The following is a 72,089-nucleotide window of genomic DNA, read 5'->3' as shown; positions in this document are numbered from 1 at the left end:
AGTCACCTCAACTTGCTAATTTTCCACATTATTTATTACAAGATTTAGTTGAGGTTTAGGGTTTAGTGAATGACTTGTCCCAAATACAATACTTTTAGTTTTAGAAATTTTTAGGACTAACTGTAACGGCAGATCTCCTCTTCGTCTGAAGAGGAGTAAGGATCAGACCAAGATGCAGCATGGTAAGTGTCCATAACTTTAATCAAAGAAAGCACTGAACACTGAATACAAAAATAACAAAAGAAACGCAAAGAAACGAAACCGAAACAGTACCGTGTGGCGTCAAACACGGAAAGAAACACCCACAAACCAACAGTGAAATCCAGGCTACCTAAGTATGATTCTCAATCAGAGACAACTAACGACACCTGCCTCTGATTGAGAACCATACTAGGCCGAAATAGAAACCAAATAAAGAAAAACAAACATAGACTGCCCACCCCAACTCACGCCCATACCATACTCTCCCCTCACCACCTCTTCCCTCACCACCTCTCCCCTCACCCCCTCTCCCCTCACCACCTCTCCCCTCACCCCCTCTCCCCTCTCCCCCTCTCCCCTCACCACCTCTCCCCTCACCCCCTCCCCTCCCCCCTCACCCCCTCTCCCCTCACCCCCCCCTCCCCTCTCCCCTCTCCCCCCCTCTCCCCTCACCCCCTCTCCCCTCACCACCTCACCCCTCACCCCCTCTCCCCTCTACGCTTGCCTTGTATTACTTCCTCTGGCTGACACCAGACCTCTGGTCACATGACTAACTCTCCCTCCACACCGCACAATCCCTCTATCCTTGTGTTGTATCTAGTGTGAAGAACTGTATGTGCAGGGCTGAGTGTCTCTGGGTGCCTAAACAGGCCACTAATGATCTATTTAGTCTGCCCAGACAGAGAGGTGAGGGATTCTGAGTCAGCGTGTGAACAAAGCTGCAATACAGTGTGCACGCTGCAGGGCTTTTCCCAAGCTGGGTTTGACATGTTAGTGTGACAGAGGCTGTGACGTTCCTAATCACATTTAATTGACTTTTTCAGGTTATTTAGTTAAAACAGGATGACACATCTTCCAATTGTGTATGAGCATGACCAAATTGTGTATGTAAATCATTATGGAATCTCTTTTGCTTAAATACTGTGAGAGTGGGTGCTTTTATGACTATACGGTTGCTTTAGCAAATTGGTAGTTATACTTTAGTGAGACTCATGAGTATAAAATAGGAACTTATGGTAAGTGATGTATGTCTGTTGTTTAACTGGCTGAACAATGGTTTGACTTCCTCTCATAGACATACGCATACACTCAAACAGACTCATAGATACTCATAGACTCATATAGATTCATATTGACTCCTATAGAGTCATATAGACTCATTTAGATTCAAATAGACTCATATAGATTCATATACACTCATATAGGGTAACATAAACTCATATATACTCAAATAGACTCATAAACTCATATAGACTTATATAGACATAGACTCATATTAGACTTGTATAGATTCATATAGACTTAAATAGACATATAGATTCACATAGACATAGCGATTAATATAGATTTATATAGACATGTAGATTCATATAGACTTATATAGACTTATAAATACTTATATAGACTTATAAAGTAGAGTTGAAGTCGGAAGTTTACATACACCTTAGCCAAAAACATTTAAATGCAGTTTTTCACAATTCCTGACATTTAATCCTAGTACAAATTCCCTGTCTTAAGTCAGTTAGGATCACCACTTTATTTCAAGAATGTAAAATGTCAGAATAATAGTAGAGAGAATTTTCTTTCATCACATTCCCAGTGAGTCAGAAGTTTACATCAGAAGTTGCCTTTAAACCATTTTAAAGTTGCCTTTAAAATGGTTTAACTTGGGTCAAATGGTTTTGGGTAGCCTTCCTCAAGATTCCCACAAAAGTTGGGTGAATTTTGTCTCATTCCTCCTGACAGAGCTGGTCCACTTTGGAAATATGCTTGGGGTCATTGTCCATTTGGAAGACCCATTTGCGACCAAGCTTTATTTTCCTGACGATGTCTTGAGATGTTGCTTCAATATATCCACATAATTTTCCCCCCTCGTGATGCCATCTATTTTGTGAAGTGCACCAGTCCCTCCTGCAGCAAAGCACCCCCACAACATGATGCTGCCACCCCTGTGCTTCATGGTTGGGATGGTGTTCTACGGCTTGCAAGCCTCCCCCTTTTTCCTCCAAACATAACAATGGTCATTATGGCCAAACAGTTCTATTTTTGTTTCATCAGACCAGAGGAGATTTCTCCAAAAAGTACGATCTTTGTCCCCATGTGCAGTTGCAAACCGTAGTCTGGCTATTTTGTGGCGGTTTTGGAGCACTGGCTTCTTCCTTGCTGAGCGGCCTTTCAGGTTATGTTGATATAGGACTCGTTTTACTGTGGATATAGATACTTTTGTACCTGTTTCCTCCAACTTCACATGGTCCTTTGCTGTTGTTCTGGGATTGATTTGCACCTTTCGCACCAAAGTACGTTAATCTCTAGGAAACAGAACATGTCTCCTTCCTGAGCGGTATGACGGCTGCGCGGTCCTATGGTGTTTATACTTGTGTACTATTGTTTGTACAGATGAAAGTGGTACCTTCAAGCGTTTGGAAATTGCTTAATGACTTAAAGATTGCTGTACACCATCGGAACCCATCCAACTTGAAGGAGCTGGAGTAGTTTTGTCTTGATGAATGGGCAAAAATCCCAGTGGCTAGATGTGCCAAGCTTATAGAGACATACCCCAAGAGACTTGCAGCTGTAATTGCTGCAAAAGGTGGCTCTACAAAGTATTGACTTTTTTTTGGGGGGGGGGGTGAGTAGTTATGCATGCTCAAGTTTTCATTTTTTTGTGGTAGGCATGTTGTGTAAATCAAAGAATTACAATCCCCCCCACCCCAAAATCTATTTTCATTTCAGGTTCTAAGGCAACAAAAATTGGAAAAATGCCAAGGGGGGTGAATACTTTCGCAAGTGACTGTAGACTCAAATAGACTCATCTAGATTAATATAGACTCATATAGACTCACATGGACTCATAGAGACTCATATACATACACTCATATAGATGAATATAGACTCATATAGATGAATATAGACTCATATAGACAGGAAGAAGTATGACACTGATGCAGTCGAGTTATTCCGACGCTCCAGATCCCTTCATGGTCATGTGTCTGGTGAGAGGTTAGACATGTCTTTGTTTCACACTGTCACATGACCCAGTCTATCCTGTTTTGCTGACTGACAGACCAAAGTTTGTGCAGAGCTGTCCAAACTCTACTATTCTGTCTGACTACCATGTCTCTGTGTGTGTGTATGTGTGTGTGTGTGCGTGTGTGTGTGTGTGTGAGTGTGTGTGTGTGTGTTAGCAGAAGCAAGTATGTTTGGTGAGTGTAAGTAACGGTAACACCACTATAATCAGCGTGTAACTGTGTATTATGTAATCAACTGTGTGTGTGTGTGTGTGTGTGTATGTGTGTGTGTGTATGTGTGTGTGTGTTTTTCAAATGAAATTAAATCAAATTGTATTTGTCACATGCACAGGATACAACAGGTGTAGACCTTAGAGTGAAATGCTTACTTTACAAACCCTTAACCAACAATGCAGTTTTAAGAAAATACCCCTCAAAAAGTAAGAGATAAGAATAACAAATAATTAAAGAGCAGCAAATAACTATAGCGGGGCCATATACAGGGGCTATATACAGGGGGTATATACAGGGGGTACCGGTACAGAGTCAATGTGCGGGGGCACTGGTGTCGAGGTAATTGAGGTAATATGTACAGTTGAAGTCGGAAGTTTACATACACCTTAGCCAAATACATTTAAACTCAGTTTTTCACAATTCCTGACATTTAATCCAAGTAAAAATACCCTGTTTTAGGTCAGTTAGGATCACCACTTTATTTTAAGAATGTGAAATGTCAGAATAATAGTAGAGAGAATGATTTATTTCAGCTTTTATATATTTCATAACATTCCCAGTAGGTCAGAAGTTTACATACACACAATTAGTATTTGGTAGCATTGCCTTTAAATTGTTTGACTTGGGTCGAACATTTTGGGTAGCCTTCCACAAGCTTCCCACTATAAGTTGGGTGAATTTTGGCCCATTCCTCCTGACAGAGCTGGTGTAACTGAGTCAGGTTTGTAGGCATCTTTGCTAGCAAACACTTTTTCAGTTCTTCCCACAAATGTTCTATAGGATTGAGGTCAGGGCTTTGTGATGGCCACTCCAATACCTTGACTTTGTTGTCCTTAAGCCATTTTGCCACAACTTTGGAAGTATGCTTGGGGTCATTGTCGGTTTGGAAGACCCATTTGCGACCAAGGTTGAACTTCTTGAGATGTTGCTTCAATATATCCACATATATCCACATAATTTTCTTCCCTCATGATGCCATCTATTTTGTGAAGTGCACCAGTCCCTCCTGCAGCAAAGCACCCCCACAACATCAACATCACATACACATGGTTAGCAGATGTTAATGTGAGTGTAGTGAAATGCTGTCATCCCCGTACTTCATGGTTGGGATGGTGTTCTTCGGCTTGCAAGCCTCCCCCTTTTTCTTCCAAACATAACAATGGTCATGATGGTGATGACAATTCTATTTTTGTTTCATCAGATTTCTCCAAAAAGTACGATCTTTGTCCCCATGTGCAGTTACAAACCGTAGTCTGGCTTTTTTATGGCGGTTTTGGAGAAGTGGCTTCTTCCTTGCTGAGCGGCCTTTCAGGATATGTCGATATACGACTTGTTTCACTGTGGATATACGTAGGTACTTTTGTACCTGTTTCCTCCAGCAACTTCACAAGGTCCTTTGCTGTTGTTCTGGGATGGATTTGCACTTTTCGCACCAAAGTACGTTTATCTCTAGGAGACCAAACGTGTCTCCTTCCTGAGCGGTATGACGGCTGAATGGTCCCATGGTGTTTATACTTGCGTACTATTGTTTGTTAAGATGAACGTGGTACCTTCAGGCGTTTGGAAATTGTTTCCAAGGATGAACCAGACTTGTGCAGGTCTACAATTTTTTTTCTGAGGTCTTGGCTGATTTCTTTTGATTTTCCCATGATGTCAAGCAAAGAGGCACTGCGTTTGAAGGTAGGCCTTGAAATACATCCACAGGTACACCAACAATTTACTAAAATTATGTCAATTAGCCTATCAGAAGCTTCTAAAGCCATGACATAATTTTCTGGAATTTTCCAAGCTGGCACAGTCAACTTACCTCAATTCCATTGGAATTGTGATACAGTGAATTATAAGTGATATAATCTGCCTGTTGGGAAAGAGTAGATGTCCTAACCGACAAGAAATTTGTGGAGTGGTTGAAAAACGAATATCAATGACTCCAACCTAAGTGTATGTAAACTTCCGACTTCAACTGTATAATAACAGAGAGTAGCGGTGGCTGGAGTCTTTGACAATTTTTAGGGCCTTCCTCTGACACTGCCTGGTTTAGAGGTCCTGGATGGCACAAAGCTTGGCCCCAGTGATGTACTGGGCCGTACGCACTACCTCTGTAGTGCCTTGCAGTCGGAGGCCGAGCAGTTGCCATACCAGGCAGTGATGCAACTAGTCAGGATGCTCTCAAGGGTGCAGCTATAAGACCTTTTGAGGATCTGAGGACCCATGCCAAAACTTTTCAGTCTCCAGAGGGGGAATGGCACGTTGTGTTAGCTAATCCAAGTTTACATTTTAAAAGGCTAATTGATCATAGGAAAACCCTTTGCTCCAGATACTCAACTAGTCCAAAGAAGGCCAGTTTTATTGCTTCTTTAATCAGAACAACAGTTTTCAGCTGTGCTAACATAATTGCAAATTATTTTACTGCTTTTTCTCCCCAATTTCGTGGTATCCAATTGTTTAGTAGCTACTATCTTGTCTCATCGCTACAACTCCCGTACGGGCTCGGGAGAGATGAAGGTTGAAAGTCATGCGTCCTCCAATACACAACCCAACCAAGCCGCACTGCTTCTTAACACAGCGCCATCCAACCCGGAAGCCAGCTGCACCAATGTGTCGGAGGACACATTTGTTAGCGCGCACTGCGCCCGGCCCGCCACAGGAGTCGCTGGTGCGCGATGAGACAAGGATTTCCCTACCGGCCAAACCCTCCCTAACCCGGATGACGCTAGGCCAATTGTGCGTCGCCCCATGGACCTCCCAGTCGCGTCCGGTTACGACAGAGCCTGGTCGCGGCTGGTTACGACAGAGCCTGGTCGCGAACCCAGAGTCTCTGGTGGCACAGCTGGCGCCGCAGTACAGCGCCACCCGGGAGGCCCTCAAAAGGACTTTCTAATGATTTATTAGCCTTTTAAAATGATAAACTTGGATTAGCTAACACAACGTGCCATTGGAACACAGGAGTGTGGGTTGCTGATAATGGGCCTCTGTATGCCTATGTAGATATTCCATTAAGAATCTGCCGTTTCCAGCTATAATAGTCATTTACAACATTAACAATGTCTACACTGTATTTTTGAATACATTTGATGTTATTTTAATGGACAAACAAATGTGATTTTCTTTCAAAAGCAAGGAAATTTCTAAGTGACCCCAAATTTTTGAACAGTAGTGTATATCAACGAATTGGCGAACAGTTAGCAGCACCGGGCCTCTCCCTACGACAATCTGAAGTCAAATGTCTGTTTGCTGGTGATCTGGTGCTTCTGTCCCCAACCAAGGAGGGCCTACAGCAGCACCTAGATCTTCTGCACAAATTCATTCAGATCTGGGCCCTGACAGTAAATCTCAGTAAGACCAAAATAATGGTGTTCCAAGAAAGGTCCAGTCGCCATGACCACAAAAACAAATTCCATCTAGACACCGTTGCCCTAGAGCACATAAAAAACTATACATACCTTGGCCTAAACATCAGCGCCACAGGTTACTTCCACAAAGCTGTCAATGTTCTGAGAGACAAGGCAAGAAGGGCCTTCTATGCAATCAAAGGGAACATCAAATTGAACATACCAATCAGGATTTGGCGAAAAATACTTGAATCAGTTATAGAACTCATTGACCTTTATGGTTGTGAGGTCTGGGGTCCGCTCACCAACCAAGAATTCACAAAGTGGAACAAACACCAAATTGAGACTCTGCATGCAGAATTCAGCAAAAATATCATCTATGTACAATGTAAAACACCAAATAATGCATGCAGAGCAGAATTAGGCCGATAACCGCTTATTATCAAAATCCAGAAAAGATACGTTCACCTCTACAACCACCTAAAAGGAAGCGATTCCCAAACCTTCCATAACAAAGTCATCACCTACATAGAGATGAACCTGGAGAAGAGTCCCCTAAGCAAGCTGTTCCTGGGGATCTGTTCACAAACACTAACAGACCCCTCAGAGCCCCAGGACAGTAACACAAATAGATCCAATCAAATCATGAGAAAACAAAAAGATAATTACAGAGCAAACTAGAATGCTATTTGTCCCTAAACAGAGAGTACACAGTGGCAGAATACCCGACCACTGTGACTGACCCAAACTTAAGGAAAGCTTTGACTATGTACAGACTCAGTGAGCATAGCCCTGCTATTGAGAAAGGCCGCTGTAGGCAGACCTGGCTCTCAAGAGAAGACAGGCTATGTACACACTGCCTGTAAAATGAGCTGCACTTCCTAACCTTCTGCCAAATGCATGACCATATTAGAGACACATATTTCCCTCAGATTACAAATCCACAAAGAACTTGAAAACAAATACAATTTGAGACTCACACAGCCAAAGTAAGTCACATGGGTTCACAATGTGTAGCTGCTCTGCGTAGGTGGACTGGGTTGGCTGCAAAGGAGCTCAGCCTCTCGGCTCCATACAACAATCCCCTGTTTGTCTCTCTCTCTCTCTCTCTCTCTCTCTCTCTCTCTCTCTCTCTCTCTCTAGCATCAATCCTGTCTAATTTTTGAGACTCTCCTAGCTGTTATAGTGTGTCTGGGTGGAGCATGGTGGCTCTCCTAGCTGTTATAGTGTGTCTGGGTGCAACATGGAGACTCTCCTAGCTGTTATAGTGTGTCTGGTTGGAGCATGGAGGCTCTTAGCTGTTATAGTGTGTCTGGGTGTAGCTGGTGTCTGGGTGCAACATGGAGACTATCCTAGCTGTTATAGTGTCTGGGTGCAGCATGGAGACTCTTCTAGCTGTTATAGTGTGTCTGGGTGCATCATGGAGGCTCTCCTAGCTGTTATAGTGTGTCTGGGTGCAACATGGAGGCTCTCCTAGCTGTTATAGTGTGTCTGGGTGCAACATGGAGGCTCTCCTAGCTGTTATAGTGTGTCTGAGTGCAACATGGAGACTCTCCTAGCTGTTATAGTGTGTCTGGGTGCAACATGGAGTCTAAGGAAAACAGACAACAGGAGCACCATAAACATTAGCAGCTGTACCCACGGCAACACAGGCAGTTCTTTGAAGGTACAACACACAGACAAACACACTGATGTCCCCATGGCTCTATAGAGGTACAGGAGAGGGAGGGGGCTATAGAGGAGGAGTAGGAAAGGGGTGGTAAGAAGAAAGAGGAGGAGAGAGGGAGGGGTGGTGAGGAGAGGGAGGGGGAGAGGGAGGAGGAAGAGGAAGAGGAAGAGAGAGAGGGAAAGGAGGAGGAGAGAGAGGAGGAGGAGGAGATGGTGGAGGATGAGGAGAGGGAGGAGGAGAGGAAGTCGAGGAGGAGGAGGAGGAGGAGGAGCGGGGAGGTGGAGTGGTGATAGAAAGGAGGAGGAGGAGGAAGAGGAGGGGGGAGGTGGAGTGGTGATATAAAGGAGGAGGATGGGTCAGTTGGGTGACAATAGTATTAGCCTGGTACAGCTGTCAATGGCAAGGAGCAGGTCATGGCTTAACCTTGAGATCCCTGTTGTTTCCACGGTAACGTCAGCTAGAGACTAGCCAGGACTCCTCTCTCTCTCTCTATCCAGTCACACAGTGCTGAGGTCACTACTTTTGTTGTGAACCAGATGGGCTTTAACACCACCCGACCTGCTCATTGTGTAACCATGCTCTTTAAGGTATGATACGCTGCTGGTGCTGTTACAAGTCACTCCTCACAAAACTGTTGTCAAGATGCCTGTCTTTGCCAGCCATCTTGCCACCCATCACTGTACCATGTATCCCTGCCAACAGAGAGAGGGTGGTGAAATGAAACTCTATCATGCCCTATAGTGGGAAGTCCACAATAGATTCATATAGGGTTCAGAGTAAAGGGTTGGAGAAATACTGTATGTACGAGACAAAACATTGCTGTCCCACATTTCAGCAGGGTTAAGTTGGTGTTGTTCTTTAGAACCTTAACATCCTCATTGTAACCATGGCAGCTATCTACTGTTTTGGGGAGTAAACAGAACAGCTGCGGATGGAATTTCTACAGGCCTGAAAATAGAGAGGGGGGGCTCATCAAAATCACACCAGCATCAAACAGGACTCTGGGTGGTGGAGGGGGTAGTGTGGTGGGGGACATGGATGGGTGGGGATTGAGAAGGGGGGACAGGAGAGGACACGTGGTGTGGTGTGAGTGGGGCGAGGGCCCTGCCGGCAGCGGGCAGGCTAGGCTGTGAATGATGGGGGTTCTGGAACACGCATTCCTGGGGGTTGAGCTGCCTGTCCAGCCTCAGTATTGATCTCATTGTTCCTGGGGATTGAGCTGCCTGTCCAGCCTCAGTATAGATCTCATTGTTCCTGGGGGTTGAGCTGCCTGTCCAGCCTCAGTATAGATCTCATTGTTCCTGGGGGTTGAGCTGCCTGTCCAGCCTCAGTATGGATCTCATTGGTCCTGGGGGTTGAGCTGCCTGTCCAGCCTCAGTATGGATCTCATTGGTCCTGGGGGTTGAGCTGCCTGTCCAGCCTCAGTATAGATCTCATTGGTCCTGGGGGTTGAGCTGCCTGTCCAGCCTCAGTATAGATCTCATTGTTCCTGGGGTTGAGCTGCCTGTCCAGCCTCAGTATAGATCTCATTGTTCCTGGGGGTTGAGCTGCCTGTCCAGCCTCAGTATAGATCTCATTGTTCCTGGGGGTTGAGCTGCCTGTCCAGCCTCAGTATGGATCTCATTGGTCCTGGGGGTTGAGCTGCCTGTCCAGCCTCAGTATGGATCTCATTGGTCCTGGGGGTTGAGCTGCCTGTCCAGCCTCAGTATAGATCTCATTGTTAATAGGGGTTGAGCTGCCTGTCCAGCCTCAGTATGGATCTCATTGTTAATAGGGGTTGAGCTGCCTGTCCAGCCTCAATATGGATCTCATTGTTCCTGGGGGTTGAGCACACACACACACACACACACACACACACACACACACACACACACACACACACACACACACACACACACACACACTCGGAAAGATACTACCTTGGATGCTGGTGCTCAGGACCTTGGGGAAACAAACAAATATACCGTAATCACACATACTGACTGATAAATATAATGTATTCATACTTTTCTATAAAATATTTTGTATATCCAAGTTTTTAACCTAGATTCTCTACTTGAGTACTCGAATGCCCTTTAACTCACAAAAGGCATGTGTGAGATTTTATTTTAGAATGCATTGTTTTGAATTATAATGGCCCAACTGAAGCCGAGTGCCCGGGTTGTTCGCTTTCACACCATGTTCAATTAGAACATGCCTTTATTTGATCGTTTTATCGTTAGCGCTGTGGTCACACAAAACAATAGAAATGTTGTCATTATTCCCTTTTCTTCAACCTCATTTGAATTGTAAGAGGTGGCTTAGGATTGAGGCTTTAGTATACATGCTAAATTAGACCACTTCATCCACTTATGGAAACACAACATCGCTATCAGTAAAGATGACTGGTAATATGGACTATACTGTTATCCTTTCCACCCGCCTCTTCTCCTCTCCTCCTCTCCTCTCCTCTCCTCTCCTCTCCTCTCCTCTCCTCTCCTCTCCTCTCCTCTCCTCTCCTCTCCTCTCCTCTCCTCTCCTCTCCTCTCCTCTCCTCTCCTCTCCTCTCCTCTCCTCTCCTCTCCTCCTGCCAGATGTGACCTATCACATGCCCCATCTGTCTAGCGCATCCATCTCAGAGCACCAGCAGTGGCATCTCTATGACAGGGTCCAGGACACCTCCAAACACACACACACACGCACACCCACGTGCACGCCCATGCGCCCACACACACACACACACTAAATGGATACTGTTGTCTCTTTAGGAACTCATCCTCTGGGTGTGGTGAGACTAAAGAACTTGTAAACCAGTTTAGGCTATCCACTGCATGAGATGCATAGGATTTATGTTATGAGCTTTTCCTGTCTCAAGCGTGTCTGCGTTGCCGTCTCTTGGGCAATACCGGGCAGCTGTTTCTAAATCTAGATGTCCATCACTCATTGTAATACTTTATAATCATTAATCTGAATACCCCCCCCCCATATCTTCTTCTGTCCTGTTGTAGAGATTAATGTCTGGTGCCTTCATGTAGATGGCCGCCACGCCAGCTGTGGTCCCAATACTCTCCACAGCACAAGATGAGGTCTCTCACTCCCACTGGTGCATCAACATGCCTGTCTTCCCTCTGTGTGAGCATGTTCTCCATCTCTCCTGCCCCACAGTCTTCATGTGTATTCTGTAATGCAATCATCACTGTTGCCATGGAGAGGGAGTACGGGCGGCGGCGACACGCACCATGACCTCGTGAGGAATAGCATTGTGGAGGAGAAGCACGCTGCCTGACTATGATTCTGCAATGAGTCATGAGCAGCCCTTCCCAGAAATAACCTGCACCACTCTGCACTGCCACGTCGCTCCATCACGTTGTCATGGTAATTATTGTTTTCTTAGTCACCATAATGCATTGTTTATTGTGGCATGACGAGGGACAGCACGAGAGGACTCTGGGTATAGGGACAGACAGTTTGGTGCACTTCAGTGCCATTTGTGATTTCTCCATAAATCAGCCTTACAGAGTGAGCTGTATTGTAGCCTCACTCAGCTAAAGCTGCTCCATGGCAGGCAGGCAGCACACCACATAACCTGGCTGCATTCAACCTTCCTTTTAAGTCTGACCTTGTGCTGATGCACTGACAGAGAGAGAAAAGAGGGGGGGGGGGGTAGCTTTTAGACAGTCAGCTGAATCCAGCCCTGGGAGAAAGCCTGGCTTCTTCCTGTATGGGTAATTCAGTCCTGGGCTTGATACACTACACCAGCAGGCCTCTGCACCCGAAACAAAATGGCCCCGTTGTTGAGACTGTGCAATTTCTTCTCCATAGTGTGATCTATGAGGCAACAGTGGTGTAAAGTACTTAAGTAAAAATACTTAAAAACACTATTTTTGGGGGGTATCTGTATTTTACTTTACTATTTATATTTTTGACAACTTTTGCATTTACTCCTCTACATTCCTAAAGAAAATTATATACTTTTTACTCTTTACATTTTCTCTGACACCCTAAGGTACTCGTAACATTTTGAATGCTGAGCAGGACAGGAGAATATTCTAATTCACACTTATCAAGAGAACATCCCTGATCATCCCTACTGCATCTGATCTGGCGGACTCACTAAACACATGCTATGTTTGTAAATTATTTCTGAGTGTTGGAGCGTGCCCCTGACTATCTGTAAATTTAAAAAACAAGAAAATGGTGCTATCTGCTTTGCTTAATAAACGGAATTTAAAATTATTTATACTTTTGATACTTAAGTATATTTGAGCAATTTTATTCACGTTTGATACTTAAGTATATTTAAAACCAAATACTTTTAGACTTTTACACAAGTAGGATTTTACTGGGTGACTTTCACTTTCACTTGAATCATTTTATATAAAGGTATCTTTACTTTTACTCAAGTTTGTCAATTGGGTACTTTTTCCACCACTGTAAGGCGAAGCAGGGCCTGCGGGGTTAGCAGGGGTCAGGGTGTCAGACAGGAGCCCCACTCTATGCCAGGACAGAGTGCTACTCTGTGCTGTGCTGAGCAGCTCTGTCGGGGGCTAGAGGAGCAGACTGGGACCCTTGTCAGGGCAGTGATGAAGGGTCAACATCCCCAGCTCCAGTTGCCCTTTTCCTCCTCTCCACTTCTACAGAGAGCAAAGTTATATACTAAAGGAATTAGAGACAACCAGAGCAGGGCTTCTACTATATGACACAAGGATATCTATGTATTTTTATACATGGGGAAATTAAAATGTGTTTCCTTATTTGTGGACCATAAACGAGACTTGAGAGTGAGATGTGAACGTGGACCTGAATGTGACAGAGCTAATCATCAGGATGGGAGCGCATAGGGTCTTGTGTTGTCAACTGTGCTGTTACTGGGGCAGCTTCCTGTTGGGAATTCTGGGAGAGGGGGTGTCCAACCCCCACTTAGATGAGACGAGGGGTGCGGCGGCGACCGAAGTGGAGTGGAACGGCACAGTCATGGCATTCCCACCCATAAAAAGATGATTGCAGGTTGGTGGATACAAGCAAGCAGGCGAGAGAGAGAGAGAGAGAGGGCTGTTTTATAATGATGCTCCCTGGCCTCAATTATAGCATCTGAATTAGACTGCTCATCTATAGCAGCTATATCGAGATGCGTAAATCTTACAGATTAAACTGTATCACCATATGAAAAAAGAACATGCAGCTAAAAAAAAGAGGAGCTCTCTTGTCTCCCTACCTCCTCCTCCTCCCTGCAGATGATGTGGAGCCAAAGAGCAGGCAAGCGTTGTGATTTAATTGCACACTAGAGCAACCTCAGAGAATCTTGTATGGTGTGCATGCCAGAAACAGTTGGTGTTGTTTCTGTCTTTAATGAACTAATGGTATGTGGTGTGGTAACGGTACCTTGTTTGAGGCATGCAAGGCTCAGTAGGTCCGCTCCACAAACACATTGGGCCGTCAAACATCAGCTTGAGCTGAAGCCGTATCGTACAAGATTCTGTTTTGTCTATTCCGTGTTGGTCTGACTGACTTGATAGTTTTTTACAATGCAGGATGCGGAGGGGGCTGTTCAATTGTGCTGTAAAACACATGACTGTGCATGCTGTGGTGCATTCCCTTTGTACATGACAGACACGTTGCATACCAATGATTTTGGGTTGTACAGCAAAAACAGGAGGTGGTGGTGGGCTATTCTTTTCTGAAGCGGAGCTCTGCAGCAATGGCAAACCACTTGGCAGCACTCTCACTGGACCATGCCATGCATTTCAATGAATTGTAGTGGTGCTGCTGGAAAAGGACATTTGAATGGACACTGGGAGGCATTTAAGAAGTCATCATTATGTCTGTGGCTCTGTGCTGTCTAGCCTACCTGGTGGACAGAGTGTACTGTACTGTATTGTACTGTAGGAGGATGCGGCTGGGCCTGGGCTGGGGCAGGGTTGAGGAGGGCTGGGACAGGGGCAGGGCTGGGGCAGGGGCAAGGCTGGGCCTGGGCTGGGACAAGGCTGGGCCTGGGCTGGGACAAGGCTGGGCCTGGGCTGGGACAAGGCTGGGCCTGGGCTGGGGGAGGGCTGAGGAGGGCTGGGACAAGTGCAAGGCTGGGCCTGGGCTGGGGAAGGGCTGAGGAGGGCTGGGACAAGTGCAAGGCTGGGCCTGGGCTGGGCTGGGGAAGGGCTGAGGAGGGCTGGGACAGGGGCAAGGCTCGGCCTGGGCTGGGGCAGGGGCAGGGCTGAGGAGGGCTGGGACAAGGCTAGGCCTGGGCTGGGGCAGGGCCGATAAGGGCTGGGACAGGGGAAAAGCTGGTCCTGGGCTGGGGCAGGGCTGGGGCAGGGCTGGAGAGGACTGGGACAGGGACAAAGCTGGTCCTGGGCTGGGGCAGGGCTGAGGAGGGCTGTGACAGGGCTGAGGAGGGCTGGGACAGGGGAAAGGCAGGTCCAGGGGTGGGGCAGGGCTGAGGAGGCCTGGGACAGGGCTGGAGAGGATTGGGACAGGACAAAAGCTGGTCCTGGGCTGGGGCAGGGCTGAGGGGGGCTGGGACAGGGCTGAGGAGGGCTGGGACAGGAAAAGGCTGGGCCTGGGTTGGGGCAGGGCTGGGGAAGGGCTGGAGAGGACTGGGACAGGGGTAAGTCTGGGCCTGGGTTGGGGCAGGGCTGAGGAGGGCTGGGTCAGGGGCAAGTCTGGGGCAGGGCAGGGGCAAGGCTGGGGCAGGGCTGGGAAGGACTGGGGCAGGGCAGGGCTGGGCAATGTGTGTTTGCACAGGGCCTGGCTGTTACATTATCTCCACTGGCAGAGTGCCTCACACCTCCTCGCCTCTGTGATGAGTGGGGAGCTGAACTAATTACCTTCCAGCAGAAATTAGATTACGGTGTGTTTGCCGGGCATCCCCTCCATGAGATAATATCCACATCTGCTCTGGACTGCTCTATCCTGACTTAATCTATGGGGAGCGGGACATGGACAGTTTGTGGAGTAACATCCTCCACTGCAAGCAAGCTAGCACTAAACATTTTTTTTGCTTGGAAAGCAGATATGTCTTTTTTATCATACCCAGTATAACACGTTTTAACGATGCGTTCTAATGTAATTGCTATGTAATATAGTGTCCAATACGATACATTTAATTTACCGTATCCAGGAGGACTTTCGTACGATAACAACATGCCATAATTTTCAGTCCACATAAAGTGAGTATGTTTTACAGCAGCAATGTAGCCAGGCACCTATCACAAAGGTCAGCATGGCACTGGGCCAAGAAAATGAACCCCCCCCCATATATTCCAACAGCTTTCTGGATTCTCTCCACCAATGGGCAGACAGGTGAACAGTCTAAGGTGCACTGACCTGGCCTCTTCTAAAGTGGGGTGAGCAGGTTTAAACTGCGATCAATAGCAATCAATGGTCATGTTTTGGCTTGAAATAGAACAGGACAGAGTGTCAAGTAGACTTTGTATTGAGAGCTGTTACAGCATTCCTATCTGATGTGATTAGAAGAAAGATGAGTAATAACTGAAAGGATAATAAGGCTATGGTTGACTTAGCAACCAGCACAGAGAACTGTTGTTTACGTAGAAACACATGCAGTACATATTTAGTTGCGCTTGAGAGATGTCTAACAGATACAGTGTAAATCTGCAGTGCTATCTAGATCAGTGTTTCTCGATCTTGGTTTTTGCCCTAGCACTAACACACTTGATTGAACCAAAGATGGTCTATTATATTGACAAGATAGTCAAGTGGCCGTTCTAACAATGGAAATACATGTCCTCAAAGGTGGAAGGCAGGTGGGAGGGGGCGAGATCAGATGGGACCATTCTAGCCAATGAGAGGGAAGATATGTGTGTGAACAACAGGCCATAGCGATAGATGGACTCATCTTTGTAACTGTACCATTATAGTGTCTGTGACAACATGTGCAGCGCCTTTGAGGCTATCACCATTTGAAAGTCGTACATTTTCTTCTTCATTGGCTGATTGCTCCCAGCTCATAGGAATCCCCACCCAGTTGACTACTTTAAAATAGTGGAAGCCCTCAATTGCAATGTCCATGCTAAAACGGGTTGTAGCAATGATGAGTCCTCTATCAATCTCTATGACAACAGCTCATATAAAGTCGTTTAAAAAGAAAAAGTTGCCAAAATGCCACGTGCATCCACTTATATCAGTGCATTCATAATAACCTAACCATTAAGCAACTTCTATTTAATCAAATAAGCCTTCTGTAGCAAATTAGCAATTTATAAAAACCTCTCGCTTCGCCTCTTCCTCTCTGATGGAACTAATCAACATATCATCAAGCTTGTGTGTTAGATGCTAGGGCAAAAACAATAATGTGTTCCCCTTTGGGTCCCCGGGACCAGGATTGAGAAACTCAGATCTAGACAAAGTAACATGTCTCTGGTATAGAGCGTCTATGTCTGTCTCTGTGTTATCTGATATCCCCTTATAGCTGTGTCTCTGTGTATGTGGCGCTGTGTTGGCCTTGCTCTAGGGAGTGGGCTGTGGCCTTCCACAGATGGCCTGGAGGAGAGCCTGGTGTAAGCTGTCCTCCACGGCTCAGTGCAGCGCCTTTAGCTGCCCACGCCCACGCACTGCTTGAGATGCAACACACTGGGGCTAAGGAGTCGCCATGAGCAGAAGGACAGAGGACGCCTTCTCAATGCCTGGCTGAATCAAAATCAGGTCACGAAAATAGAAACACTGTGTCTAACCAAGATTCCTTCGTCTTATCTTTTCCACAAAACAATGTTTGATTAGAGTTGCTCCTAATCTGTATATAAAATACAGTAACTTCATAGATGTTTCCGGAAGAAGAAAAAAAGCGGTATAAAAAACATTACACAGACGGCTCCATGCAGACTGTCATGATTCAATGGACAAACTGCAATGTGTGTGTTTTGTTTCAATGTTTGTGGGAGAGTTGTTAGATAATCCCTGTGAGTTGCTGTGTTAGTGTGCACGTCTAATACATTTTATATGTGTCAATAGAGATCAATGGACAGCGAATGACAGTGATCCATCTGATAAGCGCAGATATTGGCCTGTAGCAGAATGCCCTGCCAGTGACCCAGCCAGACCTGGTGAGTGGAAACTGAAAGAGCGGGTGCCCCTCCACCCTAAACAACTCTTCAATTCCCATGAAAAAGAGAGCGGGAGCGAGAGCTCAATGGATGCAGTGAAGTACAATGGAAGGCAGTATTGATCAAAGCTAGCTACTGGATTGAAGTGAATTCAGTGAATAGAAGGGTCTCAGAGTATTGATGACCAGTATGCCTGTGTATTGTGGGGCTTCAAAGGGGAAGAGGAACACATAAACAGAGGCATCAAATATGTATACATAAAATGCATACGTAAAATGTATTCACGCATGAATAAGTTGCTTTGTAAAGAAGTGTCTGCTAAATGGCATATATTAAACTTCTCAAAAGTAGAGCAGATGCTGTATATATTGTAAGACACTGCATCTCAGTGCAGGAGGCTTCACTACAGTCCCTGGTTCGGTATCCAGGCTGTATCACATCTGGCCGTGATTGGGAGTCCCATAGGGCGAGGCACAATTGGCCCATCATCGTCCGGGTTCGGCTGTCATTGTACATAAGAACTTGTTCTTAACTGACTTGCCTAGTTAAATAAAGGTTCAATAAAAAATATTAACTTCTATATCTATATATATATATACATATATATATATATATATATATATATATAAACCAAACATTTTCTGTCACACCAGTACCTGTATTCTCCATTCCCTTCCCTTTCATGTCGATCCATGGCGTCCCCAAGAGGACAGACGGTACGGGACGTGACACATGAAGGGATGTCCTGTTCCTAATGTTTCTGTGAAGGTAACTGGTAACAGGAGACCAGCAAGGCGTGTTGTCCCAGGGAAGGCAGCACAGGGCTGTGTCTGTCCTGCTTGCCCAGTAAAGGGGGTGGGATGGTGATGTAAATGTTTCATGGGGTTGCAGATTACTGCTCTGATATGCTGCATCATGCCATCTGTCCCCAGCAGAGCCTTGCGTTCTAAAGAGAGGGAGGAGATGGAGAGAGCGAGAGAAAGAAACTGAAGGACAGTCATCAGTGTTTCCTTTCCTCTACTCATGGAACCGTTATAATAAGAGGTTCTTCAGAGGGCAGAATAAGTGATGATCAAAGGATATGTTAAATTGTTTCTCGTGGATTTTGTGCAGTATTGATCCTGCACGGTGCAGTGTATGGGTGGGGAGGGGAGAGCTCTCATACATTTACACTGCAGAGTCTCTTCTTTGGTTCTCTCGTTGTTATCTAGGCAGCAGTCACATTGTGCTGTGAGGCTTGGAGCAGAGAGAGAGAGATTTAAACAGATTGATAATATATGTGTTATACTTCAATCAATGGGACTAACTATCAATCAGGCAGATTGTGAACTCTGCAAACAGAAGTCAATAAACACAACAGTACTCTGGGGCCCTGGGTGGAAATCTCTTACCAATGCCCTGCCTCCTTCTGGTCCTGATAAAAAAAGGTCAACAGTCCTCTTCACAACATAACAACACAGTGAGGCTAATCATGATTTTCCCAGAAATGATATATAGAAACCTGAAAATAAAACTGAACAATAACACAGAGATCAATGTCCGTCCGTTTCTACTAACTCTTATGTGTGATGATTCATTCTATAAGCACGGCACACTTGGGAATATTAGTTTGAATCCTACATTAATGCTACTGTACACTTACGTTCATGTTTGACCTGGAAGGCTGAAACCCAACCTGGACTAGTCAGATACAGTTTAGTTCATGCAGAGCAAAGCCAGTTTCCCAGACCCAAGTAGGCTACTGTACGCTGAAAGCAGTGAAGAAAAGAATGGGGCCATGCCAAGCCTACGGGAATCCACCTCAGTCATTTTTGGTTCGGTGCTTAAACACATTAAGTTTATGGGGACACCAAGAAACTAACATCTGAAGTAATTAAGTCAGAACTTGAATGAAATCTCGGAAAGAGGCAGTCAAAAATATACATATCTTCCCTCCTCAGGCTTTCAAGTTTTTAATGATGATGATCTCAAGCACTGTTGTTTAGTGTTTAGAGTTTACTGACAGGGACAGCAATTTTTTCACTCTCTCTGAAATGTGGTTTGTGTGCGTCTGTAAGTTGTTGTTCGTATGTGTGATTTAAAACAAATGCTAATAATGACATGTGGCACACTGTTTAGACTGTGGTGTAAAAGACACTTTCACATGGGCAGCCACTGTATCACATCACCCAGACCAGTTTTTGTCAGAGTGGCTGACACATAAACATTGCATTGTCCGTGGGCTGAAACTGCATCAACTGATAAGGTTCATGTTGAAACTCCATCCTTCACCTGAGGAGAGGTGGAACGGTATACTGTAGGCTACGTCTGCCCCATCAAATACAGCTGAGGACTTTACATTATTGATGAGGCCACACTCCGCATCTCTGCTGGAGCGAAGGATGGCTCAGGTCGGTCTTGCTCAGCTCTTCTGCGTCCAAAGCTCCAGGATTTTGGCCGTGTCAGCACTATGTGAGCTAGAAGAGAGAGAGATAGGTGGAGAGCGAGGAGTGAGGAGATAGAGAGGGGTGAGGAGAGAGACGGGTGAGGAGAGAGAGGAGCTAGGGGAGAGAGAGGAGTGAGAGGGTAGAGGGGAGAGAGAGGTCGTTCTGGATGGATTGGTAGTGTAAGTGAGCTGATGGTAAGGTAGCCATTTTCATTATTCACCATCGCAGTGAGCTGTGCCACTCGATATGGCCATTGTCAGATGTCCCCTGTCAACGGGCCAAGCTCATCAACTGTGGAGAGCTGCCCAGAAGGAAAGTGGCATCTCAATTGTTACACACACACACACACACACACACACACACACACACAGCTGGTCCACTGTAATGTATTCCGTACAGTACCCAAAGGACTAATGAAATCACTAAGGTCTCTCTGACATCCACCATTCCTCCCTCAAACGTAGAAATATTCCACTGGCTAGTCCTCTTTGGCTTAATTTGTATTTCATCCCTGGGAAAAACCCACCAGGACAAATACACAGAGAACAATGTGAACAAGCCCTGGCCTACTCTGCTGGAACACAGTTCATGACTATTATATTCCATTCCTTTCAAACAAAGTAGGGCAATACAGAATGGAGCAAGAGTCAAAGCTAGAGAGGCATAATGGAGGTATAGTGGAACGTGCTAGGGTTGGGCGCCTGGCACTTACGTAGTGGTGGTGGTGGTAAACAAACATGTATGTTTATACTATATACAACACGTCAAACAGAAATTATGCCTTTGTTGATACTTCTGCCTTGCAGCTCACGAGGACAGAGAACTGCTGAGAAGACAAGGCCAGGCACCCAGTAGCGTGCCCAGTAGCGTGCCCGGTAGCGTGCCCGGTAGCGTGCCCAGTAGCGTGCCCGGTAGCGTGCCCGGTAGCGTGCCCAGTAGCGTGCCCAGTAGCGTGCCCTGTAGCGTGCCCAGTAGCGTGCCCAGTAGCGTGCCCTGTAGCGTGTGCCCAGTAGCATGCCCAGTAGCGTGCCCAGTAGCGTGCCCAGTAGCGTGCCCTGACCCTGTATATAGCTTACGTTCTTCTTATTTCTATTTCTCGTGTGTTTTTGTTCTACTTTACTTTATAGTACAACTGATATTGATTACTGCATTGTCGGGAAATGAATTTCACTGTACTTGTGCACGTGACAATAACACCTTGAAACTTGAGATAGTTTGTTTGATGTATTGAATATTTAATGTAGTACAATACAATGGTATTACACAATATAATGTGGCTTTGTTGTAGTCGTCTATTCACAGCTCTGTAGAAGAAATCAGTAGGGGTGATTCATTTTTTAAATGGATTTAATGTTTTATTCATAGCCTCGCCGGAACTGTTGCAATATGTACACGTAAAAAAGAGATACAAAACATGTCTGGATATGCGATTGGTTACGGTGGACAAACACTGTAACCAACCAGAAATACAGTAGGACACATATTTTGAAAGCTATTATCATCCGCCACACTGCTTTCTCTCATAAATATGGATGTTATTTCCCTGCTTTGCATGTTAGCATTTATTTCCCTGCTTTGAATGTTAGCATTTATTACCCTGCTTTGAATGTTAGCATTTATTTCCCTGCTTTGAATGTTAGCATTTATTTCCCTGCTTTGAATGTTAGCATTTATTTCCCTGCTTTGAATGTTAGCATTTATTTCCCTGCTTTGCATGTTAGCATTTATTTCCCTGCTTTGCATGTTAGCATTTATTTCCCTGCTTTGAATGTTAGCATTTATTTCCCTGCTTTGAATGTTAGCATTTATTTCCCTGCTTTGAATGTTAGCATTTATTTCCCTGCTTTGCATGTTAGCATTTATTTCCCTGCTTTGCATGTTAGCACTGAGGGTGCATGGGACGGAAGATGAGTTGGGGGAGAAAAGGTGTTGTCTCTCTCTGTAAATGAAACCAGTAAGATCGGTTATTCTATCCTTCTGTAATCCATTTACCTACGCTTCAACATCTCCACCCCACTGTGAGAGAGAAATATGTGTTTCAAATGCTCCTTTCCTCCACCTCTTCCCACTGTTGTCAAGATTAGTGAATTAATATGATGAATGGATGAATCAATATCCCTGGGATCATGTTTGCTGAATTGGAGAGAAAATGGTAACAATAAGGAAATGTGTATAGGACAGAGAGCTGTGGAGGTGTCTACATTAACGGACACTACGCAATTATTACTGTGTTGCTATCTGTTTCTGGGTTTTTGAACGGGAAAAACTATGGACCATAAATAAACATTTATTCAGTGTAAAAGAGCTGATTCTCAGAACAGCAGCGGCCAGTGAAACAGAATGGTTACGTTTTACTCCTCTACAGAAATCCTGAAATGTTGGCAGAAATGGATGAGGCCCATTTAAACAGACATGACATACTGTATGTAATGCCATGTCAGAATGATTGGATTTTTGACTGTTAAATGATTGCTGATGTTGCATTATAACTGTGTAATGTAATCTGTTGCAAACAAATGCCTCATTGTATTTCAATTCAGCCGGCTTGTCAAACACTGCAGTGGCAACACAGGCAGATAATCACACACACATTTGAATTAAATTCAGTCAGAGCTGTTATCAGCAGGTTAAAGGGATATGGCCTGTCTCACTGAGTGAAGTGTGAGGTTAAAGAGAAATGAGAGACTCTCATACTCTAGTATCCATGGCTACCACCCGCATGCAGTTACACACGCTCTAGAACCCCCAGTATACCACACACACACACACACACACACACACACACACACACACACACACACACACACACACACACACACACACACACACACACACACACCTGAAAATAAAATTACAAGTTTAATTGAATGAGCACATTTGTAGACTTCACGTTTCATGAAAAGGCAATGAGAGATTGTCAGTTAGTCGTGACCCGAGCAGCCTAGTGAAAATGATCAGGCAGGAAGAGCTTGATTAGCGGGTGACAGAATAGAAGGCTAGGCAGCAGCTTGGTTTAATGAGATCTCTGTTTGTGGCCACAGCTGTTCAGAGCAGAGGCTCTCTCTCTCTATGCTCCCTGACCCATCATTTCACATCCGTACTGGTAATGAGATTGATCCTGCTGGCCCAAAAATGTTGAGAAGAGAGCAAGCAGGTGCCACCACCAATACCACCGACAGCAGACCTTTCCACCGCTGTCACAATCTGCCCTATCACATATCAATTTCATGCCTTAAGTATTTCCTTAAGTATTGACTTTGAAATTAAATAATTTGTCATTTTCGAGGAATAGTGAAATAACGGATGTTGAGATCAAAAACCAAAAAATCAAAAGCTAAAACAAAAAGAATGATATCAAAAGCAAAACCCCCAGAAATGTGCAAAAAAAAATGAAGTGAGATCAAAACAAATTGATTTCAAAACTAATGCAAAAATATTTTTGGGTAAAATTTTCCAGCAACCAACCCTATTGTATCCATTTTTCCTGTGCTTTTTTTGCCTGCAGTTACTATCTTTGTTTAGGTTACTCTGATATTTGCTTTCACTGTCAGTTTTATCAATTGCGAGTTTTGGCAATTTCTTTCATGAATGCAGGGTTTTAGAGGGAGTGGTAGATAATGCGTCTCAATTTATCCACAAGTTTTGGAATGACAAGTCATCCTAACCCAATCCATGAGCAGGATAGACTGAGGAGGGTGGCATTTTTATATTGGCTACAGTACTTAATCGTCTGGCTCAGCACAGAGATGAGGCCGTGTGCAGCCGAAACCACCTCTGAATATTCTTTCTGCTGAAGACAAAGTGAACATTAGCTGGATATAGGGGCAACAAGGGAAGAGCATTAACCGACTTGCCCATGAAATAGCCAGCTAGTCCAGAACATCTTGTTAAGGGTTATTACGAATACAATCATACTGTATATGAATGACTGGTTTGACTGTATGCTTTTCACAAGCCAAGTAATTATTCTGTCCGTAAAGGGCGTAATGTGATTTCAATCTCCTTATGAATATCTCCAGCTAGATAAATAGCTAGCTAAATGGTATATGTAATCCAGAGGACTCGTGTAAGAGTGTTGATGTGTCAAAGTGAATACAGAAGTCCCTGGTCTAAATACAAATGATGCAGCTAGCTAGTTACATTTAACTGGAGACATTCGTCATGGAATTAAAATCACAATAGTCTATTCGACCATAACAAGCACTATGGTTTACTAAAAATATACAGACAAACCTTTTACTATGTCTGGTACGGGCTAGCTACAGGCATGCAGAGTCTTGCGATTCATTCCATTTGACTAGCTAGTCAGACAACTGCAGTAAGACAACCAACTAAGCTAGAAATGGAATAGGAATAGAAATAAACCACCCTCTGTCTATCCTGCTCATCGATTGGTTTAGGATGAACCGTCACTCCAAAATTAGTGGACCAATGCAGGTGCATTATCTACGCCTCCCTCTAAACCCCGCCTTTACTTTTTTTTAAAATGCCAAAACTCGCAAGTGAAAAAAATAGCAGTGGCTACAACAGATTTTCATGCAAATATTCTAAAATCCACATAAAGAAAATATGCACAAACAGACTTGTTACGGATAAAAATCAGTGTGATGACAAAGTGCACACAACATTTTCTTTTTCACTTAATTTTCAGAATAAAAATCAGTGTTTTCATCACATTTTTAACTCTAGGCCTACGGATAGTTTTATCACAAAAACTGTTGTGTTAAATAGAAAGTGTGCCCACTCTGGTCTTGATACCTGCACTCTAGCCAACAGCTTGCAGATACAGTGCAGGTAGGCTGTGAGGGTAGGCTAGTCTACTGTACATGATGAGATTATTATGGATAACGGCAGTCAAGCATCGATCATCATGGCACCAGAATAAGACCCTCCATATTTATTGGGAATTTGCATCAAGCACATTACCATGCACTTTCTCCACCCTGTGAAGTTCATTATTTCATCTGTAGGCTAGCCTAACAAACTACTGTACATGGTTTCCTGAGTCATAGTGGGAGGACGCTAAGTTTACTTCGATATGATGGTTATTAGTACTTCCGGCGCCGACAGAGATGGCCGCCTCGCTTCGCGTTCCTAGGAGACTATGCAGTTTTTTGTTTTTTTACGTGTTCACAAGCATTTCGCTACACTCGCATTAACATCTGCTAACCATGTGTATGTGACAAATAAATTTGATTTGATTTATTATATAAATATACAGTATACGCATAAAGGCATTTCCACCAGCATTTCTCGCATACTTTTATTGACAGAAAAAGATTCCACCCATGTCAAATTAACAAATGATCTGTTGGCATTTATAAAATTAAACCGAAACATCCTGTTTCCATGGCAGCTGTTGTGATAATGTTTTGTGAGGTATGACTTTACTTGGATAAAAACTGTGGATGGAACAAAGTTAGTGAAAGCAAAGAAACGGATGGCAAAAGCAAAGATTAGAGTAACCTAACCAAAGGTAGTAACAGCAGGCAAGAGGGTAATTGAAATGGATTCAACAGGTTATTGGTTGTTGGAAAAATTTTAAGCTGCAAAATTGGACTTTTTGGCCTACCCTACCAAATACATATAGAAAACTAAGTTATAGACCTGTCATTCTCGTTGAAAGCAAGTATAAGAAGCAGTATATCTGTTATATGTGCACTATTTCTATGCTTCCCTTAAGTTTCATTTTTGCGTCTGTAACTTTTGGTTTTGTACACCGGCTTTAAAAATTATTTGCTTGCAAGTTTTTTTATTTATCTTTTGATATTCTTTTTGCTTACAATTCTACACATTTTTGCTTTTTAATTTTTTTGTTTTTAAGCTCAACATCCATTATTTCATTTTTAAGCTAAAATATTATTTTTACATTTTCAACTGTTTACGATTTATTTTATTTTGAATTCAATACCTAAAGCATGAAATTGACACCATACTGTAACCAGCATCTTGCCTTTCAAACCACTGAGAGATTTTCAGGAAGTTGCAGAAGATATTTCCACCACACAAGCTCCCATGCATATCACCTGCAGTAATAGGGCTGCATCCAAGGCACATCACATTATCCTCAGTGTTTGATGGTGAATATGTCTATGAACACTGGAAGGAGCAAGCTCTCTTTTCCATGTTGAACATTGAGCTGTACTGGGGTGTTCATGCTATCGCTAATATATAACCTCTAGCCAAAAACAAACAATAACAGTTAAGGATGACAAGCTAAATGCATGAATGTAAGAATAAGGTAGGACTATGTCTATATTACAACTACAGCCTGTTCAACGCTATATTTTTGCTCAGAATCCATATCGTTCACATTTTAAACCTTTTGTAGGAGGCTTGACCTCTTAATAACTTACAAACGATAGGGAGGGAATGCAATTCAGCTGTTTCTCTCTGATCTGAGCTATCATGATTCGACCTTACTAGGCGGAGACTTGGCGTGAAGAGGATATACGCATATCACGTTAATTGACCTTAAAGGGCGTGCACATCTTTAAGGTGGGTGAGGCTACTGGTTTGTATGACCAATTATACGCCACTATCTCACGAGGTGTGGGTAAGCTTCCAGTCATCCGTGGGAAGGTTTTAGAAGGGGGCGGAGCTCTACCCGGAAGTGTCTCGCGGCTGAGCACTCTGTCATTTGGCCACGGTCGGTTCTGAGGAGAGGGACAGCAACGGCAAAGAAACGCAGGAACAAGTCAGTTGGATAGAGAGAAGAAATAAAATAATACAGAAATCCTTTAAACAATGAAACCGACCGAATAAGCCACTACAGTCAACTAGTATTGAATTCGTTTTAAACATTTAATTCAATGACATTTTTTTAATTTTTATACAAGCAAGGTTAGCGGTTCGCGAGAGAGAGCTGTGTCATTGAGCAGGCAGGACACGTCAGGAGACGAGAGAAAAGCTGGTTAGCCATAACTAGCTACTATATGAGCGAAAGCCATAAAAGTACCCTATCGCTTGTCATAAACTTGATTTTCACAATTTTATCAGACACATCGAGATTGCCGATTGACTACAGGACGGATCGAGTCATCGCCTGGATCAAGGGTAACGTTAGCGACCAAAAGGTGAAAAATTTATTTTATTGTCGATGTGTGTGCAACGTCGCTTTAGCCAGATTATTCATACACTACTATAGCTAGCTAGCATCTGTGACTACCGACTTTGTCATATCTGTTTAAGATTTAGCCTAAAACAATCAAACTGTTGAGGGAAGTGCCTAATACAGATTAAGAGTAAATAAGCCATCATTTTCTGGAATTAAAGGGTCGAATCCAAGCAACGGGATAGGCTTTGACAGCTGTCAGGCAAGCAAGGTCGCTTGTCTGTCATGATTTCGTTCAAATGTATCTAGCTAATGTTAGCTGGCTAGCGTAATTTTCCAAATACTGTTGCATAAGACTATTGCAACTGGCAAGCTAACTTTAGTATGTTATCGACAAAATGCTAGCTAGTTAATTGGCCTTAGACATGTCACCACTGCAATCTCCTGTCGACTGTCCGTTAAACACTACATTGCCAAAATAGTGGATTCGACTATTTCAGCCACACCCCTTGCTGACAGGTACATAAAATCGAGCACCCATCCATGCAATCTCCATAGACAAATATTGACAGTATTGTGGCCAGTACTGAAGAGCTCAGTGACTTTAAACGTTGCATCGTCATAGGATGACACCTCACCTGCTAGAGTGGCACCGCTCAACTATAAGTGCTGTTATTGTGAAGTGGAAACGACCTAGGAGCAACAACGGCTGCGAAGTGGTAGGCCACACAAGCTCACATAACAGAACCGCCAAGTGCTGAAGCACGTAAAAGTAGTCTGTCCTCGGTTGCAACACTCACTACCGAGTTCAAAACGGCCTCTGGAAGCAACGACAACACAAGAACTGTTCGTTGGGAACTTCTTCATGAAATGGGCTTCCATGGCTGAGCGGCCGCACACAAGCCTAAGATCACCATGCGCGCAATGCCAAGCGTCGGCTGGAGTGGTGTAAAGCTTGCTGCCATTGGACCCTGGAGCAGTGGAAACACTTTCTCTGGAGTGATGAATCACGCTTCACCATCTGGAGGTCCGACAGACGAATCTGGGTTTGGCGGATGCCAGGAGAACACTACCAGTCCTAATGCATAGTGCCAAATGTAAAGTTTGGTGGAGGAGGAATAATGGTCTGGGACTGTTTTTCATGGTTCAGCCTAGGCACTTAGTTCCAGTGACGAGAAATCTTAACTCTACAGTATACAATGACATTCTAGATGATTCTGTCCTTCCAATTTTGTGGCAACAGTTTGGGGAAGGCCCTTTCCTGTTTCAGCATGACAATGCCCCCATGCACAAAGTGAGGTACACACAGAAATGGTTTGTCAAGACCGGTGTGGAAGAACTAATCGCCCAACATCAGTGGCTGAATGGAAGCAAGTCCCCACAGAAATGTTCCAACATCTAGTAGAAAGCCTTCCCAGAAGAGTGGAGGCTGTTATAGCAGCAAAGGGGCGACCAACTCCATATTAATGCCCAAGATTTTGTAATGGGATGTTTGACGAGCATGTAGTGTAGCTTATCAGAAAACGTTAGCTAACTAGATAGGTAGACTAGTGTAGCATATTCTGTGGCAACGTAAAGATGGTGCTAGCTAACCAACTAGCTAGCATTCAATAAACCATTTAGCTACAACGTACAAGGTGGAACTGATGTGGCATCTGTCACGGTAGCAAGGTTATTATATCGGCAGCTATTCTCGACAGATAGCTTTAACTCATTCCATGAATTTGTGTCCATTAATACCTTAACCATAAGGTGAGAGGAGTTCCTAATGTATCAGTGACCTTAATTCATTAATTAGCTAAGTACAAGGGAGGAGTGTGAACCCGAGGCACTCGGTCCTCTGTGGAATAAAAAAACATTGTTTTGTTTATTTAACCTTTTATTTAACTGAATGAGTTTGCCACATGTGGACTAGCAAGATGGTTACTAGCAGAAAAGGGTCTGACGTAGCTAGCTTTCAAAGTCCATTACACTGGTGACTGCCTGATTCTCAATTACAACCATTGAAATAATAACTGGTGTGTTTTTTGTGTTTGCCCCTCTCTTTAGGACGTAAAGATCACGGGATAGCACATATTGTGTGGGGGAAAACAAATGGGGGATTACGGGTTTGGAGTCTTAGTGCAAAACAACACTGGCAACAAGTCTGCATTCCCAGTTAGAATTCACCCACATCTGCAACCTCCACATCATCATCAGAATGCGTCTCCAAGCCCTGCTGCTTTCATAAACAATACCACATCTGGTAATGGCAGTAGCAGTGGGTCGCCTTGGCTTTTTTCAGCCACAGCTGCCCACAGCAGCATGCAAGATGAAATTCTTGGGTCTGAAAAACCCAAAGCCCAGCAACAGGAAATGCAAGAAACGCAAGAAAAGCAGCAACTGTCCCCTGGCCACCAGGAGTCTGTAATCATATCTGAGTTAGAGAAGGCGAGGTCCGAGGAGAACAAGGTGGAGGGCAGCCCCTCAGAGGGTAGCAATGGAAAGGAGAAGCTGCGCCTCGAGTCCCCAGTACTGACAGGCTTCGACTACCAAGAGACATCGGGTCTTGGGGCTCCGGCCCAGTCCAGTACCTCCTCGTCCCTGACCGGCTTCAACAACTGGTCAGCGGCTATTTCCCAGACACCCTCCACCATCATCAACGAGGATGTCAGCTTCTTCAACCCAGCTGCATCTGCTAACAATGGGGCCCTCCTGTTCCAGAATTTCTCCCACCACACCAGCCCAGGCTTTGGGGGAAACTTCTCCCCCCAGATTGGACCCATCTCCCAGCACCATCCCCCACATCCACACTTTCAGCACCCACACAACCAACACCAACAGCACCGCAGGTCCCCGGCCAGCCCCCACCCTCCTCCCTTCCCCCACAGGAATGCTGCGTTCAGCCAGTTGCCGCATTTGTCCAATAATCTGAATAAACCCCCGTCACCTTGGGGTAGCTACCAAAGCCCTTCTCCTTCTCCCTCTTCTACCTCCTGGAGTCCCGGCGGGGGCTATGGTGGCTGGGGAGGCTCCCAGGGGCGTGAGTACCGTCGGGGCCTCAACGGAGGCATGACCCCACTGAACTCAATCTCCCCACTGAAGAAAACATTCCCCAACAACCACGTGCCGTCGCAGAAGTACTCCCGCACCAGCCCTGGGTTCAACCCCAAATCCTGGATGGACGAGAGTGTGAGCAGGAGTGACAACATCTTTCCCTTCCAGGTCAGTCAATAATTCCCACTGGTTTTATACAGTGTCTTCTAACTGTGTACTGATATTAGAGCCATTCAGCGAGACGAAATATAATTGTGTGTACCCAAAGACCTTACTCTGCGTTACGTGATGAATTTGTCACGCTATTAGATGTTGGTCCTAATGCTTTAATTGCCAGAGGCCTCTTATGACTAGTGTAGCTGTACCACTGCAGTGATGTGTGCCACGTATATGACATACAGAAGCTATGACAGCATAGAAAATATCAGATCATTTTCTTCATCCAGAGAACACACTGTAGTGAAATAGATGGAACATCAATTACCTATCTTTCCATGAAAGTGATTTTTAGGATTACAGGGCTATTAATAACCCGAGACTACCGGTCTACACATCCTTTATAATGCCACCTCATTTATAATGAAATTTGATTGATAGCACACAATGAAGATGACTTGGATAACAGTATAATGTGTTGGAAAACTCTGATAGGCTTGATGGAAAGGGCATGGAGATTATTTTATTGATCAAGCACAGGGGTGACAGTGTCTGGAGGGGGGGGTAGAGGTGGGTGCAGGGGTTGGGCTAGTAGACATGCTGGAAGGCTTGATTTGAAGGCTCTGTGGCCCCCCAGAAGTGCTGATGCCATGATGCCACATCGACCATGTTAGATATAGCCTGACTGCTATGTTACTGTGCTCTTGTTGCTCAGGCTAGCTGGATTGTGGCACTCTGACCTCTAAATGCATTGGGGTTGGAGGGTGTGATTGGAGGTTAGCTGCCTGATGCAGGCTGTAATAACTGAAACACATTGTTTTTTAAATAATTAAGAAGCATTTTCTAGTCTACTTCAACGAGGGATGCTGAATATTCTCACATATCGGGTAAGGTTGGCCTGACAGGCAGCTCGAGATGTAGAAGAGTGTTCCATAGAGACTGTCGGAATGAAGTTGTCCTTAAATCCATTGGAAATGAATACTCTGCAACGGTCTCTATATCGAAGGTTTGAGTAGTGAAAGGCTACTGTCGTTTGACTGAACTGATTTATCTGCCGTGGATCAAAATCCAATAGTAGGTTAGGCGTAGCTGTCCGGAACTGCTGTGGAATTATTACACAGATATTACATTGTTATTGTATAATCATGCTTAGTCACGCTAGGATTAATCACATGGGTATTCTATTTTTGTTCTTTAAAAAAAAGATATGTTCTATGTAACCTAATGATTACTTTTATTATATTGGCTAATTACATTACTACAGTACCAGTCAAAGGATTGGACACACCTACTTATTTCTACTATTTTCTACATTGTAGAATAATAGTGAAGTCATCAGCATTATGAAATAACACATGGAATCATGTAGTAACCAAAAAAGTGTTAAATAAATCAAAATATATTTTATATTTGAGATTCTTCAAAGTAGCCACCCTTTGCCTTGATGACTGCCAAGACTGTGAAAAGCTTTCTCTCAACCAGATTCATGAGGTAGTCACCTGGAATGCATTTCAATTAACAGGTGTGCCTTGTTAAAAGTTAATTTGTGGAATTTATTTCCTTAATGCGTTTGAGACAATCAGTTGTGTTGTGACAAGGTAGGGGTGGTATAAAGACCAAGTCCATTTTATGGCAAGAACCGCACAAATAAGGAAAGAGAAATTACAGTCTATCATTACTTTAAGACATGAAGGTCAGTCAATATTGAACATTTCAAGAACTTTGAAAGTTTCTTCAAGTGCAGTCACAAAAACCATCAAGCGCTATGATGAAACTGGCTCTCATGAGGACCACAGGAAAGGAAGACCCAGAGTTCATTAGAGTTAACTGCACCTCAGATTGCAGCCCAAATAAATGCTTGACAGAGTTCAAGTAACCGACACATCTCAACATCAACTGTTCAGAAGAGACTGCGTGAATCAGGCCTTCATGGTCGGATTGCTACAAAGAAACCATTACTAAAGGACACCAATAAGAAAAAGAGACTTGCTTGGGCCAAGAAACACGAGAAATGGATATTAGACCGGTGGAAATCTGATGGTGTGGGGGTGCTTTGCTGGTGACACTCAGTGATTTGTTTAGAATTCAAGGCACATTTAACCAGCTTGACTACCACAGCATCCCATCTGGTTTCCGCTTAGTGGGACTATCATTTGTTTTTCAACAGGACAATGACCCAAAACACACCTCCAGGCTGTGTACGGAACCCAAACTGGCTGCGCGCGTGTGCTATCGTGCATACATGTATTTTGTTCCCCCACACCAAACGCGATCACGACACACAGGTTAAAATATCAAAACAAACTCTGAACCAATTACATTAATTTGGGGACAGGTCGAAAAGCATTAAACATGTATGTCAATTTAGCTAGTTAGCTTGCACATGCTAGCTAATTTGTCCTATTTAGCTAGCTTGCTGTTGCTAGCTAATTTGTCTTGGGATATAAACATTGAGTTGTTAGTTTACCTGAAATGCACAAGGTCCTCTACTCCGACAATTAATCCACACACAAAATGGTCAACCAAATCATTTCTAGTCATCTCTCCTCCTTCCAGGCCTTTTCATCTTTGAACTTGTATGGTGATTAGCATCTAAACTTTCATAGTTTTACGACTACCAGCAAAACGGTTCGTCTTTCAATCACCCACGTGGGTATAACCAATGAGGAGATGGCATGTGGGTACCTGCTTCTATAAGCCAATGAGGGGATGGGAGAGGCAGGACTTGCACCGTGATCTGCGTCAGAAATAGGAATGACTTCTATTTTAGCCCTTGGCAACGCAGTCGCGAGCAGTGTGGGTGCAATAATTGAATAACATGGATTTCTACATTTATTTTGCAATGCTCGCGCACGCAACGTGTCTGGTCGTCATGTAAGGGCTATGTGACCAAGGAGAGTGATGGAGTGCTGCATCAGATGACCTGACCACAACACAATTGAGATAGTTTGGGATGATTTGGACCGCAGAGTGAAGGAAAAGCAGCCAACAAGTGCTCAGCATATGTGGGAACTCCTTCAAGACTGTTGGACTGTTCCCCATGAAGCTGGTTGAGAGAATGCCAAGAGTGCAAAGCTGTCATCAAGGCAAAGGGTGGCTACTTTGAAGAATCTCAAATATAAAATGTATTTTGATTTGTTTAACACTTTTTGGTTACTACATGATTTGTGTTATTGTGTTATTTCATAGTTTTGATGTCTTCACTATTCTACAATGTAGAAAATAGTAAAAATAAAGAAAAATCCTTGAACGAGTAGGTGTGTCTAATCTTTTGACTGTTACCGTACATAATAAATAGGTTCCCTGTCTCTCTGTCCCTGAACAAGCAATGTTTTCAGCTTAACTTGGACAGTGATAGTGAACACCAGCCCATTGATTGCATGACTTTCTCTTGTGACTGCCAGGCATGTCCAAATGGTTCTACATAGTTTCCATCTGATCACGGAGAGTACAGGTGGGGGGGTTTGTGGTGTCCCTTTTGGAGTCATTTTTCTTCATATCCATTCCTAACCTTATACCTGTTTTGAAGGGTATAATGCTTTTAGGCCAGGGGTCGGCAACAGGAGACCCCCCCCACCCCACAAAAAATGTTTTAGAATTTTGTTTTTTGGTGAAAACAGACTTCAACATTTAACAGGAATTCAGCAAAAAATAAATTGACTGTAGGAAATCTGTTCCCAAGCATTCCCATGAATACATTTTTATTTATTTAGTCAAGGTATAGAAATTATTTTCGTCCCCCCCGACCGACCATCTGGTTTGACAAAACGTCCCGCAGCTGAATCTAGGTGCCTACCCCTGCTGTAGGCTATTTTGCCTCTTGTTATTTAGTAGCCTACATCCATCAAGCTTGCACAACATTTACATTGCTCAAGTAACATTGTGTAGAAATACCTTACTGTCTACAATACTTCGACTTCATACTGTAGCAGCACCTTTTCATAGAAATCTTGGTTATGTTAGTCAACAGTGGATGCCTGTTTAACTTATTTAAATGAGCTTTCACTGACTGTTTAGGTGTCTGCCTTGGGGAGTTAACACATTAAAGTGATGTGATACTGAGCTCTTAGTTTAATGGTGCTGGAAGTTTCCATAGACCTGCTGTGTCTCAGCCAAGAATATCACATGTTCGGTGTGAAAGTAGAGGCTGTCTGATGGGGGGACTAGAGCACGCGCTCCATGCAAGCCGACACAGGTGAGATGTTGATGATTAACCTGTGTCTCAGGGAGAAAATGAGAAGGGAGATGCTGCTCCCACTTGGGAGAACAAAAACGGGTTTATGAGTAAATGGCGCTAAAAACAAAAGTGTTGCATAGAAAACAGACGGAATTATGGAATCCAGACATTAAAATGGAATTCGACAATATTCAGAAATGTTCATCATAAGACTTGAACTAAATGCATCAGTGATTCTTTTTTCTCCCTGCAACTTTCTGAAACTAAACTTCTGTGTGTGTGTTTGCTTGTGTGCGCGCGCGTTGATATCTACACTTTGTGTGGCCGTTAGCGATGATGCTAATGATAACGTTTCCCAAAAAGGTTTTCAATTAAATGCTAATTACAAAGTTTTTTTTAGGCCTACCAGACAGAATATCATGACTGTTTGCATCAATCCAGTGGGCATTTGTTTTGCCAGCTCTGCAATTACATGAGCACTACAGAAACTTGGCTAACCAAACAATGGCATTAAAGGGTAACTACACCCCAAAATCTTTTTTTCTCCCTCCCCCCCCCAGACTTCAAGTGGTCTGATGCGGTTTAAGCTTTTTTGTGGACTCATCCAATGTTGTTTTTTTTCAGTTGTTTTCAGAGCGATACAATGAATAATTGGGAAAAACAAAATGGAGATAACACAATCAGCCAAAAAATAAAACATTTTCTAGGGCCATAAAGAAGGACTCTTTATTTAGATGTGATGTTCATCCTGTGATGGCCTTGGGCTCACTAGCCACTTTAACTATGCTGCTGCTGATCAGAGCAGGACTGTACTGGGAGACCTAATCTACTTTTTTTTTTTTAAATTGAGCCATTATTTAACTAGTCAAGTCAGTTAAGAACAAATTATTATTTACAATGATGGCCTACCGGGGTTAACTGCCTTGTTCAGGGGCAGATCGACAGATTTTTACCTTGTCAGCTCGGGGATTTTCGGTTACTGGGCCAACGCTCTAACCACTAGGCTACCTGCTGCCCCAAATGAACAAGGAGGCTGTTTGTTTTTCAGGCTAGGTCTCCTCTCTGTTTGTTTCTGTATTAGAGCAGCTTTTGTCACTGGTTGCAGGTGCCATTGGCAAACAGTCATATGTTTCCTACAGTAGGTCCAGTGTCATCTCTCAGGGATTAGTGACTATGCCTCCCAGAGAGGGATGTTCTGATAATATAAAACATGGACAGGCCCCTGGTCCCTACTATAGGCTTACTGCCTTTGGGTACGGTACTAGAGCTCTGTTCTTAAGCCAAGCTCTCTGCACTGAGGCAGGGCCGGTCTTTCACTTTCTAAACCCCGGGCATCCTCTTAGCTCTGTGTAAGCTGCTCTGCACACTTCCGTGACTGGGAGGGGACAGGGCCTACTGCTTGGTAATATGCCTGTGGATCTGGGGTTGGGCAGGCACCCAAAAGGCCACATTTAGCAATATAATGTATGTGGGAAATTGTTAGAGGTAGCCTACGGTTGTGATTTTTCTGGTTAACCTTTTTTAAACGAAGGACATATGTTTGCTTGCATTTATAACTGCTTCAAATCACAGTTGTTGTCATTAGGGCTGGGTGATATATCAAATGAATACAGTAGTATGTTTTAGCACAATATTCCCGTAGCCAAAACGGTTTCAATCCACTATTTGTATTTGAGGTATGTTCCAACTGAATCAGTCATATGGACACACAAAGACAGTGAGACATTATTTTACTGTAATAGAGGAGTAGTTAACCTTTCTAATGAGAACCTTTTTATGTATCAACTCAAATTTCTCACAGAGCAGTCACTACTAAAATGTGGAGTATCAATTAAAATTCATTCTGGAAAATTAATTCTCAGTTTTTCACTAGCAGCATTTGAGGTACCATGTACCACTAGCAGCATTTTAGCCAAAAACTGTTATACTAGCTGTCTAGTCTGTGTTTTAGAAATGTGCAATTAGCATCAAAGATGGGTGCGTTTGTAAATTCACTGGCCATCTACTCCAATTTCAGAGCACTCCCGTTTGTGTGCTAGAGTGCAGAATAACTGATGAACGCTCAACACCTGTTGAATATGGCTGGTGTCGGTAAGCGTCAGCAACATTTAAATTGTTGCCAGCAGCCCAGTTAGTCACGAATGCTCTGGCTAACATAAAACAGCCTAACCACCTCTGCTAGGGCGAGTAAAATCAAATCAAATGTATTTGTCACATACACATGGTTAGCAGATGTTAATGCGAGTGTAGCAAAATGCTTGTGTTTCTAGTTCCGACAATGCAGTAATAACCAACGAGTAATCTAACCTAACAATTCCAAAACTACTACCTTATACACACAAGTGTAAAGGGATAAAGAATATGTACATAAAGATATCTGAATGAGTGATGGTACAGAACGGCATAGGCAAGATGCAGTAGATGGTATCGAGTACACATATGAGATATACATATGAGATGAGTAATGTAGGGTATGTAAACATTATATTAATTAGCATTGTTTAAAGTGGCTAGTGATACATTTTACATCAATTTCCATCAATTCCCATTATTAAAGTGGCTGGAGTTGAGTCAGTGTGTTGGCAGCAGCCACTCAATGTTAGTGGTGGCTGTTTAACAGTCTGATGGCCTTGAGATAGAAGCTGTTTTTCAGTCTCTCGGTCCCAGCTTTGATGCACCTGTACTGACCTCGCCTTCTGGATGATAGCGAGATGAACAGGCAGTGGCTCGGGTGGTTGTTGTCCTTGATGATCTTTATGGCCTTCCTGTAACATCGGGTGGTGTAGGTGTTCTGAAGGGCAGGTAGTTTGCCCCCGGTGATGCGTTGTGCAGACCTCACTACCCTCTGGAGAGCCTTACGGTTGTGGGTGGAGCAGTTGCCGTACCAGGCGGTGATACAGCCCGACAGGATGCTCTCGATTGTGCATCTGTAGAAGTTTGAGTGTTTTTGGTGACAAGCCGAATTTCTTCAGCCTCCTGAGGTTGAAGAGGCGCTGCTGCGCCTTCTTCACCACGCTGTCTGTGTGGGTGGACCAATTCAGTTTGTCCGTGATGTGTACACCGCGGAACTTAAAACTTACTACCCTCTCCAGTACTGTCCCGTCGATGTGGATAGGGAGGTGCTCCCTCTGTTTCCCTCCCTGTAGGCCGTCTCGTCGTTGTTGGTAATCAAGCCTACCACTGTTGTGTCGTCCGCAAACTTGATGATTGAGTTGGAGGCGTGCATGGCCACGCAGTCATGGGTGAACAGGGAGTACAGGAGAGAGCTCAGAACGCACCCTTGTGGGGCCCCAGTGTTGAGGATCAGCGGGGTGGAGATGTTGTTACCTACCCTCACCACCTGGGGGTGGCCCGTCAGGATGTCCAGTTTCCATTGCACAGGGCCGGGTCAAGACCCAGGGTCTCGAGCTTGATGACGAGTTTGGAGGGTACTATGGTGTTAAATGCTGAGCTGTAGTCGAACAGCATTCTCACATAGGTATTCCTCTTGTCCAGATGGGTTAGGGCAGTGTGCAGTGTGGTTGAGATTGCATCGTCTGTGGACCTATTTGGGCGGTAAGCAAATTGGAGTGGGTCTAGGGTGTCAGGTAGGGTGGAGGTGATATGGTCCTTGACTAGTCTCTCAAAGCACTTCATGATGACGGAAGTGAGTGCTACCCGGTAGTGGTTTAGCTCAGTTACCTTAGCTTTCTTGGGAACAGGGACAATGGTGGCCCTCTTGAAGCATGTGGGAACAGCAGACTGGGATAATGATTGATTATGTCCGTAAACACACCAGCCAGCTGGTCTGCGCATGCTCTGAGGACGCGGCTGGGGATGCCGTCTGGGCCTGCAGCCTTGCGAGGGTTAACACGTTTAAATGTTTTCCTCACGCCGGCTGCAGTGAAGGAGAGTCCGCAGGTTTTGGTTGCGGGCCGTGTCAGTGGCACTGTATTGTCCTCAAAGCGGACAAAAAAGTTAATTATTCTGCCTGGGAGCAAGACATCCTGGTCAGTGACGGGGCTGGTTTTCTTTTTGTAATCCGTGATTGACTGTAGACCCTGCCGCATACCTCTTGTGTCTGAGCCGTTGAATTGTGACTCTACTTTGTCTCCATACTGACGCTCACCGAATCAGCGTATTCGTCAATGTTGTTGTTGGACGCAATGCGGAACATATCCCAGTCCACGTGATCGAAGCAGTCTTGAAGCGTGGAATCAGATTGGTCGGACCAGCGTTAAACAGACCTGAGCGCGGGAGTTTCTTGTTTTAGTTCCTGTCTGTAGGCAGGAAGCAACAAAATGGAGTCATGGTCAGCTTTTCCGAAAGGAGGGCGGGGGAGGTTAGAATAGTTAGAATAGCGATGATCCAAGGTTTTTCCAGCCCTGGTTGCGCAATCGATATGCTGATACAATTTAGGGAGTCTTGTTTTCAGATTAGCCTTGTTAAAATCCCCAGCTACAATGAATGCAGCCTCAGGATATGTGGTTTCCAGTTTGCAAAGAGTCAAATAAAGTTTGTTTAGGGCCATCGATGTGTCTGTTTGGGGGGAAATATATACGGCTGTGATTATAATCGAAGAGAATTCCCTTGGTAGATAATTGTTAAGGGAATGCGGACGACATTTAATTGTGAGGAATTCTAAGTCTGCATAGTTTCCTAGGAACGCGAAGCGAGGCGGCTATCTCTGTTGGCGCCGGAAATATAATGGTCAGAGGGAAATGTTCTAATTTCTGTTGAAGTAGATAGAAAGCTAGCCAACCTTAGCCAATTAGCTTGGGTGCTTGACTGCCATTGTGAGGTCAGAACGCTCGGATCAACCCTACTCCCAGGTCACAGCGTCCAGTGTGCGCTCAGAGCGAAGTGCTCTGAATTTACAAATGGACAATCGGACAACGCTCTGAATTTACGAACACACCCTAAATAAGGAATTGCGAACTCATTCTCATTCTGAGAAATAAGGTATGCCACTCGATTTCAACTGAACAAAGTGAACAGGCTAGCATACTGTTCAAACGTATGGAAATGGACAGAAGGGTAGGTTCATGACAACACTTCTACCTTGTTAGCTGGGAAATATGTCCAAGTTGGCTGAACTTGAATTATAAAGATTAGCTGGCTACTCACTAGCAAGTGGGCTTGTGCTTGTGAGATTGTTTTCTATGAACAAATCAAAATGTATTAGTCACATGCGCCGAATACAATAGGTGTAGGTGTAGGTGTAGGTTCAAACATAAAGATATAAAACTGTATTTTTTTTTGTGAAGAATCAACAACAAGTGGGACACAATCATGAAGTGGAACGACATTTATTGGATATTTCAAACTTTTTTAACAAATCAAAAACTGAAAAATTGGGCGTGCAAAATTATTCAGCCCCCTTAAGTTAATACTTTGTAGCGCCACCTTTTGCTGCGATTACAGCTGTAAGTCGCTTGGGGTATGTCTCTATCAGTTTTGCACATCGAGAGACTGAAATTTTTCCCATTCCTCCTTGCAAAACAGCTCGAGCTCAGTGAGGTTGGATGGAGAGCATTTGTGAACAGCAGTTTTCAGTTCTTTCCACAGATTCTCGATTGGATTCAGGTCTGGACTTTGACTTGGCCATTCTAACACCTGGATATGTTTATTTTTGAACCATTCCATTGTAGATTTTGCTTTATGTTTTGGATCATTGTCTTGTTGGAAGACAAATCTCTGTCCCAGTCTCAGGTCTTTTGCAGACTCCATCAGGTTTTCTTCCAGAATGGTCCTGTATTTGGCTCCATCCATCTTCCCATCAATTTTATCCATCTTCCCTGTCCCTGCTGAAGAAAAGCAGGCCCAAACCATGATGCTGCCACCACCATGTTTGACAGTGGGGATGGTGTGTTCAGGGTGATGTGCTGTGTTGCTTTTACGCCAAACATAACGTTTTGTATTGTTGCCAAAAAGTTCAATTTTGGTTTCATCTGACCAGAGCACCTTCTTCCACATGTTTGGTGTGTCTCCCAGGTGGCTTGTGGCAAACTTTAAACGACACTTTTTATGGATATCTTTAAGAAATGGCTTTCTTCTTGGCACTCTTCCATAAAGGCAAGATTTGTGCAATATACGACTGATTGTTGTCCTATGGACAGAGTCTCCCACCTCAGCTGTAGATCTCTGCAGTTCATCCAGAGTGATCATGGGCCTCTTGGCTGCATCTCTGATCAGTCTTCTCCTTGTATGAGCTGAAAGTTTAGAGGGACGGCCAGGTCTTGGTAGATTTGCAGTGGTCTGATACTCCTTCCATTTCAATATTATCGCTTGCACAGTGCTCCTTGGGATGTTTAAAGCTTGGGAAATCTTTTTTTTAATCAAAATCCGGCTTTAAACTTCTTCACAACAGTATCTCGGACCTGCCTGGTGTGTTCCTTGTTCTTCATGATGCTCTCTGCGCTTTTAACGGACCTCTGAGACTATCACAGTGCAGGTGCATTTATACGGAGACTTGATTACACACAGGTGGATTGTATTTATCATCATTAGTCATTTAGGTCAACATTGGATCATTCAGAGATCCTCACTGAACTTCTGGAGGGAGTTTGCTGCACTGAAAGTAAAGGGGCTGAATAATTTTGCATGCCCAATTTTTCAGTTTTTGATTTGTTAAAAAAGTTTGAAATATCCAATAAATGTCGTTCCACTTCATGATTGTGTCCCACTTGTTGTTGATTCTTCACAAAAAAATACAGTTTTATATCTTTATGTTTGAAGCCTGAAATGTGACAAAAGGTGGCAAAGTTCAAGGGGGCCGAATACTTTCGCAAGGCACTGTATGTAGGTAGAGTTATTAAAGTGACTGCATAGATGATAACAACAGAGTAGCAGCGGTGTAAAAGGGGGGGGGCAATGCAAATAGTCTGGGTAGCCATTTGATTAGGTGTTCAGGAGTCTTATGGCTTGGGGGTAGAAGCTGTTTAGAAGCCTCTTGGAACTAGACATGGCGCTCCGGTACCGCTTGCCGTTTGGTAGCAGAGAGAACAGTCTATGACTAGGGTGGTTGGAGTCTTTGACAATTTTCAGGGCCTTCCTCTGACACCGCCTGGTATAGAAGTCCTGGATGGCAGGAAGCTTGGCCCCAGTGATGTACTGGGCCATTCGTTCTACCCTCTGCAGTGCCTTGTGGTCGGAGGCCGAGCAGTTGCCATACCAGGCAGTGACGCAAACCAGTAAGGATGCTCTCGATGGTGCGGTTTGGGGCATGTAAAATGTCTGCCTTCTGTTCTGGTACCGCTTTGGGATTTTGGCAATAAGGCCCTTTATCTATTTCCCCAGAGTCTGATGAACTAGTGGAAACCACTTATCTCTGTGTCCAGTATGGAGGAAGTTGGAGGTAGTTTTGCGAGCCAATGCTAACTAGCATAAGCACAATGACTGAAGTCTATGGGTATCTGCTAGCATGCTTTTTGCTTGCGAAACTACATCTAACTTCCTTCATAGTGGACACAGAGTCAAAAATGGTATCCACTTGTTCATCGGACTCTGGGGAAGTAGATAAAGGGTCTCATTGCCAAAATCCCAACGTATTCCTTTAAGACCATGAAAGTAGCCTATGACGTCTGTTAGTTCATGATACGGCAGGATGTCTTATGTAAACAGAAAATATCAACCTCAAAAGTCTCATGTTCACATCACTGTGTGTATCAGTTGATGGTGTACTAATGGGAAGATGTTTTGGGATGTGTAGACTCACTGTTTGACTGACTAATGTGCTGAGGTTAGTATCAGACAGGGCTCTACACTGACCTTTTTTACAAGGAGCACATGTGCTCCTAAGATGAAAGATTTAGGCACACAGAAAGAAGGAGCACAATGAAAAATATTTGAGATATTAAAGCTAGAATCCTTCAATTTTCTAGGCGCACTGGTGCTCTTAAATATAAATTATGGGTCACACAGCAAAAGATTTGGGTGCATATGCAAGTAAAATGGTCGCACTGTAGAGCCCTGTCAGATGTAGTCTTTTGTTCTATGGTTATAGTAACAAGCCTCATTCATTCATTCTCATTTAGCCCCCCATTTACGGCCAGCACACTTTCCCAGCTATTAAAATTTAGAGGGCATTAGCCAATTAGTCACGATCCTCATGGCGGTAAATGCCCCTTGAATAATGAAAGAATTGACCATCAGTGACAAGTGCACGACCGTGTTCTTATGTTCTCTAACCTTCTACCCTTGAATGGAGTTATGAAACAGGACGCGTACTGTGTGTTTTAACGAGCGGGAGAATGGGGGGGGGGGACGACGACACACGTGTCACAGGCGTTTTAACTCCCCGTCTCTGATTAGGATCTGTTGCTGTTTTTAATGACTTTATCACCAAAGTAGATCTGTCTCCCCTGGGGAACCAGTCTGCACCCCTTGCTACCCCTCCCTGCCTAACCATGCTCTGGGGCTGGCTTCATGGGTTTGTGGGTGTTTTAATGTGGAAGCTTTGAAATGCCTTGACCAGCAACACAAAAATCAAGTGTCAAAGCTAAGCCCCCTTCCCTAGCTCCCTCCCTCCTTCCCTAGATCCCTCCCCTTTCCCTAGCTCTCACCCCCCTCCCCTAGCTCCCTCCCTCCCTCCTTCCCTAGATCCCTCCCCTTCCCTAGCTCTCTCCCCCTCCCCTAGATTCCTCCCCCTTCCCTAGCTTTCTCCCCCTCCCCTAGATCCCTCCCCCTTCCCTAGCTCTCACCCCCTTCTAGCTCTCACCCCCTCCCCTAGCTCCCTCCCTCCTTCCCTAGATCCCTCCCCCTCCCCTAGCTCTCTCCCCCTCCCCTAGCTCTCTCCCCTTCCCCTAACTCTCTCCCCCTCCCCTAGCTCCCTCCCCCTTCCCTTTCCATTATTTTAGCCGCGACATTGTAGATTAATGTTGTGGCAGAAACCCATGTTTCATCAAGGCCTGTTTTAGCAGTGTTCTTCACGTTGGATAGTTTGGCCTTAGCCTGTGTTTGGGAGTATAGCTAGAAGCTTTCTGCCTGGAGCAAGTTGAAATACAAAATACTCCAGTTTGGTATTTCCGACTGTTTCTCGCTATTCTTTTGTCTCTTTATCAGGTGAAAACAATTTTTCCTCATAGTTAGGAATGTAATGAAATAATTCCCTATGTGCCACTCACCTATTATTTAGCCTAAGCTTGACTTTAAAAAAAATTTTCCTTAAAGATTATTGTTGAGCTTGGTAAGGAAGTCTTTTTGGACCCGCCCACCTTTGTGTGTGTACTTTGGAGGTGAACCAAACTTGTCATGTGAGGCTGTGAGAAGGAAAGAGTTGAACCTGCCTGTCCTTCAGTTCAACTGGCCAATGCCGTACTCTTAAGGGCTATGTGTCTGTGTGCCTACGTACGTAGCCTTGTCCTGTAGAACCCATCTGCCACCATGACGACGCACAAGTATGGCTGCTGTTGCTATGCATCTGAATGGATTGGCAACCGCAGCGATTAAAGGGATATTGCAAGATTATGGCAATTGTGCTGTTCTACTTACCCAGAGTCAAATTAACTCATGGTACCATTTTTATGTCTCTATGTGCAGTTTTAAGGAATATAGAGGTAGTTTCGTGAGCCAATGCTAACTAGCGTTAGCACAATAACTGGAAGTCTACAGGTACAGTAGCATACGCTAGGATCTGACTCTGGCTAAGTAGAACAGCAGCACAATTGTCATAATCTCGCAGTATCCCTTTAATCGCTACGGTTGCCAATCCATTCAGATGCATAACTACTGCAACAGCAGCCATACTTGTGCATCGTCATGATGCCGAACGGCATCTCATTACCTAGTACTTCACGAGGACCCTTTCTGTTTCGCCTCTTAGGATAGGGTTATGTGCGCACTGTTTTTTTGTTGAGTATTTATTTTGTAATTAATTAAGAGTTTTTGTGTTAATCTCCTATTTGACTTCAAGTAGTTCATCTCTCAGTGGATTGTAGAAAATACATTCTAGGCTACTGCATCCCCAGCCTACTGGTGATTTGTGTGGTTGTCACTCCTAAGGTCATGGTTGTTAATTCCGTTAGTTTACTGCTCCATGGCCACCATTTTAACGCTTGTTTCCCATTCCCACTGCTTAGCATTAGGGCTGGTCGACATGGCCACAATATCGTATCACAGTATTTTTCAAATCGTTGACTGTTTTATGTTTTTGAATAGTACAAGTTAAATGCTTTGAGTAGTGTGTGACCCTACATACATTCTAAGTGATTTCAATGGGTCTCTCTCCATTCTGATTGTTTTATACTGGTTAATTAATCTTCAACCCAAAATAATTGCCTGCATTTTCATCAATCTCATTTGTGATCCTTTCCTCACTGCCACGTAGAACTGCACGATATGGGCAAAGAAATCAAGGCCTTATTTTTAACAAAATGTTGCAATTACGATTTGACATGAGATTTATTCAGATTATATAGTTAGATGATAATAGTGGGCACTTTGAATACAGTGTTTTGATATGACAACGAATTAACATACCAGGGAGAAGTTATTGCGGCAGGGTAGGAACCAAAGTGTTCGTGAGTGTTTCCTAGGGGACCTTATAATCTTTGGCTACATTAAATATGTAGCTAACATATGCTTTGCTTATTCCTCTTTGATTTAGAAGATACTGTTTCACAAGCAGCATGCTGATTTAGGCCTATACCATCACTGGTATCAGGCTGTAGTTAGTTGCGTTTTCTATCGCTCGGTACATTTATTAGCTAGCTCGGTAGCCAGCTAACTAGCAATTAGCATTATTGGCTAACATGACTTAGCCACAACTTGCTAAGAAAATACAAATGACCTGTTTGCAAATGTAAGAAACACAAGCTGATAGTGTAGTTATAGAACACTTGTGGATTATATTAAGAAGCAAGGTTAAAACAGCATGGTAGTCATCAATGTTGTTGCATGTGCTGCATTGACCATGCAGACTGAACGCAAGTGTCTTGTGGTCGAGCAACAAAAACATGCACTCTGTGAGTAAACAGGGGCCGGGGCTAGGTCTGGAGAGAGATGACTCAAGTAGCGGAGTAAACTATAAAAATGTACGTTACACACAGCTTATCACATTTAACAAAACAAACATTCAAATATCATTATATAAGGTATAGTAAAACCCCAAACCGGTCTGTGCATCAATACTGGTATATCGTTTTTTTCCCAACAACAAGCAGGACTCACACGATATTCTCCAAACACCCCACAGGTCAGACATCCCAATTATTCGCAAAAGGAAGCGACGCAGAGGAAGAAGAGCCGGATGCCTCGTCCGGACCCGCAGGAGGCGAGTAGGAATGCTGCCGTTACCGTCAATATTACTCGCCAACGTGCAATCATTGGACAATAAACTAGACGAGGTACGATCACGAATATCCTACCAACGGGACATCAAAAACTGTAATATCCTATGTTTCACGGAATCGTGGCTGAATGACGACATGGATATTCAGCTAGCGGGATACACGCTGCACCGTCAGGATAGAACAGCACCCTCCGGTAAGACGAGGGGGGGCAGTCTGTGCATATTTGTAAACAACAGCTGGTGCATGAAATCTAAGGAAGTCTCTAGATTTTGCTCGCCTGAAGTTGAGTATATTGTGATAAATTGCAGGCCACACTACTTGCCTAGAGAGTTCTCAGCTATACTTTTCACGGCTGTTTATTTACCACCACAAACAGACGGGCACTAAGACCGCACTCAGTCAGCTGTATAAGGAAATAAGCAAACAGGAAACCACTCACCCAGAGGCGGTGCTCCTAGTGGCTGGAGGCTTTAATGCAGGGAAACTTAAATAGGTTCTACCAAATCTCTATCAACATGTTAAATGTGCAACCAGAGGGAAGACATTTCTAGATCACCTGTACTCCACACACAGAGATGCGTACAAAGCTCTCCCCCTCCATTTGGTAAATCCGACCACAACTCTATCCTCCTGATTCCTGCTTACAAGCAAAAATTAAATCAGGAAGCACCAGTGACACGGTCTATAAAACAATGGTCAGATGAAGCAGATGCTAAACTACAGGATTGCTTTGCTATCACAGACTGGAACATGTTCCGGGATTCTTCCGATGACATTGAGGAATACACCACATCAGTCACTGGTTTAATCAATAAGTGCATCGAGGATGTCAGAAGCGTACAAGAAATCCCGCTATGCCCTGCGACAAACCATCAAACAGGCAAAGCGTCAATACAGGGCTAAGTTGAATCATACTACACCGGCTCCGACGCTTGTCGGATGTGGCAAGGCTTGCAAACTATTACAGACTACAAAGGGAAGCACAGCCGCGAGCTGCCCAGTGACACGAGCCTACCAGGCGAGCTAAATCACTTCTATGCTCACTTCGAGGCAAGCAACTGAGGTATGCATGAGAGCTTCAGCTGTTCCGGACGACTGTGTGATCACGCTCTCCGTAACCGACGTGAGTAAGACCTTTAAACAGGTCAACATACACAAGGCTGTGGGGCCAGACAGATTACCAGGATGTGTGCTCCGGGCATGTGCTGACCAACTGGCATGTGTCTTCACTGACATTTTTAACATGTCCCTGATTGAGTCTATAATACCAACATCTTTCAAGCAGACCACCATAGTCCCTGTGCCCAAGAACACAAAGGCAACCTGCCTAAATGACTACAGACCCGTAGCACTTACGTCTGTAGCCATGAAGTGCTTTGAAAGGCTGGTAATGGCTCACATCAACACCATTATCCCAGAAACCCTAGACTCACTCCAATTTGCACCCCCCAAACAGATCTACAGATGATGCAATCTCTATTGCACTCCACACTGCCCTTTCCCACCTGGACAAAAGGAACACCTATGTGAGAATGCTATTCATTGACTACAGCTCAGCATTCAACAGCATAGTACCCTCAAAGCTCATCAGTAAGCTAAGGAACCTGGGACTAAACACCTCCCTCCGCAACTGGATCCTGGACTTCCTGACAGGCCGCCCTCAGGTGGTGAATGTAGGTAGCAACACATCTGCCACACTGGGGCAGCCGGGTAGCCTAGTGGTTAGAACATTGGACTAGTAACCGAAAGGTTGAGCTGACAAGGTACAAATCTGTCGTTCTGCCCCTGAACAAGGAAGTTAACCCACTGTTCCTAGGGCGTCATTGAAAATAAGAATTTGTTCTTAATCCTTAACTGACTTGCCTAGTTAAATAAAGGTAAAATAAAAATTAAAAAATCCTCAACACTGGAGCTCCCCAGGGGTCCGTGCTCAGTCCCCTCCTGTACTCCCTGTTCATCCACAACTGCATGGCCAGGCACAACTCCAACACCGTCATTAAGTTTGCAGACGACGGTTGAGAGCTTCAAATTCCTTGGTGTCCACATCAACAACAAACTAGAATGGTCCAAACACATCAACAAAAAACTAGAATGGTCCAAACACACCAAGACAGTCGTGAAGAGGGCACGACACAGCCTATTCCCCCTCAGGAAACTAAAAAGATTTGGCATTGGTCCTGAGATCCTCAAAAGTTTCTTCAGCTGCAACATCGAGAGTATCCTGACCGGTTGCATAACTGCCTGGTATGGCAATTGCTCGGCCTCCGACCGCAAGGCACTACAGAGGGTAGTGCGTACAGCCAAGTACATCACTGGGGCAAAGCTGCCTGACATCCAGGAGCTCTACACTATTGGTTAGAGCCTGTAAGTAAGCATCTCACTGTAAGGTGTTGACAAATAAACGTTGATTTGATAGGATGTATGATGCAACCACATGAGACTTCACACTAATATGTTTTTGGATTTGTCAAACTTGGACTCTGGCCTAGTTGAAGTGCTTCTTTAGTTCTTTGACAGGCAGGCAGATCTTGCCTGGGCTGAAAGATGCTGTCAATGGTGAATTATTTCCAGGTCTTGTGCAACACGCCTCTCATTATTACCAAGTAGGACTTGTATTGTGTGTTGGCTGGCCTCTGGTATGCCATTCTGTGGAGGGTTTCAACTAGGTATGTAACATGGAAACATTTTCTTAACATTTTAAACTGCCTTTTTTCTGTTAAAACTATATAAGTATTTCAGAATCTAGACATACTCCTTATAGTAACATATGAAGTATGACACCAAGATGATGTCTGTATCATGTACGGTTCACAGATCATAAGGTCTTACAGGAGGCATGTGTAGGTCTAAAATGGCCACCTTCATCATGATTTTCTCAAACATGGTTTGTGATACAAACCATTTAGCCTGGAAGTTGATAGTCTTTGTGCATTCTATCATATAGACTGTTAGTTTGAAGTACTGTCATCCTGACAGATGCAGGATTTTTGGGTCCGATACCAATTTGTATTTTTTTTATTAATACAAAAAAAAAGGTTTTAATGGGGACAAATTACTGATATATGGTGTATTTGGAAAGTATTCAGACCCCTTGACTGTTTCCACATTTTGTTACAATACAGCCTTATTCTAAAATAACATGTTAAAACATGTTTGTTTTTTCATCAATTTACTCACAATACCCCATTTGGGGAGTTTCTCCCATTCTTCTCTGCAGATCCTCTCAAGCTCTGTCAGGTTGGATGGGGAACGTTGCTGCACAGCTATTTTCAGGTCTCTCAAGAGATGCTCGATCGGGTTCAAGTTCGGGTTCTGGCTGGGTGACTCAAGGACATTCAGAGACTTGTCTCGAAGCCACTCCTGCCCTGTCTTGGCTGTGTGCGTAGGGTCGTTGTTCTGTTGGCAGGTGAACCTTCGCCCCCTGTCTGAGGTCCTGAGCACTCAAGGATCTCTCTGTACTTTGCTCCGTTCATCTTTCCCTCGATCCTAACTAGTCTCCCAGTCCCTGCCGCTGAAAATATCCCCACAGCATGATGCTGCCGCCACCATTCTTCACCTTAGGGATGGTGCCAGGTTTCCTCCAGAGGTGACGCTTGGAATTCAGGCCAAGGAGTAGAGAATCTTGTCATTATGGGGTGTTGTGTGTAGATTGATTGAGAATATATATATTTTTAAATCCATTTTGGAAGAAGGCTGTAACGTAACAATGCGGTCTGAATATTTTCCAACTGTATTGTATCTGCCGATACATCGTTTTTTTTAGATACATCGTTTTTTTCTCACTCAAATTACGCTCCAAAGGATTAACATATACTCTAAATTATGATTTCTTACCTAATATTAAAGTTACAATTATTTAGCAGCATTTTGTTTGTGGTTTACATAACCACAAAAGCAACTACATCCTCTATAAAAACAGTACAAAGTATACTGAACAAATATATAAATGCAACAATTTCATAGATTTAAAAAAAATTAGGCCCTAATCTATGGATTTCACATGACCGGGAATGCAGACATGCATCTGTAAGTCATAGATACCTTAACACATAAATGGACCTCAGGATCTCGTCATGGTTTCTCTGTGCATTCAAGTTGCCATCGATAAAATGCAATTGTGTTCGTTGCCCGAAGCTTATGCCTGCCCACACCATAACCCCACTGCCACCATGGGGCACTCTATAATATTAAAGATGATCTCTCCCCCCTACAAATAAAAATAAATGTAACATTTAAGCAGTGGCAGCTCCATACTTTCAAAGCAGCCCTCTCATCTCTCTTTTACACAGGAGCGCACCAGATCCTTTGATGGCTTCAACATGCATTCCCTGGAGAACTCTCTCATTGACATCATGAGGGCCGAGCAAGATACCCTGAAAGGTAAGATAACAATCACAAAACCACCAGGATTGCATGTCTGGTCACAACATTGATGCTAGCGGCCATATCTAAAAACCTTTTGTCCTTCAAATCTGCTGCAAGGTCATCTAGGACGGGCGTCTGTCTGCTGCCCCACAGCCATGTCCGACGACTGCTGATTTGAGCTTTCCTTTCAGTGGGACTAGAGTGGACTAGAAAGTGAAGAGTGGAGGCTTATGTAGGCTAGGCTATTCTACAGAGAGTGCAAATGGAAATATTGCTGCAAGCAGCAATGAACGGGGTTCACAGGATGACAGAAAGGACACAAGCAGTTGGATAACAAAGCAAGCATTATATCATGTATCAGTGAAATCATTACCATGTTTATCTCTCAATACCACAAGGATGACGGAAGTGGAGTTTTGTCTAGTGGGTCTTTGGTAGCCTAGCGGATAAGAGCGTTGGGTCATTGACCAAAAGGTTGCTGGTTTGAATCCCCGAGACGACTAGGTGAATAATCTGTTGACGTGCCCTTGAACAAGGCACTTAACTCTAATTGCTCTTGTAAATCACTCTGGATAAGAGCGTCTGCTAAATGACAAATGTAAAATATAGTGCTATAGGTTGGTAGCGTGGCCGCCTTTGAATGCAGCAACTAATCGTTTTCAAATTCATTAGAGGCTAATTCATTGAGTATTACTCCAGATTTGGTATAATCTGATTTATGGTTCATGAGAAGATTCTGAAGTATTTTTGGCCTATTTTAGCCTATTAGTGTATGTGCTAATATGCATTCACTTAGTCCAAAGACCAAATTTGCAGTGACTCTTAGATTTAGTCCATGAAGATTTTTTTTAAGCATTAGTGGTACACAGTCAAAAAAGGGAATTGTTAAGCGTTTCCTCATTTTTTTACGATATCAATGCCAAACTTAACATGGTTCGTCATGGTAATGTCTTTGACCTTAGTTTCAAGTTGGTAGGCCATTGTTTAGTGGATTTGCAAAGGTTTTAAATGGACATGGAAAATCTGATTTATCAATAACTCAAACAAAGTTAGATGTACCCTGGGTCTACATACTGGTTTTATTTGGACTTATTGTTCATAAGTATTTCAAACGTTTTCAAAAATGTCAAAGATGGAGCTAAATCTACTTTATGGTGGTGGCGTGGGAGGTGTTACTTGTCCCTTTTTAGAGTTTTCATAGCTGCCGTTTGTGAAGGGTTTGTTGATTGGATGGTATTATGGGGAATGTAAATACAATGCTCGCAGCAGTCTCTATCTGTTGTCCATCTGGTTTGTGATGCAAACGTCCCAAACCAGAAAGTTCCTGTTGTCAGTCAGGATGACCTATTGTACTACTACTCCAACTGGTGTTTGTCTGGGGAAGGATTAATTAGAGGGAGTAGCCTGGGTGGCGTTTCTATTTAACTGCCCCCATAGCTTGTGTATGCATTTATTTGTTTTACACCTCTGTATTCAGCTGTTAAACCACAGTGAAACACAACTTTAGCGAACATCTGAGAGGCGAAGAGCCTGAAGTGATGAGTTGTTGTTCTGTCTAGTTTGAGCTGATTTAGTACCTTGACGCTCCCAGTGCCTCGTGCCAGCTACAGAGGGTTAGAGATGCAGAGGAAAACATCATTATGAGGCATCATTCCATCTCGCCACTGTCTCCAGGGTAACGTGTTTCTACATTACAAAGATCCACACAGATGAAGGGTTTACTCCTCCCACGTTGTGCTGTTCCTACTGGGGTGAGCTCTAAGGGTACCAAGCAGCACCCCTACCCCTAATTGAAAATAATGACCTGACCCTCAAACATGAACCCCGCTGCTCTGCAGAACAGATGAAAAGGGTGGAGGGGGAAATCGACTGTAGAAGTGGCTTTGAATCGATTCCAGCAGTGTCCTCTGTTGACTGAAAAGAGTACTCTGTGTCACCACTGACTACTGAGCCGGTCCACCACCCTGCTCTCTCCTCTCTCTCCTCTCTCTCCTCCTCTCTCCTCCTCTCTCCTCCTCTCTCCTCCTCTCTCCTCTCTCTCCTCTCCTCTCCTCTCCTCTCCTCTTCTCCTCTCCTCTCCTCTCCTCTCTCCTCTCCTCTCCTCTCCTCTCCTCTCCTCTCCTCTCCTCTCCTCTCTCCTCTCCTCTCCTCTCCTCCTCTCCTCTCCCTCTCCTCTCCTCCTCTCCTCTCCTCTCCTCTCCTCTCTCCTCCTCTCTCTCTCTCTCTCTCTCTCCTCTTCTCTCCTCTCTCTTTCTGATTTAATAGGCGGGGGAGGGGCTTGGAGAATTTGTGTGATGGAACATACCAATCACTGAACACTCTACCAACCCTCTCCTCGGGGGCCCCCCCAAATGTTCCACATTTTTGTTTCAACCCTAGACTGGCACACCTGATTCAATTAGTAAAAGGCTTGATGATTAGTTGACTAATTGAATCAGGAGTGCCAGTTTCTTTTTTAAATAAAAATGTGAAACGTCTGGTGGGTGGCCCGATGAAAGGTCTGGGAAACCCTACACTAGTCCACTCCAGTCACAATGGGTTTACTATTAGTTTTCCTCTCATCCCCTCCACCAAGGCACCCCAGCATGGCACAGTTCAACTCTCAAGTACATTTGGCAGGAGGTCGGTAGGAACAGGGAATGTGCCAGCGAGCAGGCGGCTGAGAGTTAGATGATGTGGGCTAATGTAACCAGGGCTTGTTTTGTGTGTTTGGTTGTGACAATCTCTTAACGGTGTACACTCCGCTCTCTAGGTCGCCTAGGATTCACCCATCCAGGGGGAGAAAGTCCTCTGCCCATAAATGGTACGTATAAAGGGTTTGTTAACACTAGTGCTCTGCATGCTCAACCCATGCTAATGGATGGAAGGTGAATCAAACCATTTGGTAACATAGTCAACAACATTCGCAGCACCATGTTTGTACTTAACATGCTCTTGAGGCATCACTGTGGATTTCCTTCTCTGTGTTCCACTATTCTTATTCCATTAGTTCTTTAATGGTTTATGTGGATTTCCTTCTGTGTTCCACTATTCTTATTCCATTAGTTCTTTCATGGTTTATGTGGATTTATTAAATATGGATTTAGTAATATAGATTCATTATTTCATTTGAAAATGCATCGCTAAACACGTTTTAACGTTGTGTAATCCCTCACCTAAGGCAGTGTATCTATCCCATTTGCATTCAGTCGTCAGATCTCTTTTGCCTGTGCAGTGAAGGAACTAAGCTCCTAGTATTTGTGTTCTTAAATTATTATTATTTTTTTTTAGAATAAAACCTATTGCCTCGAGATGTTAGTTGAACCATTTCTCAATATGTTGTGTTGCGTATTTCCTTCAACATTCTGTGACATTTCCTGTTATAGTTCTTTATATTGAATCAGTGCATGATTCACTTCTTTCCTCTATGCCGTAGGCTAGTTGTAGCTACAAAGGTAGACTAAATCTAATCTCTTTAGCTACAGCTTCCTCAACTGCAGTTTCATATGCATAATCCGAAATGCAACTGAAAGCTCAGTGATCCAACATGGACTCTCTCCTTGAGCCTCATAGTGTTATATTGGTCCAACATGGTGATCCACCGTGGAATCTCTCCTTGAGCCTCATAGTGTTATATTGGTCCAACATGGTGATCCACCGTGGAATCTCTCCTTGAGCCTCATAGTGTTATATTGGTCCAACATGGTGATCCACCGTGGACTCTCTCCTTGAGCCTCATAGTGTTATATTGGTCCAACATGGTGATCCACCGTGGAATCTCTCCTTGAGCCTCATAGTGTTATATTGGTCCAACATGGTGATCTACCGTGGAATCTCTCCTTGAGCCTCATAGTGTTATATTGGTCCAACATGGTGATCCACCGTGGACTCTCTCCTTGAGCCTCATAGTGTTATATTGGTCCAACATGGTGGTGGATCCTTGAGCCTCATAGTGTTATATTGGTCCAACATGACGTGGACTCTCTCCTTGAGCCTCATAGTGTTATATTGGTCCAACATGGTGATCCATATTGGACTCTCTCCTTGAGCCTCATAGTGTTATATTGGTCAACATGGTGATCCACCGTGGAATCTCTCCTTGAGCCTCATAGTGTTATATTGGTCCAACATGGTGATCCACCGTGGACCTTCTCCTTGAGCCTCATAGTGTTATATTGGTCCAACATGGTGATCCACCGTGGAATCTCTCCCTGAGCCTCATAGTGTTATATTGGTCCAACATGGTGATCCACCGTGGAATCTCTCCCTGAGCCTCATAGTGTTATATTGGTCCAACATGGTGATCCACCGTGGAATCTCTCCTTGAGCCTCATAGTCCAACAGGACAGATGGTGGTTCTGCATGGATGCCGTTCAGAGGGTACTACCAGTCTTAGAGAGGCAGTCACACCAGCTGATCGTTACTCTGTAGAACACACACCAGAGAGTGTGTATAACCACCCTCCAATGACCTCCTAAAGACCTTCTCTGTATCTGCCCTAGGAAGGGAGAGTGTGTCTGAGATCCTCATGAGTATGCCCGCAGACGTCTATAGACGTGACTGCACAGGAAAACAAGTTTTAATGTCACATGCACAAGTACAGTGAAATGCCTTTCTTGACAGCTCACCAATGGAGTAATCAATAACAATCACAACAACAAGATATAAGAAAAACCCACAATAATAAACTGTGAAATCATGGGTGAATGTTCAATACAAGCTCATCTGTCTGCCACGTATCCTGGAGCACTGAGGAGGCAACATAGACCCAATCACATGGAGGATATGACTGAGAAGGAGAGGGCATATGTTGTGAATGAAAGAATGGATAATATCTTTCATTCCTGGTCACTGTTGGTGTTATTTTGGTATTTTACATGCAGCAAGGAATTATGGGAGGAGACGAGGTAAACTTAATTTTATGTTATTTTCCCCCTCAAACTGGCGTAGAAAGACCCGGTCTTTTGCGTCCATGTCCAGTATTTCTGAACGGGGACAGTATGTGTTTGCATGTAGATGTTGTGGTTTGTTGTTGGTCTATTTGTTTGATCTGGCATGTTGTTTTGGGGGTTTTCAGCTTTAAGAGCTTTTGTTTGTGGTGTTGTGGTCACGCACACACACACACACACACACACACACACACACAGTGTACAGACTCAGGGCTAACTCTTTTACATAATTGGTCATAAAGCTGCTCGTCTCTGTTTTGTGTCACTTGGTTAGGAATATGGCTGGGGTGGCTTAACCTCCAGGACATAGGGCGGGAACAATATTTAGCCTCTGCTGCTGCCATAGCCTTGTGTGTGTGTGTGTGTGTGTGCGCGCACCCAGCTGAGCGAGTGGCCAAGTGAGCTGATATGGGGATGGCTGGTGGAGGAGGGAGAGAGAGGTATCCCTGGCTCAGTCCCTCTCAAACAGCACAGCAGGGCTGCTTGTAGAAGGCCTTAATGTAGCACTGTCTCTGGCAGTCAATGAGTCAGGTGAATTACTGTAAAATAGACACATTGTTATAGCTAGTATTACTTGACAATACAATACTTAACCATGTAATAGCATTCATGTTGATACACCTAAGTAATAAATTAAAAAGTATCCATTGTGTTATATCTTTATGCAATCTGTCATTGACTGACTTGTCTCCTCTCTCTCTCCTCGTCCCCTCCTCTCTCTCTCTTCTCGTCCCCTCTTCCCTCCTTTCTCCTCTCTCACTCCCTCTCCTCAGGTCACTCTTCCCTGTTCCCCATGGAGGATGGTTTCCCTGACGACGAGCGTGGTGAGCAGAGCCTGCCTGGCCTTGGCTCGCCCCACTGTTTCCCCCACCAGAATGGGGAGCGTGTTGAGCGTTACTCCCGCAAGGTCTTTGTCGGTGGCCTCCCGCCAGATATTGATGAAGGTAACCTTTACAACACTGCAGACCACGTTCACACAGGCGGAGGTGCTGTGACCACGCTATGGTGATGCTTTGACTGGGCTGAACACCTGGTTGATCAGGTGGAGGTCTACAATGTGGATATCTTCATGGCCAGTAGTCACAGGTTTACATGACTGATGTTGAAGACCAGTCCCTCTGTGACCAATTTCGGCCGTAGACTTTCACCAAGCAGCACTGCTCTACCATAGCAAGTCTTGTGTTATTTAGTTTCCGCTTCCTGAGGGCTTTGGCTCGCGAATGGGCATAGTTCTAGTACATTCTGTTCTAAGTAGTGTAGGACATCTCTCAGGTGTGATCAGTGTTGCTGGCAGAAGACTAGAGAACAGCTGAGGCTACCATCTGCTCTGCTTTAATCTCCCTGTTTAATGTTACCAGGGACTCCCTCTGGTAGAGCCCACTAATGTTACCAGGGACTCCCTCTGGTAGAGCCCACTAATGTACCAGGGACTCCCTCTGGTAGAGCCCACTAATGTTACCAGGGACTCCCTCTGGTAGAGCCCACTAATGTTACCAGGGACTCCCTCTGGTGGTACCAGGGAGAGCCCACTAATGTTACCAGGGACTCCCTCTGGTAGGCCCACTAATGTTACCAGGGACCCTCTGGTAGGGAGCCCACTAATGTTACCAGGGACTCCCTCTGGTAGAGCCCACTAATGTTACCAGGGACTCCCTCTGGTAGAGCCCACTAATGTTACCAGGGACTCCCTCTGGTAGAGCCCACTAATGTTACCAGGGACTCCCTCTGCCCACTAATGTACCAGGGACTCCCTCTGGTAGAGCCCACTAATGTTACCAGGGACTCCCTCTGGTGTACCAGGGAGCCCACTAATGTTACCAGGGACTCCCTCTGGTAGAACCCACTAATGTTACCAGGGACTCCCTCTGGTAGAGCCCACTAATGTTACCAGGGACTCCCTCTGGTAGAGCCCACTAATGTTACCAGGGACTCCCTCTGGTAGAGCCCACTAATGTTACCAGGGACTCCCTCTGGTAGAGCCCACTAATGTTACCAGGGACTCCCTCTGGTAGAGGTTACCAGGGACTCCCTCTGGTAGAGCCCACTAATGTTACCAGGGACTCCCTCTGGTAGAGCCCACTAATGTTACCAGGGACTCCCTCTGGTAGAGCCCACTAATGTACCAGGGACTCCCTCTGGTAGAGCCCACTAATGTACCAGGGACTCCCTCTGGTAGAGCCCACTAAGAACAGTTATCTGATGACACACACCTTATCACAGTACAACTGCTGTGAGGCAATTGTTGAATGTTTTTTGTTTGATTTTTCACTTTTAGATGAAATAACTGCAAGTTTCCGTCGCTTTGGACACCTCTTTGTGGACTGGCCTCACAAGGCAGAGAGCAAATCTTACTTCCCCCCGAAAGGTGAGTCACGTGACAAGTCTGCCCTTTTGTCAGCCACATGCAGCATTGTCATCAAAATGGGTTATCAGAGTTTATTATTGAAGTCTTAATAGTTTGTTAAAAACAAAGTTGTGAGCAGAGCGGTCATAACATTGGCAGTCATTTCCAGCAACAGACAGCGAATGAAACGGTAGATATCTTCCGACAGAGATGATATCGCCGACAGAGATGGCCGCTTCGCGTTCCTAGGAAACTATGCAGTTTTTTTTTTTTTTTAACGTTTTATTTCTTACATTAGTACCACAGGTCATCTTAGGTTTCATTACATACAGTCGAGAAGAACTACTGAATATAAGATCAGCGTCAACTCACCATCAGTACGACCAAGAATATGATTTTCACGATGCGGATCCTGTGTTCTGCCTTTCAACCAGGACAACGGAATGGATCCCATGCGGCGACCCAAAAAAACGACTCCGTAAAAGAGGGAAACGAGGCGGTCTTCTGGTCAGACTCTGGAGACGGGCACATCGTGCACCACTCCCTAGCATTCTTCTCGCCAATGTCCAGTCTCTTGACAACAAGGTTGATGAAATCCGAGCAAGGGTAGCATTCCAGAGGGACATCAGAGACTGTAACGTTCTTTGCTTCACGGAAACATGGCTCACTGGAGAGACGCTATCGGAGGCGGTGCAGCAAGCGGGTTTCTCCACGCATCGCGCCGACAGAAACAAACATCTTTCTGGTAAGAAGAGGGGCGGGGGCGTATGCCTTATGGCTAACGAGACATGGTGTGATGAAAGAAACATACAGGAACTCAAATCCTTCTGTTCACCTGATTTAGAATTCCTCACAATCAAATGTCGACCACATTATCTACCAAGAGAATTCTCTTCGATTATAATCACAGCCGTATATATCCCCCCAAGCAGACACATCTATGGCTCTGAACGAACTTTATTTGACTCTTTGCAAACTGGAATCCATTTATCCGGAGGCTGTATTCATTGTAGCTGGGGATTTTAACAAGGCTAATCTGAAAACAAGACTCCCTAAATTTTATCAGCATATCGATTGCGCAACCAGGGGTGGAAAAACCTTGGATCATTGTTACTCTAACTTCCGCGACGCATATAAGGCCCTGCCCCGCCCTCCTTTCGGAAAAGCTGACCACTACTCCATTTTGTTGATCCCTGCCTACAGACAGAAACTAAAAAAAGAAGCTCCCACGCTGAGCTCTGTTCAATGCTGGTCTGACCAAGCTGATTCCACACTCCAAGACTGCTTCCATCACGTGGACTGGGAGATGTTTCGTATTGCGTCAGATAACAACATTGACGAATACGCTGATTCGGTGTGCGAGTTCATTAGAACGTGCGTTGAAGATGTCGTTCCCATAGCAACGATTAAAACATTCCCTAACCAGAAACCGTGGATTGATGGCAGCATTCGCGTGAAACTGAAAGCGCGAACCACTGCTTTTAATCAGGGCAAGGTGACTGGTAACATGACCGAATACAAACAGTGCAGCTATTCCCTCCGCAAGGCTATCAAACAAGCTAAGCGTCAGTACAGAGACAAAGTAGAATCTCAATTCAACGGCTCAGACACAAGAGGTATGTGGCAGGGTCTACAGTCAATCACGGACTACAAGAAGAAAACCAGCCCAGTCACGGACCAGGATGTCTTGCTCCCAGGCAGACTAAATAACTTTTTTGCCCGCTTTGAGGACAATACAGTGCCACTGACACGGCCTGCAACGAAAACATGCGGACTCTCCTTCACTGCAGCCCGAGGTGAGTAAGACATTTAAACGTGTTAACCCTCGCAAGGCTGCAGGCCCAGACGGCATCCCCAGCCGCGCCCTCAGAGCATGCGCAGACCAGCTGGCCGGTGTGTTTACGGACATATTCAATCAATCCCTATATCAGTCTGCTGTTCCCACATGCTTCAAGAGGGCCACCATTGTTCCTGTTCCCAAGAAAGCTAAGGTAACTGAGCTAAACGACTACCGCCCCGTAGCACTCACTTCCGTCATCATGAAGTGCTTTGAGAGACTAGTCAAGGACCATATCACCTCCACCCTACCTGACACCCTAGACCCACTCCAATTTGCTTACCGCCCAAATAGGTCCACAGACGATGCAATCTCAACCGCACTGCACACTGCCCTAACCCATCTGGACAAGAGGAATACCTATGTGAGAATGCTGTTCATCGACTACAGCTCAGCATTCAACACCATAGTACCCTCCAAGCTCGTCATCAAGCTCGAGACCCTGGGTCTCGACCCCGCCCTGTGCAACTGGGTACTGGACTTCCTGACGGGCCGCCCCCAGGTGGTGAGGGTAGGCAACAACATCTCCACCCCGCTGATCCTCAACACTGGGGCCCCACAAGGGTGCGTTCTGAGCCCTCTCCTGTACTCCCTGTTCACCCACGACTGCGTGGCCATGCACGCCTCCAACTCAATCATCAAGTTTGCGGACGACACAACAGTGGTAGGCTTGATTACCAACAACGACGAGACGGCCTACAGGGAGGAGTTGAGGGCCCTCGGTGTGTGGTGTCAGGAAAATAACCTCACACTCAACGTCAACAAAACTAAGGAGATGATTGTGGACTTCAGGAAACAGCAGAGGGAACACCCCCCTATCCACATCGAAGGAACAGTATTGGAGAGGGTAGCAGTTTTTAAGTTCCTCGGCATACACATCACAGACAAACTGAATTGGTCCACTCACACAGACAGCATCGTGAAGAAGGCGCAGCAGCGCCTCTTCAACCTCAGGAGGCTGAAGAAATTCGGCTTGTCACCAAAAGCACTCACAAACTTCTACAGATGCACAATCGAGAGCATCCTGGCGGGCTGCATCACCGCCTGGTACGGCAACTGCTCCGCCCACAACCGTAAGGCTCTCCAGAGGGTAGTGAGGTCTGCACAACGCATCACCGGGGGCAAACTACCTGCCCTCCAGGACACCTACACCACCCGATGTTACAGGAAGGCCATAAAGATCATCAAGGACAACAACCACCCGAGCCACTGCCTGTTCACCCCGCTATCATCCAGAAGGCGAGGTCAGTACAGGTGCATCAAAGCTGGGACCGAGAGACTGAAAAACAGCTTCTATCTCAAGGCCATCAGACTGTTAAACAGCCACCACTAACATTGAGTGGCTGCTGCCAACACACTGACACTGACACTGACTCAACTCCAGCCACTTTAATAATTGGAATTGATGGGAAATGATGTAAATATATCACTAGCCACTTTAAACAATGCTACCTAATATAATGTTACATACCCTACATTATTCATCTCATATGCATACGTATATACTGTACTCTATATCATCTACTGCATCCTTATGTAATACATGTATCACTAGCCACTTTAACTATGCCACTTTGTTTACATACTCATCTCATATGTATATACTGTACTCGATACCATCTACTGTATCTTGCCTATGCTGCTCTGTACCATCACTCATTCATATATCTTTATGTACATATTCTTTATCCCCTTACACTGTGTATAAGACAGTAGTTTTGGAATTGTTAGTTAGATTACTTGTTGGTTATTACTGCATTGTCGGAACTAGAAGCACAAGCATTTCGCTACACTCGCATTAACATCTGCTAACCATGTGTATGTGACAAATAAAATTTGATTTGATTTAGAGATCAGAGTTAAGTAGTGGTCTCTGTGACATGGTTCTGTGCAGGCGGTTTAAGTGGTGTCTGTTTTGTCCTGTAGGTTATGCCTTCCTGCTGTTCCAGGATGAGAGCTCTGTGCAGGCCCTGATTGAAGCCTGTATTGAAGAGGACGGCAAGCTCTACCTGTGTGTGTCTAGCCCCACCATCAAAGACAAGCCGGTGAGTGGATTGTGCCATCACCATCATCCATCTGCTCCCTTCTTTAACTCTTATTATGAAAGAGCTCAAGATGCAGCAGGGGTGTATTCATTACGGCGATTATGTTGTGAAACATTTAGTCTGTTGCAAAACGTTTCGCAACAAATGGCAAAAGGGGAAATGCAAACGAGAGTTTCTGTTGGACAAATTTGGGTATGTCACTCTCCGTTTTGTTACATTTGATTCCGTTTGGTTCTTAAACGGTAAGGTGTTTCTGTAATTAATACACCCTAGAATTGTACTGCTTCATGTTTGATTGTGAGACCATTCGATTAGTGGCAGACCAAGTAAATATGCAAGCAGCTGCCCTCCCTATAGAATTGGCTTTGCATCGTTACAGGCATAACATGGCCAACATCGAGACATAACATGGCCAACATCGAGACATAACATGGCCAACATCGAGACATAACATGGCCAACATCGAGACATAACATGGCCAACATCGAGACATAACATGGCCAACATCGAGACATAACATGGCAGACATTGCCGACGTCGAGACGCGGCCGACACGGAGACACGGCGTGTAACATGTCTCTCTGTGTGTGACAGGTCCAGATCCGTCCCTGGAACCTGAACGACAGTGACTTTGTGATGGACGGCTCCCAGCCTCTGGACCCCAGGAAGACCATCTTTGTGGGTGGGGTGCCACGCCCTCTCCGTGCAGGTAACCTTTTGACCCTAGACAGCTAAAGCACCATTTCCATTGGCACTTTAGTCCTAGTCTGCATCCCAAATGGCATTCTATTCCCTATATTGGGCACTACTTTTGACAAGGGCCCATAGGACAATTGGGACACAGACCTGTATCCTCGACGGCGTATTAAAACCTGTTAGATTAGTGCTGCTTTTCATCACATCAGCATGTACAGTATGTAATGGAGGAGAAGGGAATTGGTAGCAACTCATAATGAAAATGGAAGCTATTTGGAACATGATGACCAAGCTGCGAGTGTTACATGAAGTGTACAAGGCTGCACCCTGGCATTGTGCCACCTGCAACCTGTTTCCCTCCGTCCACAGTGGAGCTGGCTATGATCATGGACAGGCTGTATGGAGGCGTGTGCTATGCAGGCATCGACACAGACCCGGAGCTCAAGTACCCCAAGGGAGCAGGGCGGGTTGCCTTCTCCAATCAGCAGAGCTACATCGCTGCTATCAGCGCTCGTTTTGTCCAGCTGCAGCATGGAGAAATCGATAAACGGGTTAGTGAAGGCCCTCTCTTTCTCAGGCTAATACAGCATTACACAAATACACAGAAATGTTGTACCAAACACATAAAAGGCTCCTATCTCCTGTCTTGTACATTTTTAAAAGGACAATTTGTTATTTATTGTAATGGTTTTATAGATGAAGGTAAAACATTTTGTGGTATTTTGACTGGGTCATACGAGGACAGATAAGAAATTACTGTCGCGCAGACATTTAACCAGCTGCCACCTGCAGAAGAATTATGCTAATTCACTCAGCCAAAATCAGTCCAACTTGAATAATTGATAATGAACGTACCAACCAATCACGTCTCTACTTTGATTCTTACTTTAGAATGTTTATTGGAGACCATTGTCCTAATTGGAATGTAATTGTCAATGCAATTATGTGTTGTGTTAATTCTTTAGATACAGTACGTTAATTAATGTAAGATGTATTCATCCTAGCTCTATTCTTTATTGCATGTCTGATAGATGGTTTTCTTTCTCCCTGTCTCTCTCTGGTCCTCCCCCCGTCTCTCTCTGGTCCCCCCGTCTCTCTCTGGGTCCTCCCCCTCCGTCTCTCTCTGGGTCCTCCCCCCGTCTCTCTCTGGGTCCTCCCCCCCCGTCTCTCTCTGGGTCCTCCCCCCGTCTCTCTCTGGGTCCTTCTCCCCCTCCCCCCGTCTCTCTCTGGGTCCTCCCCCCGTCTCTCTCTGGGTCCTCCCCCCGTCTCTCTCTGGGTCCTCCCCCCGTCTCTCTCTGGGTCCTCCCCCGTCTCTCTCTGGGTCCCCCCCCGTCTCTCTCTGGGTCCCCCCCCGTCTCTCTCTGGGTCCCCCCCCCCTCTGGGTCCCCCCCGTCTCTCTCTGGGTCCTCCCCCCCCCTCTCTCTCGGTCTGCCCTCTTCCCCCCCCGCCCAGGTGGAAGTGAAGCCATATGTCTTGGACGACCAGTTGTGTGATGAGTGTCAGGGAACTCGGTGCGGGGGCAAGTTTGCCCCTTTCTTCTGCGCTAACGTCACCTGTCTCCAGTATTACTGTGAATACTGCTGGGCGGCCATCCACTCACGCGCTGGTCGGGAGTTCCACAAGCCACTGGTCAAGGAGGGAGGGGACCGGCCTAGGCACATCTCCTTCCGCTGGAACTGAGAGGGAGAGGGGGGAGTAGGAGTCGCAAAATCATTGTACAAATAAATGCACTTTTCTGTTGCTGGTTCCTTTTTAACTCTAATTTGGGAGAAAAAAGTTTAATTTTAAATTAATATTTTTTTTAAAGATGAGGAGATATGTCAAGAAAGCAAAAGAAAATGTGTATCCCATGTGAAATCCCATTCTCTTGACTTTCTCCAGTTGCTTTTATTTTTTATTAGAGCAGAATTTGAAAAGATTAGGCTTTCAATTGTCACCTTACTATCCAATTGACGTGTCATTGACCATCAACTTCAAAGCAGTATGTTCAGTTCAAATGCTCATCCAATAGGCTACAGAGCAGATGTTCATCCAATAGGCTACAGAGCAGATGTTCATCCAATAGGCTCCAGAGCAGATGTTAATAGCAAAGGTGTTGCTAAAGAAGAGTGCAGTTATTTCTTTATTTTAGAGTGCAGAATATAAAGTCTCAGTAGTTAACCAAAGCTTAATCTCAATTGGTTTGAAAAAGAAACAAGTACAGAAACGTGGATTATTTCCCAGATCAGATGTTTGAATATTTTTTTTTGAGACCATGCTAATATTTGATGTTACTTGACAAGATCCATTTCACAACAGGCGTTCTGTTTGAGCTCCATTTTGACATGCAAAAACTAATACCTCAAGCTTAGCTGCTAATGTGAGGAATAAGTTAAAGAAAGTAAGCTGGTCTCCCTCTTCCCTTAGGACCACAATCAAAGGGAAACGGCGTCAGCAAAAAGACACATTTTTATAGACGCTGCTTTGTCACTTCTTTATTTTTGTAATCTGACCCAAGGTTGTACTAAGAATGAACAGAGCATTTTATTGGGGAATGTATGGCATTGGAGGTCCCTGAGACCCTCAGCGCTGACCCGTATAGAGATAAGTGACCCCCCCCCCTCTGTGTCTGAGGCCATGCTAGCTAGGAGAGGAGAGGCTAGTGCCTAGTTGTCATCAGGGCTGCACGTGAGCAGAAAGCCCTGTTTTTCGTGTATTATTATTATTGTGTTGGTGCAAATCTCCCAATCCTTTATTCACAACCGTATTCTGTTTTTAACCCCCCTCAAAAAGAGAAATGAATTACAAAAGCCAGGCTTATCATCAACACATTTCCATCTAGAGGAGGATGCAGTTATTAGACCTGCAGACCTCTCTTCCTGTGCCAGCCCAGCTAACTCAGCCAGTGTTCTAAGCATAAATGAAGATAGTCCATGCGATGTGCTCTACTACGTACGTCCCACAATGCAGTTCACTCACTCAAACAAGACTGCAATAAAGAGGTTATACCTAGATGCTTTAGGGAACCAAAGTCGCCTGTGCAGTAGTGCAGTAATACAGTATTTCATTTCAGTTTTTCTGAGTTCATTATTCTTTTCCTATTTTTCTTACGAAGACCAGATGGACTACAGCAAACCAAAGATTGGCCTTGAATAGATAACAGTGCAGTCAAAATCCAGGAAAACACTAGTGAAAACAACTGGACTTATTCAGTTTACAGACACCCAGGCTTTTTCACCAGTCAATCCTCATTTCCAAAGGTCAAAATAGAGACGTTTGTTGCTAGGCAGTTGTGTAACGTGAATAGGTCTGCAACAGGTTTGGGGAAATGAACACAAAAAGCTAAACAAAGGCTCACATTTGGTTTGGTTATTATAGTCATACAGTATCTGAATCTACTAGCGTTTTAATATGTCAGGGAGGGAGTGCTGAAATAGAATTTAACACACTAGTGAAAACCGTATCCTTGTGTTGGCTTGCTGGTGTTCTACTGCACCATGACTTTAGCTTGCTGGTGTTCTACTGCACCAGTTCTGCACCAGGACTTTAGCTTGCTGGTGTTCTACTACACCAGTTCTGCACCATGACTTTAGCTTGCTGGTGTTCTATTGCACCAGTTCTGCACCAGGACTTTAGCTTGCTTGTGTTCTACTGCACCAGTTCTGCATCAGGACTTTCGCTTGCTGGTGTTCTACTGCACCAGTTCTGCACCAGGACTTTAGCTTGCTGGTGTTCTACTGCACCAGTTCTGCACCAGGACTTTAGCTTGCTGGTGTTCTACTACACCAGTTCTGCACCATGACTTTAGCTTGCTGCTGTTCTACTGCACCAGTTCTGCACCAGGACTTTAGCTTGCTGGTGTTCTACTACACCAGTTCTGCACCATGACTTTAGCTTGCTGGTGTTCTACTGCACCAGTTCTGCACCAGGACTTTAGCTTGCTGGTGTTCTATTGCACCAGTTCTGCACCAGGACTTTAGCTTGCTGGTGTTCTACTGCACCAGTTCTGCACCAGGACTTTAGCTTGCTGGTGTTCTACTGCACCAGTTCTGCACCAGGACTTTAGCTTGCTGGTGTTCTACTGCACCAGTTCTGCACCAGGACTTTAGCTTGCTGGTGTTCTACTGCACCAGTTCTGCACCATGACTTTAGCTTTCTGGTGTTCTATTGCACCAGTTCTGCACCAGGACTTTAGCTTGCTGGTATCCTACTGCACCAGTTCTGCACCACCAGGACTTTAGCTTGCTGGTGTTCTACTGCAACAGTTCTGCACCAGGACTTTAGCTTGCTGGTGTTCTACTGCACCAGGACTTTTAGCTTGCTGGTGTTCTACTGCACCATGACTTTAGCTTGCTGGTGTTCTACTGCACCATGACTTTAGCTTGCTGGTGTTCTTCTGCACCATGACTTTAGCTTGCTGGTGTGGTGGATAAACATTTTAGGAGTTAAACACTTTTTGAAGAATTTGCTGTTAATGAGAGAAAAAAAGATTATTTTATACATGGCCTGCTGATTTTTGGTACAGTGTTTTCTAGCTAAATTATTTTGTCATGCACATATAAACATTTTATGCACTACTTTTCTAAATATTTTTTTTTTCTTCCCAACAGTCATTTTAGGCACATTTTTCACAAATGGGGAAAACTCCTTTTTGCAATACCTCAATTTTTCACATTGTGAAAGGTAGCTTTTGTACTTTTGTTACTGAGAGATCTGCATATATGGACACTTTTCATTTAACGAAAAAAAAATGTAGTGATTTCGATATATATTATTTTCAGTTATGCTTTTTCTACATTTCAGTGCTGAGGAATCTTCACAACCAAGTAGCGTACGTGCATTGACGCGACTTCCGAAACGGCAGAGGAACGATCAGTGTACTGCTTAAAGGTCTTAGATCTTATACACTAGATGTTTCACAAAAATCAGATCTTAACAGCATGGCGAGGACAAAGTTGTCATTTAAAAATTTAATGTTATTGTTTAAAAAAAAATGGCTATCCTAGTTGGGGAAAATGGTAACTTCTCTTTTTGGTTTCCTCTCCATAGCTGGAATATAACTATTATAAGGATAATGCAAATTATGGTTCATGCTTCGGCTGAATCTCGTATCACAAGAATGGATGTTTGGTGTTTAGATATTTTAACATTTGAAAATATATATTCTTGAACTTGCCAACTAGCTCCTATTGTAATCCTTAGCATGCATGACGAAAAAAAGATAAGTACATGAATTAGCTATTGAATTTGATTGTTGTGGTTGTGCACCAGATGTTTCTCAACTTTAATTTGTTAAGGACACCCCCACACCTCACTTCTCTCCCATGTGTTGATATCTTTGCCTTCTCCATACTCAGACCTCTGCAGGATGCAAAGAAAAAAAGATGAGAAAATAAGAAAAGAAAAAAACCTCTAAAATCTATTTTAGCAGTGGAGGACTTGAGCATCTTATAGGACACTGTTGAAAAGACTTGTTAACTCATCTCCACTGTCTGTTGAGGTAATTCAACCGTTTTGGAAGAAGGGGAACTTTAAGACTTGAATGTGGTAAATGTTGCAAGTTAACTTCGAGTTGTTATGTGCAATACATTTTATTTTATTTTTTTCCAGATAAAGACTCTTTGCAATGTAATTCTTTAATGCCATTTTTAATTGCAGACATTTAAAGAAGACGTTAATATGTTTTTCAGTCATTTTCTACTGTTATTGTAATCCTTTTCATGCTGGTGTTTGTAAAAAAGAAAAAGAAATCAAACTATTTGTACTAATATAAATAATTGAAGTTATTTTTAAAACATTAAAGGTTTTGTGCTCATTTGTTTATTTCAAGCTACTGTGATTGCATTGTAATTATTAGGTCAATAATGTATTTAGCTGTTTATTGGTATATTTTTAATTGGAATGTATAATTTTTATAATTTTGATCAGATTTTTGTTATATTTTTGAGGTGAAGCTTTTAAAGTGTCTAGTTTTTACTAATTGCTATATTGTGCTCCACAATATATGATTAACATTTTCTGAAGGAAAATAAATATTTAAATATTTGTCTGTTAATGATGTTACTTAATGGCAAAATTTCAATAGTTTTTAACTGTATGGGAAGGTTGTTGTATTTATTAATAGCATTTTTTACTTAAGATATCACCTTAATTTCTATTGTCATTTCACTTTATAAGTTCCTATTTTTGTATTTTCCTTTCTAATTAAGTTATGTAATACAAAATGTCCATATTTCTAGGAGTTGGTCTGTAGCAGTGCTAGTGAAACAAAAAATACAATTCTGTTATTTAATTGTTTGCAGCCAACTATTTATAACAGTGCATCATTTTGAAATATTTGTAATGTGAAATGTTGAATGAATAAAACTTAACTGTGATAAGGCCCATTGTCTGTTTATTTTGGTGTGGATTGTAAGAGTCCGTTTTCAGTAACGGTCTATCAGTTGCTGCTTTCATAAAGCTAGGCAGCAGCCATTGTTGGGCCCTGGCTCATAAAACCTCCAAATTAATTCAGATATCTTTACTACATACAAGCAAATAAGGTCACAATGAGTTCTGTACGTTAGGCTGTGTGTGAAAGAGTGTGAGACAGGGAGTTGAAATGCTGACCACAAGCAGCTTTCGATAATGTCGGTATCAAAGTAACCATTTATATTTTATGAGCATTTATTTTGCAACCATTGATTATTTCCTTGTCCAGACTACGATGTCATTGTGTTTGTATGCCAGCTGTTACTCTGATCTTTTCAAATACTTAGAATGTCACTATAATGCTATGGTCATCCTTGCGTATCCTTGGTCATCCTACACAAGCCATAGCTGATTAGCTGATGAAGCCAGTCAATGTAAAATAGATGCATCATGCATGCCAGGTTATTGATAATACTGCAGCAATTCCATTGGATAATGAGGTGTGATTAGTGTGTCTACAAACACAGGAAGTAATCACCTTCCTCAGACTCAGCAGCTCCACCTGCCTGCTGACTGGTACATTACCAATATAAAGTATGAAACCTTGTTGCACTACTTAGAATCCACTTTTCTGTGGTCTTCTAATAATCTGTCCAACCTGAAAAGAAAACCATTAGCTCACTACCTTTGGGACCTTGCGTGCCTTAGGTAGCAGCACTCACATTGCATGAGTAGGCTAAAGTGTAAACCCATACCATATTCCTTCAATGTAGGCAAAACCATCTCATCCTAGTAGAGGAGAGTGGGGTATGTTGAGACATTTTTTTAAACAAAGATATCTACATATATTCAGAATGTTGTGTATTCCTGGATGTAATCAGAATTAATGTAAACATAAAAGTTTTGAAAACATAGCTTGTCGAAAGAAAAAGTGGTCGCTTGACACAACTTACCCCGGGTTTGGGGTAAGTTGAGAACAGGGACAGAGTAAGTTGATCCTCCTTGGGGTAAGTGGGTGATGGTGTCCTGTGATGGTGCTGGTAGGTCAGAGTTGAATTCATGGATTGGGGGTGTACATTCATATATATATATATATATATATATATATATATATCTTTGTTCAATATCACTCCCATCAAGATGGTGCCGAAGAACATGACTGAAGTTTTACATTCTTCCAACCAATTGTGTAATTTTTTTTTTTTTTTTGCCTAACTTATTTTTTTTAACTTATTGTGTACATAATGTTGCTGCTACCATCTCTTATGACCGAAAATAACTTCTGGACATCAGAAAAGCAATTACTCACCGCGGACTAGAATAAACTTTTTCCTTTAACGAGTCTGATGAGAAGGATATCCTGCTTTCACTGGAACAGGCCCAGATCCACACCTTTTGCTTGAAGAAAAGGGGACGCAGATCGGGGATCCTTCTGAGAATCCGGAGGTGAGTGAATAAACTCCCAATGCCTTTCATTCTCCTTGCTAACGTGCAATCGTTAGAAAATACAATTGTTGACTACTATTAAGATTATACTACCAACGGGACATTAAAAACTGTAACATCTTATGTTTCACTGACACATGGCTGAACGAAGAAACGGACAATATAGAGCTGGCGGGATTTTCCATGCACAGGCAGAACAGAGATGCTACCTCTGGTAAGACGAAGGGTGTGGGTGTGTGTCTTTTTGTCAATAACATCTGGTGTGCGACGTCTAATATTAAAGAAGTCTCAAGGTATTGCACGCCTGAGGTAGAGTACCTTATGATGTCGACCACACTATTTACCAAGAGAGTTCTCATCTGTATTATTCGTGACCATCTATTTACCACCACAAAGCAAAGCTGGCACTAAGACAGCTCTCAACCAACTCTATAAGGCCATAAGCAAAGAAGAAAATGCTCACTCAGAAGCGGCGCTCCTAGTGGCCGGGTACTTTAACGCAGGCAAACTTAAATCAGTTTTACCAAATTTTTACCAGCATGTCACATGTGCAACCAGGGGGAAAAAAATCCTAGACCACCTTTACTCCACACACAGAGACATACAAAGCTCTCCCCCGTCCTCCATTCGGCAAATTTGACCAAAATTCTATCCTCCTGATTCCTGCTTACAAGCAAAAACTAAAGCAGGAAATACCCGTGACTCACTCAATACGGAAGTGGTCAGATGAAGCAGATGCTATGCTACAGGACTATTTTGCTAGCATAGACTGGAATATGTTCCGGGATTCCTCCAATGGCATTGAGGAATACACCACCTCAGTTATCGGCTTCATCAATAAGTGCATCGATGACCTCGTCCCCACAGTGACTGTACGTTCATATCCCAACCAGAAGCCATAGATTACAGGCAACATCCGCATCGAGCTAAAGGCTAGAGCTGACGCTTTCAAGGAGCGAGAGACTAATCCGGATGCTTATAAGAAATCCTGCTATGCCCTCAGACGAACCATCAAACAAGCAAAGCGTCAATATAAGATTAAGATAGAATCCTACTACATCGGCTATGACGCTTGTCGGATATGGCAGGGCTTGAAAACTATTACCAACTACAGAGGGAAACTCAGACGCGAGCTGCCCAGTGACGCGAGCCTACCAGACGAGCTAAATGCCTTGTATCCTCGCTTCGAGGCAAGCCACCCTGAAGCATGCACGAGAGCAGCAGCTGTTCTGGATGACCGTGTGATAACGCTCTAGGTAGCCGATGTGAACGAAACCTTTAAACAAATCAACATTCACAAAGCCGCTGGGTCAGACGGAATACCAGGACATGTAATTAAAGCACACGCGGACCAACTGTCAAGTGTCTTCATTGACATTTTCAACCTCTCCCTGACCGAGTCTGTAATACCTACATGTTTCAAACAGACCACCATAGTCCCTGTGCCCAAGGAAGAGAAGGTAACCTGCCTAAAGGATTACCGCCCTGTTGCACTCACGCCGGTAGCCAGGAAGTGCTTTTAAAGGTTGGTCATGGTTCACATCAGCAGGATCCTCCTGGACATGCTAGACCCACTCCAATTCACATACCGCCCAAACAGATCCACAGATGACGCAATCTCAATCGCACGCCACACTGCCCTTTCCCACCTGGACTAAAGATACACCTATGTGAGGATGCAACTGCATCCTGGACTTCCTAACAGGCCGCCCCCAGGTGGTAAGAGCAGGCAACAACACGTCTTCCATGCTGATCCTCAACACTGGGGCCCCTCAGGGGTGTGTACTTAGTCCACTCCTGTAGTCTCTGTTCACCCACGACTGCATGGCCAAACACGACTCCAACACCATCATTAAGTTTGCTGACGACACAACAGTGGTAGGCCTGATCACCGACAATGATGAGACGGCCTATAGGGAGGAGGTCAGAGAAGTGCCAGGACAACAACCTCTCCCTCAATGTGAGCAAGACAAAGGAGCTGATCATGGACTACAGGAAAAGGCGGGCCGAAAAAGCCCCCATTAACATCAACGGGGCTGTAGTGGAGCGGGTCGAGAGTTTCAAGTTCCTTGGTGTCTACATCACCATCACCATCATGGTCCAAACATACCAAGACAGTCGTGAAGAGGGCACGACAAAAACCTTTTCCCCCTCAGGAGACTGAAATGATTTGGCATGGGTCCCCAGATCCTCAATAGGTTCTACAGCTGCACCATCGAGAGCATCCTGACCGGTTGCATCACCGCCTGGTATGGCAACTGCTCGGCATCTGACCTTAAGGTGCTACAGAGGGTAGTGCGAACGGCCCAGTGAATCACTGTGGCCAAGCGTCCTGCCATCCAGGACCTATATAATAGGCGGTGTCAGAGGAAAGCCCAGTCTAGGACCACATGGCTCCTCAATAGCTTCTACCCACAAGCCATTAGACTGCTGAACAATT

The 72,089-nt window shown here is 44.3% G+C and overlaps 1 protein-coding gene across 2 annotated transcripts; it reads left to right on the top strand.

Annotated features, from left to right (window-relative positions):
- Positions 1-26,536: 26,536 nt before the first annotated feature.
- LOC112236487 (cytoplasmic polyadenylation element-binding protein 4-like) lies at positions 26,537-68,174 on the top strand. 2 transcript variants are annotated; one of them, XM_042309129.1, is made up of 11 exons: positions 26,537-26,981; positions 29,009-30,163; positions 49,888-49,978; positions 52,716-52,766; positions 54,826-54,849; positions 55,665-55,835; positions 57,167-57,256; positions 60,999-61,117; positions 61,712-61,826; positions 62,183-62,364; positions 63,266-68,174. In XM_042309129.1, exons 2-11 carry the CDS (start codon positions 29,054-29,056, stop codon positions 63,491-63,493), a joined length of 2,181 nt encoding a protein of 726 aa, XP_042165063.1. In that variant the 5' UTR covers positions 26,537-26,981; positions 29,009-29,053; the 3' UTR covers positions 63,494-68,174. The 2 variants fall into 2 exon arrangements, with proteins under 2 accessions (XP_042165063.1, XP_042165064.1); XM_042309130.1 differs by lacking the exon at positions 54,826-54,849.
- Positions 68,175-72,089: the final 3,915 nt, after the last annotated feature.

The sequence above is a fragment of the Oncorhynchus tshawytscha genome, linkage group LG30, assembly GCF_018296145.1.
Source record: "Oncorhynchus tshawytscha isolate Ot180627B linkage group LG30, Otsh_v2.0, whole genome shotgun sequence".
NCBI lineage: Eukaryota > Metazoa > Chordata > Actinopteri > Salmoniformes > Salmonidae > Oncorhynchus > Oncorhynchus tshawytscha.
The sequence above is the reverse complement of the archived record's forward strand: the minus strand, read 5'-3'. Positions and strand labels throughout refer to the sequence as shown.

Excerpts from the sequence above, each read along its gene's own strand:
- LOC112236487 (XM_042309129.1), top strand. The coding sequence starts at position 29,054 with ATGGGGGATTACGGGTTTGGAGTCTTAGTGCAAAACAACACTGGCAAC. Across the intron at positions 55,836-57,166 it reads CCCGCCAGATATTGATGAAG|ATGAAATAACTGCAAGTTTC; the intron begins GTAACCTTTACA and ends TTTCACTTTTAG. Across the intron at positions 62,365-63,265 it reads ATGGAGAAATCGATAAACGG|GTGGAAGTGAAGCCATATGT; the intron begins GTTAGTGAAGGC and ends CCCCCCGCCCAG.